Here is a 60,948-nt window from a genome sequence, read left to right as displayed (position 1 = left end):
CACTCTGGACTTTCATGGCTGTGGTAAAATGTTAACCAGGGACTTTGTGGCCCACAGCTCATTCTCTTAAGCAGTTCCAAATTACAATTACTTCCCCTTCTTCAAGCACTTATGAACCACTTAAACATTACCACTATGACCACTGCATCATCAAGGTCTCAGGTATCATCAGATCTGAGCGTCATCTAATTTTCACTAGTAAAGCAATTTGCTACCAGAAATGTGATTTAAGTTTCAGCTCCCCAAAGGCAGTACATTGCTATTACATCATCGTGGAAAGTGGAGATTGTCTAGGAACTGTTTCTGTGGGGGTAAATGTATGTGAACAGTAAAGGAACTGATAAGTAGTTGCTCATATAGAGAAAGAGGAGTCATTTTGTGAGCGTGACATAGATTATTATGCATAATTATTACATAATGTTCATCACAGGGTGCATACCTGGAGAGAAAGGGAAGTGTAGCCCCTGAGGGGGAAGATCATCTTTTTATGAGTCAGGGTTCACCTCAGAAACAGTCCCAGTGACATAAATAGTAAGATGATAATTTCAGGTGAAAGAGTCATTGAGATGGTCCTTCTGGCCAACGGAAGCATCTCTGGCTTGGTTCCAACTAGTTGGCTTCGCTTGCTTTGGGGCATAACCTCCTCTCATGTTACATAAAAAGCACATCCCAGAATCCGACTGATGCATCAGCCAGTTCCTCTGATGGATGCTGTGACCTTGGAAGTGAAGCATCAGTGGTGACTTAGAGACAACATGGCTTCCCAAGAAGACCGTCAAGGGAGGAGTATTGGGACAGTCATAAGTTTTGTAAAGCTGCCGGGCATTTGTGGGACCGAAGTAAACTCTTGCATGTTGCTTTTCAAGCAAGCAAGAGGCTTGTCATTTGGTCTCCCTGTCTCCAGCATCTGGCCCCATTGTACCCATTGTTCTGCGAGCTTCAAAAGCACAGTAATACTTGCAGTTTGCTTGTAAGAGAGTGCCTGAGAGCCACACGACCCACAGTGTGCCTTCAGTTTTCAAGGGTGTGTTTGATCTCTGTTTGTTCTAGTTCACACTAGACTTGAACATGTCCATTTTAAATTTATATCACTTTCTCCATCGTGAGGTGCCAGGGCTGCCCTATCTAAGCAGACTCCTGCCTTGTAGTTTCTGCTTGGCACTTTTCATAGAGATGGGTCGGACACATGGCAAGATGGATTAAATAGCCCTTCTCATTCCAGCTCTGTTATCAATGGAAGGTGGATAAAACCTCTGATATCTACCTAAAATTCACCAAGCAACATTTTAATTTGTTGCAGATTACCAGGGATTAAATGTCAATTATCCTTGACACAGCATGCTTTTGTGGGAACTGGAGCTGTGTAGTAGATGTGTTACTCATAACGCTTCTCGTGAGAATCATCAGAATACTTCCCACTTGATCATATTATCATAAGAACATAAGAATGGCCCTGAATGGGGTAACTGTGCCCCTGAAGGACCAGGTGTGCAGCCTGGGAGTCAATGGAGGCACAGGTGAATTCTGTGTCCAGGGCAGCTGTTTACCTGCTCCATCTGGTATGCAGGCTGAGACCCTACCTGCCCGCAGACTTTTCTCACCAGAGTGGTGCATGCTCTAGTTATCTCTCGCTTGGACTACTGCAATGCGCTCTATGTGGGGCTACCTTTGAAGGTGACTCGGAAACTACAACTAATCCAGAACGCGGCGGCTAGACTGGTGAGCTGGGGGGAGCCGCCAAGACCACATAACACTGGTCTTGAAATACCTACATTGGCTCCCAGTAGGTTTCTGAGAGCAATTCAAAGTGTTGGTGCTGACCTTTAAAGCCCTAAAAGGCCTCAGTCCAGTATACCTGAAAGAGCGTCTCCACCCCCATTGTTCTGCCCGGATGCTGAGGTCCAGCGCCAAGGGCCTTCTGGCGGTTCCCTCACTGCGAGAAGCCAAGTTACAGGGAACCAGGCAGAGGGCCTTCTCGGTGGTGGCACCCGCCCTGTGGAACACCCTCCCACCAGATGTGAAAGGAAAAAACCAACTACCAGACTTTTAGAAGATATCTGAAGGCAGCCCTGTTCAGGGAATCTTTTAATGTTTGATGCACTATTGTATTTTAATATTCCGTTGGAAGCCACCCAGAGTGGTTGGGGAAATTCTGTTCTCACAGTGGCCAACCAAATGCCTGTGGGAAACCCACAAGCAGGACCCAGGCAGGAAAGTACTCTCCCTTCCTGTGGTTTCTAGCAACTGGTATTTCTAGCAACTGATATTCCAGTTGTGGAGGCAGAGCATAGCCATCTAAGCTAGTAGCCATTGATAGCCTTGTCCTCCATGAATTTGTCTAATCCTCTTTTAAATCCATCCAAGTTGGCAGCCCTCACTTCCTCCTTTGGAAGCGAGTTCCATAGTTTAACTATGTACTGTGTGAGGAAGTGCTTTATTTTATCTGCCCTGAATCTTTCTGAATCACTCTGTAATTACAGCATTAGCCTCCATTTATTTTTATTTTTAATTTTTTTATCCTGCCCTTCCAAAGGAGCTCAGGGCAATGTACAGGCGTTCTCTCCTAATTCTGGCCTTGCAAGGTAGTTTAAGTTGACGGAAGATTATTATTATTATTATTATTATTATTATTATTATTATTATTATCAGTAGTAGTACCACCATCATTTATTTAGCTGAAATGTGTGTGTGTGTGTGTGTTTGTAGACACATTTGTGTCAGGGAGATCCCTTCCAACTCTACAATTCTATGGTTGTAAGTCTGGGCGTACACTGATATGGGGTGCTTAGTACTATCACAGAATACCGGAGAGATGGAAAGATTGGGCAATTGTTTCATAATTGGAACACTGAAGTCACAAATTGAGCATGTAATTGCCATACTATGTAATTATGCAAAGGTTAAGTTACTGGAATGTGCCAAGAAGGAAATGAAAGTACCCAAGTGGCACAGTGCTAGTAAGTCATAATGTATATTTTTAAAATGGCTGTAGTGACATGAGTGTTACCCTTATTTCACTGCAGAGACTTAGAAGGAATCCCCAAGTTCCATTGCTACTATCAGAGACTTGGATATAGTCATTTAATATAGCCCAGTCAGCTTTCTGCTTTACATTTCCCCTTGTTTCTTCTGATTTTTTTTTAATTCTGAAATTTAAAATTAAATTCTGATTTTTTATTTTTTTAAAAGCATGGGGGTGTTAAATATTTTCTGTCTAGGTGCCATCCTAAAAAAAAAAAGTTTAAAAGTCTGGGTGTTTTCTTTATGACCCATCCAGACCTGTGGCTTTACATTTGTAATTAGAGATTCTGTAGTAGAAGGAACAGCTGAAGTTGCAAAACCAGTCTCTTTGTGAAGTTAATGACCTTAGCCACAACTGCTAAGTATATTTTTACATGACTAAAGAGTTGGCCAAGTACAGGTGTGTGGCCATAGGAAGGACTGGCTAGTTCTGCTTCCAGAAGCAGGGAGCAAGCCATTCCCTCTCACCTAGCCAGAGGCCATGTCAAAGCAGGTGTAGGAGAAAAGCCTGCTATGCTCTCCTCTGGAGATGGGAAATGCAGAGGCTTGTCTTGTTCTCTGCTGAAACCACAGCCATGACCTTGTGAAGCCCCCTAGGAATCTCATAGGGGAGCAAAATCTGTTGGGTTGCTAATGCTGGGAACCCTTTCATCTTATGCTGTGCGTGTGGTAAATAAAACTATACATCACAAAGACACCACAGGCTCTGGTAACCTCCGTACCAAAGAAACCAAGTGCAAAGCAGCCCTTGAATTTCTCACTGCACTGAGAGTGGGGTGTGTTGTGCACAACAATATTAAGCATATTCAGTGGGGAGAGAAGCAGTACCATTCAGCTGGAAGCAAAGGCAACAGTGCTGATAAACGTCAGAGGATGTTGCCTTTGAGCAAGCTTGAGCAAGCCTATGGAATGCATCGCCACAGGATATTTCTGGGTGAAGTAGCTTAGCAGGATTAAATATGCATCTGAACAACTAGATCAAACCATTTCAAAGAATACTGACTGTCTTGCTTATGGGCATGCATCAATTTCCTGATAAATCATTTCCTTTCTTCAGTTTGTATTTCTGGATTCAGGCAGAAGATGCATTGTGACTGTTTTAGAATAAAGGGATCACTTTGTCTGCAGACAAGCACTTCTCTCTTCCAGCCTTGTTTTGTGTGTTTTGTGAGAGTCCCTCTCACAAGCACCTGTGCCCTTAATTATACACTTCTTTGCAATTATATGTTACTTCCAGTGAAAAAAGAGTTAATTATAATAACCCAGATAGTAATAACTTCCCATATTAAAGCAGTTATTAAATTACTTTGATGACAGTGTGCTGCTACCCAGTGAATTGGCACCATTACAACAATAAAGCTTTAAACCTTTCTTAAACAAAACCGAGTAAGAGATAACAACTGTAATGGTGATGCCCAGGGTTGCTTTCTTGCTCAGAGCTTCCTGCACAGCAGCTCCAGAACGAAACCTTCTGCACCAAACACTCCTGATCTCATATTCACAATAAGCCAAAACGGTTGAGCAGTTCAGGGGAGAAAAGCAGATCATCTCTAACTTCCATGGGGAGAGCCAGCCTTTCTCAACCTGGGGCCTTCCAAATCTTTTGAACTACAACTCCCATGATCCCTCATCATTAGCCATGCTGGCTGAGGCTGATGGGGACTTGTGGCCCCAAACATTCAGAGCACACCACGTTGGGAAGGCTTACAGAAGACACACAGGTGATGGCTGAGTCACAACTAACACATACAATAAAATGAAGAAGAAGAAGAGTTTTGATCTGATATCCCGCTTTATCACTACCCTAAGGAGTCTCAAAGTGGCTAACATTCTCCTTTCCCTTCCTCCCCCACAACAAACGCTCTGTGAGGTGAGTGGGGCTGAGAGACTTCAGAGAAGTGTGACTGGCCTAAGGTCACCCAGCAGCTGCATGTGGAGGAGCGGGGATGCGAACCCGGTTCACCAGATTACGAGTCTACCGCTCTTAACCAGTACACCACACTGGCTCTGTTGTCATTCACAATAGCCGTTGCCTCGTGTAACTTAAGGGGATCCAAGGGCGCATGGCTGTAGCATCCTCCTCATGCTGCCCTCCCCGAGCCAGCCCCGGTTTTCTGATTCACCCTATGGAAGCTAGAGATGATCTGTTTTTCTCCCCTGAACTGGTCCCAGTTCCCAGGATTCTTTACAGGAAGCTGTTTAAAGTGCTTTAAATAAATAGTTAGGAAGGGAGCACAATATCAGGCAGTTTTCTGTATAGTCTATGTGCGCCACAGCTCTGTCCTCTTAACACTTCCCCTCAGCTTCTGCTGCTGCCTTGGCCACTTCACTGTCGGGAGTTAGATCACCTCCCTCTCCTCCTGCACTTCCCAGAGAAGAGGGAGACAGTATAGATTTAGAACAGTGGTTTGCAGAAGGTTCAGAGGCTGCAAAGTGGAGAAGCTGGGAAATATTGGGAGAGGAGCAGGAAGAAGAAGAAGAAGAAGAAGAAGAAGAAGAAGAAGAAGAAGAAGACCACCACTGGGGAGAGACAGCTGACAGACTCAGTGTCTTTAGAAAGCTTTCCAGATCCCCCCTCTCCCAGGACCTGGCGGGCATGGAAAGTAGAACAGAAAGCTTAGAAGCAGAAAGCACAGATCAGCCAACGTAGAGATGACATATAATAGGAGAGACAGAGGGGGTGGGGCTTTACTTGGAGCAATGCCATTACTGCAAGAGAGGCACTTTTCAAAGCCTCTCTCTGCGAATATTGAATAAAAGACTTGGTAAGAACTCTTCTTGTTTATCAAATTCTTGACTGCGCACTGTGGGAGGGATGCTATTCCCTGAAGCCTGACATTCACCCTGTCTGATAACATTGCCAGCAATGCAGCCACATGGGGCTGTGGTGGGTGGACAATGCAGAGGTGAGTAGTGCCTGTTAGAAGATGCATGTGTTGAGCCTGAGCTAGGCAGGTTTTATGGCTCAGTGTGGGTTCATTGCACTTCTGGCTTCAAGCATGATGGTCTGCTTCTTCTGCTACTGTGCTCTTTTGTGTGTGTTATGGGTTCCTGAAGAAGATAGTAGTCTTAAAACACCTGTGAGTGTTGGTCACACTTGTACTGGTCACAGGCATGGCAAGCCATCTCCAACCCCTCTCCTGGCCTTGTTAGTTTGTACACTGAAATAGTGGCATTACTGCTCCCGCCGGCTCCAGCACACCCCCACCACTGGTGTCTGAAGCCGAGTACACATAACATTAGCCACCACCTGTAGGTATCTTGCAGTTCCTTGAGAAATATTGCTGTTTTCCTTCAAACCATTTCCCATCCTGTTTGAAAACATAAGCTGCCCTTAAGCTGGGGGGTAATCAGATAATTGTGTGTACGGCAGCATAAAATGTGACTTGAACCGCAGCAGAGGGAAATGACCTTGCTGCATTTTAGGCCACAAATCTGCACATGCCCTTTGTTTTTCTCCCATAACAACAGGTCTACAAATGCTGTGTTGTGTTCAAGGCGGCATTCTGCAATTCCACAGGTGTGCTTGGAGCGCCCTCTATTGGTTCCCGTTTGCAGAGTAAATTTATTTCATTGTGCACAGATTTTCCAGCTTCAAGTGCTGTTGTTGTCGTTGCTTGTTGTTCCTTGGCTTTGTGGCTCAGAATTCAAATCAACAGGAAGTTCATAACCAGCCTGCGTCTTTAGAGCACGACGTAACCTCCGCTCTCCTCTATGCTTATGCGGACTGGATTGGCACAAGCAGGTTTATTTGATAAATGAAGTACATAAATGCAGGAAGCCGGCAGTAGCCTTTGAAGTACTTTTCTAGGGCCAAGCTAGATTTGACGTGGGAGATCTACAATGTAGGATCTCCCACCGTTTTTTAAACAACTGGAAAGGTTGTCACATGGCATTTTGTAGTGGTAAGGTAAAGGTAAAGGGACCCCTGACCATTAGGTCCAGTCGTGACCGACTCTGGGGTTGCGGCACTCATCTCGCTTTATTGGCCGAGGGAGCCAGCGTACAGCTTCCGGGTCATGTGGCCAGCATGACTAAGCCGCTTCTGGCGAACCAGAGCAGCGCCCGGAAACGCCGTTTACCTTCCCGCCAGAGCGGTACCTATTTATCTACTTGCACTTTGACGTGCTTTCAAACTGCTAGGTTGGCAGGAGCAGAGACTGAACAACGGGAGCTCACCCCATTGCGGGGATTCGAACCGCCAACCTTCTGATCGGCAAGCCCTAGGCTCTGTGGTTTAACCCACAGCGCCACCCGCGTCCCCCTTTGTAGTGGTAGATATGGATAAAAGGGCAATCGTCGTGGGTGGGCTAGTTGTATTTCTCAAATTGCACAAGAGGATGTATGTTGCTGTAGTTATGTGCTGAACTTACAGTCAATAGGGAGACCTGGGTGCAAATTACTGCTTGGGCATGAAGTTCACTGGGTGACCCTGAGGCAGTCGCTGCCTCTCAGTCTGCTTGTTTCATAGAATTGTTATGAGGGAGGAAATGGAATAATCCAGTGAAGACAGGCTTGAGCTCCATGGAGAAAGGCTGGGGGAAGAAATGTCTGTGATGATTTTTAAAAACAGTTTGCTAAGTTGCCAATGAATTCTGCACTATGTAATGCACACAGGAAAAATAACAATACAAAAGCACTAATGAGATTGTTGTGCTTGGCTGGTGCAAGAAAGAAGCCGGGAGCTGATAAAATGTTATTTGATAAAATGATTATCAAGAATTGTGGATGCTACAGTATATATATTAAAATCTGATTTCCAGAAACTATTTTTAAAGGGTGTTACTTATGGCCCCAGCAACAAAGGTGTACAACGGCCTACTATGTTTCTCAAAGTTTAGCATGCCATCAGTCATAAATAAGAGTAAACAGTTTAACCCACTTTTGTTTATGATAGCCACACATTCTGGCAATGGAATGGTTAACTGAAGGAGCTGCACTCTCTTCTGTCGGGACCACCGGTTACAGAGATATTTATTATGGTATTTTTGTTTAACAAGAAAGGGGGTGGGAGAGTGGGAAGTTGGTTAATACTTGAGAAAAACAGTTGGCAAGGATATAATCAGGCAGGAAACAGGAAATGATGTCACTAGGTAACAAACAGGAAGCAATGATTATAATACAATGAGATCTCCTTGCTTTGGGTTGAAGCTTAAGGGGGGAGGGGAATTCCCTACCACCAAGAAGGTGCAGTTTTGGTTCCAACTATTTCAGCTTGAGTGTTTTATTTTCTGGGAAGAACATAGAAAAATGCTTACTTAGCATAATTTGTTAGAAATTAACCTATAAACCTAAAATATTAGATTTCCATACCAACATACTGCAAAATTCCATACTAAGTCCCTATTATGGATGGGGATATTAACTGAGAGGTTTTCTTTCCCCAAAAACCTTTTATTGATTATTTTTGTTACATACGAGGAGACACCAAAAAAAACAAAACAAAACGCAAAACAGGTAAGCAACAGGAGCAATACAGAGTTGCAGAATCAAAAAATAACAGCAAACTAGAGGTTTTCAAGAGCAAAGAATGTTGAACGCTTTTGCCATAATAAATGTTTTACGCTGTGATCCAATACCTATACATATCTAAGAGTAAATCCTTCAGACATCTATAGGATTGCACTGTTAGACTTTTGTTTGTTTTTGTTTCTGTTTGTACAGAAATTATGAATGGACACTTCTTGGAATGTGAATTCTAGTGGAAAGTGGAATGCTGCCTTTGTTAGCCTTATTTCGAAAATTATACTTAAAATAATAAGGATGCAAATGAATGGTAGTCTTGAGAAAATATCACAGATATGTGCTAAGATCTGTGAGGCAAATTTCTCCCAAGCTCCAAATACAGAGAGCTGGTGTTACTGATACACATCAGAAGTCATGTCTGGTAGAAGACTGATCCTTAAATTAAATTTGAAGCAAAATTTCTGCCCTAGCACAACAGGTCCTTTTAAAAAACAAACAAAAAACCCAGACATTATGTGATTTGAAAATGCATTGAAAAGTGTGGGATGAATGAATGAGTGATGGGAAGATGTGTAAATACCCTGCAAGCAAATCAGAATGAATGCAAGTTGAATGTTCATTGTCACATAACGCAGCTGCCTTCCCCCAACAAATCAGAACAAATGCTCAGTAAAGACCAGACATAGTCTAAGCTTTGTGAAAGAAACTTAGACTGAATGCTGAATAAACAGGTTGTCTGGAGAAGCCTATAGTTCCTTTCCTCTTTGGAGGAAATGTTTCCTCCTCTGTCTGGAGACTCGGTGGGTGTGCTGTGTAATCTGGGATCTTATACCCTCAGCAGGCCTATCTGACACTCAGCTCCCTGGGAGGTGGGGGGAAATGAGAGAGACAGATGCTTTTAGAGGCAAAATGTGGCTTTGTGATTCCTGACTGATCAAACCTCCAGGACAGGGCTTGCTAGTGTAACTTGATTTGGGCCTAGCATTTGGAGGTATTGGTTTTGAAAGCTGGCCCTTCTAAGTATTTTGCCAATTACCAATGACAAAAGGGGACAAGATAGGAATTTTCTGTTGGCGCTTGATCCTTAACAGTCACCACTTACCTAAACAAACACTTAATAGCAGCGTACACTTATCTGCACTCCTGGTATTGATGTGGACGTCAGTTGTGCTCGTTGTATTGATGTGGAAGTGCTGCCGTGCAAAAGGTGGGTGGGTGGACAACAAGACCCTCCTGGCCAGGGCTGCCTATCGATGGGGTAAAATGAGTAGTACTAACTTGAAGGGGCTGGTTTTATTGATCAGTTCAAAGGGATGTTTTGTGTGTGGTGTACACAATTGCCTTAGGCAGAAGCAGAAACAGACGGTTGTTTTAGGAAACAAACCCTGACCCACGCCCTGTGGCTTTTTCACTGTAAGAGCAAAGACCAAAACAAAAGACACCAGTGAAGTTGGGGAAGTGAGCAACATTGTTGGGAAGGTCGGGATGGAGTGATGAAGGCGTGAGTTCCTCTTGGAATGGACATGCAGAGCAACACATTTCCACACAGTAGAATCACAGAATTGTGGAGCTGGAAGGGGCCACGGGTGTCATCTAGTTCAGCCCCTTGTAATGCTGAAATGCCCAAGGTGGGGATCAAACCCACAACCCTCATGCCATACCGACTGAGCTATCCCATATGTCATCTGATGTAATCATGCTGGGGTTGACAGTTAGTTGGGTTGTCCTGCCCATCTGCCATCTTTGTCACCCTGCAGAGGTGGGGCCAAATAAGGATCTGGCCTGCAAAGCCAAAATGGTTCCTTACCTGTGGTCCAGAAGACCTGTTTATTGATCATTCATTTTTATTTGTTTGAGGAGAGGTTATATAATGCTGCATCAAACGCAAAGAAATCAATGGTCATAACTAACTTAAGAGTATAGATTTCGGTGGATCTGCTCTAGGTACAATTTGATCAAATACAACCATAATAAAATTAAGAGCTCTCAGGACAAATATATTTTATTTGCATCAGTGTTTTCCGCTCAGACTCTCTAGAAAGGCTGCATATGAAACAACAACCTGCAGTGATGAAAATAGAGTTTGGCAAAGAGCTATACACTTATTCAGAGCTAGGGTTTGGATTAGGAGCAGGTGAGTGATATATGGCCATTGTACAATGGCATTGTCTACTGCAGACATGGCCAAACTTGGCCCTTGAGCTGTTTTGGAATACAGCTTCCATCATCCCTAGCTAACAGGACCAGTGGTCAGGGATGATGGGAACTATAGTCCCCAAACAGCTGGAGGGCCAAGTTTGGCCATGTCTGCAGTAGACAGTGCCATTGTACAGTGCACACCATCCCACATCCTTTCACTTATGGCCATATATCACTCACCTGAACTTCAACTCATGACCAAATAATCCTGCTATTCAATTTCTGTGGATTACTTCAAAAGAAAGAAAGAAAGAAAGAAAGAAAGAAAGAAAGAAAGAAAGAAAGAAAGCCTTGAGCTGTCCCTTCAGTTTAGCTAACAATTATCCCATATGAAGGTTTTACTGTACAGTGGTACCTCGGGTTAAGAACTTAATTCGTTCTGGAGGTCCATTCTTAACCTGAAACTGTTCTTAACCTGAGGTACCACTTTAGCTAATGGGGCCTCCCACTGCCGCCACACAATTTCTGTACTCATCCTGAAGCAAAGTTCTTAACCCAAGGTACTATTTCTGGGTTAGCGGAGTCTGTAACCTGAAGTGTCTGTAACCTGAGGTACCACTGTACTAGCAACCTTTGGAGGTTTGGGAGAAAAGTCAGGGATGTCACATCCTGCAGTTGGATGTGTACAGGTTCTCTCATATGGTTCACTTTAAAGCAATAATACTTTACATTCTTTTTCTTTAATCTCCTTAGGAGTTCATGCTTAGTTGGTAGTGGTATATATAGTTTCTCTTAGAGCTCTTGTTTGTTTCGCAGAATACAGATTCACATATAAATCCTTTTTCGTCTGGGTTCAATGGACATAGTTCTCAGCCCTGTCCTTCCTTGATATGATTTTGTGCTTTGTCTTGAGACTCAGAAGCCAGATTTGGGTCTCCGTCCTGTTTGCTAAGCTGTGGAGAGAGCTCCCTGACTATTTTGTTGTTTAGCTGTTTTTTGTTTGAAGCTGGACTCTCTCTTTCTCTGTATGTAATCCGTGCGTTCAATTAAGAGAAGCATCTGTTGGGTTTATTTCACATTGCCAAGGAAGGGCTGCAAATCAGCAGCATCTGCTCTGCTTTTTGTCAATGGCTTGTTTTTCATAATTTGCTCTGCAGGGTGAGTGTTTGGGGATGGGAGGGATCTTTTCGCTTCTCCCATCTTTATTATTGTTTGCCTCAAATGGTAGTCAAGGAGACTGATTAGGATTTTCGGCTGATTTTACTAAGCAAAGAATAAAAGAGGCAAACGGAGTTTTTAAGAAGGTAAACAAAACTGTATCATTAAAAACAAGGGCAAAATAAGGACTGCTCATTAATAGTTGTTATGACTTGTTTAATGATGTGTTATGAATTATAGGCAGGATTCACCTAATGAACCCCATCGGAGGACAGCCCTAACCTTAATCCTGCCACCCTTGCCACCCCTTCTCTGGTGTGGGGGGGGGTCAGGAGAACCCCAGAGCAACACACAGGGGGAGGATCACTCCATTTCGCCAGCTGATATGCTTACACAGAGAGAATGTTTGTTAATAGTGTGACGTTGAACTCCACCCTCTGGGTTTGCAATTTCAAGTTGTTTTGAAGAAAGATTTTGTTTGAGAAGAGACAATGCACAGCAACCCACATAACAAAATACTTGGATTTAAACTCATTCCATTCCATTGGCTTCATGGGCTTCAATTCAAGTACCGCAGCATAACTGAGCTGCAGCTCAGGTAGATAATGCTTAACATTTGTCTTACTTTAAGGGCAGCAATAACTGTAGTAAACCTATCGCTAATTAGCCAACAACCTGAGATTTTTATGAGTAACAAGTTAGCAGTGCCTTTGCCACTCATGATCGGCGTGAAGACGATCGTGCTGTATTATTTACTACTACTGAGAAACATCCAGAAACGGGGAGCTAAAACCACCACCAGCAGCAGCAGCATTAAACCCCAGGGCACTTTCCCCTGCCATTTCTGCCAAGGCATGATTATCAAGTCCTATAAGCAGTAGAGGCAGCCCTGTAGTTAATAATAATAATAATAATAATAATAATAATAATAATGCCCCGCCCATCTGGCTGGGTTTCCCCAGCCACTCTGGGTGGCTTCCAACAAAGTACTAAAATACAGTAGTCTGTTAAACATTAAAAGTTTCCCTAAAGAGGGCTGCCTTCAGATGTCTTCTAAAAGTCTGATAGTTGTTCTTCTCTTTGACATCTGGAAGGAGGGTGTTCCACAGGGCGTGTACCACTACTGAGAAGGCCCTCTGCCTGGTTTCCTGTAACTTGGCTTCTCACAGTGAGCGAACCAGGCAGAAGGCCCTTGGTGCTGGACCTCAGTGTCCGGGCTGAATGATGGGGGTGGAGACGCTACTTCAGGTATACTGGACCGAAGCCGTTTATGTGCAGGGTGGAAGGTGCAGGGTGCTGCTTGGTTGACGCTGACCCATGATAGGGCCTTCTCATGGCAGTTCCCATTTGGGGAATGCCCTCTCTGCTGAGGTGCATCTATTTCAGAAGGAATTTTAAAACAATCCTGTTTAGCCAGGCACCTGATGGGTGAAGAACACTTTTCCTAGTAACCTTGACATTATTAGCTGTGGACGTACGGTATGTTATTGTTTTACAGGTTTTTAGATGTTTTGAAGATGTTTCCACTGTATTGTTTTATCACTGATGTTGCACTGTCCTGCGCTCTTTTGGGAGGAAATATACAAATTTAATAATTAAATACATTATTATTTGGGGAAGCAGAAATCTGGAAGCGTGCCTGGATCTGTAATAAACAATGCTGTGACCTAACACTGAAAATAATTCAATTAGTTATGCGTCTTATATGCAGTTTCTAATTTCTGTTCTCTCTCTCACACATTTTATCATATTTACTTTGCATCCTGTTTAAAGCATTTTGGAATAGACAGCTGCTCTGATACATCCTGAACTCTGTTAGAGAAAGGTAAGAAGCCAGCAAAGGAACTTTGTCGCTCGTTAATAGAATATAAAGTTGAAACGTGAGTTTATTTATTCCCGAATCCTTTTCCAGAATGAACAACAGATGTAATTTCTATTGTTGTGTAAGAACTAATATAGGCCAGGGTTTTGTCCTTATTCTAAGGACTATGTGAAAAGCTTGGCTTTATTACACTTCTAGATTAAAAATGTAATAATTCTTACATCAAAGCAGCTTATCAACTAAAAAAATAAATAAACTTTGCACATGTTATGTAATGCCAAGCAACAAATTTATATTACTACAGGACCTGTTAGAACTCAGCCTCTATTGACAAAGAGATTTCCTGTAAACATTGGAAGATCATGAAACTCAAGTCATAAAATGAGAAACCACACCAAACTTTGCAGTAGCAGGAAAGTATTTTCATTATTTGAAAATAAAAAATAAAATTCAAACTTTGTCATCACATAAAAACATAACATGATAAGTAATAAACATATTTACACTTCTGTTTTTGATTATAAATATACATTATATACAAAATAATGTTACAAAATGTAGAAAGTTCAGTGCTTCTGATTTTCTTTTTAAATTATTGAAATACTATGTTTTAAAATAACTACAAACAGACACTAGTATAAACCATATTATTGATTTCTGAAGGTCATTTTCATAACGGTCTTGAATGGTCAGACCAAAAGGTCAGTAGTGAACATTCTGAGCAAAATCTTGCTTGCACAATTCAAGGCTGGAGGTGAACAAAACTGATGCTGGGATTTACAAGGTCAGGAACATTGCTCTTCCACCACAGAAAGCACAATCCCAACTTCCTTGAATGAAAATTTGCTTCCTCTCTCTGCTTCCGCCATATTCCCTTTCCCACAGTACATGTTTATCACTACAAACATCACAGCACTTCCTATCTGAAATGTCTATTATTATTGCTGTAAATGTATGAGAGTCTGTGTGCACTGAGTTTTCCAGTTCAGAACTGCTCCTTTGGACTAAAAAACGTAAGGTTACTCCTTTCCTTGTAGCAGTGTGAAGGAATGAAGAAGCAGGACAAACCAAGAAGTTTATGATTTCACCTACAGATATTCCTCCATAAGTCCCCCTTGTAGCTTAGTTTTTCTTAGTCCAGCAGAGCTGTAGATAGTGGTGGTTGTTCTGCAGCAAGGAATAAAACTTCAGGGCTCATAAACACTTCCCTGGCTGTAAAAGACCCACAAGTTTAGACTTGGAGGTTATTTGCAATTGAGGTGGTGGCACCAGATTCAGATATCCAACACAAAATTCCAAATCCTACCTAATGCATATGAAGAAGAAACACACTTCTATTCATGGTGACTAGTAGTGCAAAGGGCATGAAAACAGCTGATTGATTTTAAACGCACTTGTAAGGCTTTCAGCGAGCACTGGGATTAAGTTTCCTCATACTGAGGAGGCAGCAGCGGCAGGATTCTCCTCTGCTGTTTAAGTCCATGGATGTTTCTGTCATTCAGAAATAGGAGCAAATCCCAATTCACTGCTCAGTTCACCAAAGCATCATCCTAGGAGATGAAATGCCAGCTCATTATCCATCTCCCCTTACATTGCTTGGAACACATGGAAGGGGGAAAGGGATGTAAAATAGAGAAGCAACAGGAGGTACTGGTAGTAAGTAACTCCTTGCCAATACTGTTTGGGTACTGCAGGGGGAAAAGGCAGTTATGTCTTGATTTGGGCTCTCTAGATTCTTAAACACGCTTCAGGCACTTTCAAATGCAGAAAAAAATGGTGAGCTCATTTATTCTGTATCCATTATATGCATAGAAAAACATGTTTCTTCATTCATTCTTCTCACAGTATTGCTGGTTTATTCTGTGATGGCAGAGTGCCTTTTGCACCAACGGGCACCTTCCAAGATTGAAGTTTTGGAAAGTCACACAACTGTCCACGAGCAACTGGCAGCAAAGTAATTTCAAAGGCTAGTAAAAGACACCATCACTGCCTCTCCCCTCCCTGTAGTCAATTATATTCCTCCTATCAGACTTCAAAATAAGGGAACAAGGGGGGCAAAAGGTCTATTGCATCTTTAAATTCACAGTCTGTCCAGTTCACCCACTTCCATCCTCTCCTCCTCCTGAGAGCAGCAAATTGCATATAATTAAAAAAAATCCAAGTCCAATCCAATTGTGAATTGTAAACAATTAGCAGGAATGTCCACCTTGTGGCATCTCCAACACTGAGGTGCAAACAGAGCGACCTTCATTCTTATACCTGTTTATAAACAAATGGGAGGGGGAGAAATTAGAAACAGGCAGTGCTATTCAAAATACAGATTAAAGTTGCAATCCAAATTCCCCAGCAGTAGCAGCAGAGCTTTGTGGAGCAATGGGGCCACCAGATGGGAGCAGGATAATTGGCCTGATGCTGTCAAGTGAGGGCAAGGGGACTGGCATGAATTTTATCAATATCCCCTTTCTGTTGTAGCCCTTTGCTCCACATTCCATGCCTTTTTGAAACAGGTTTTCAGGAGGTGTGGGGTGCTAGAGAATGCAGAATTCTGGTTTCAGAAGTAAGAGCTTAAGCCAATGTCTTTACTCTGGGATTCAGACCTTAAAAACAAAACAAAAAAAAACCTGAAGAAACTAACCCATTCATTTCTCTATTTTCTTAAGTATTGTTTGCAGGAATGATCTGGAGCAACACTAGAAATAGGGTAGTTCCATTACTACCCACTACTTGCCAGATGTATGCAAATGATGCCTGAAAGTCTTAAACTACATTGCTATCTTTTCAGATTTTTATTACAAAAAAATGAGACCTTCGCTCTATAAATTAATGACTATTGGTGACAAATATAGCTTGGGAGCAGGATAGCTGAAGGATCATCCCTCTCTGCATAAACCTGCTCTCAGTTGTGGCCATCTTCCAGGGCTTTGCTCTATGTTCTGCAGCCAAGGCAGGGCCTTTTCGGTGATGGCACTCCGACTGTGGAACTGCCACCCAAGGAAGAATACACTGGCCCCTTCTTTATTGTCTTTATTTTTCCTCTTTTAATATATGTTGTTATCTCCGTTTAATTTTTGTTTTGAATGTCATTTTTGTTTGTATTGATATTTATTGCTATAAACTGCTTTCAGAGCTCTTTTTGGAGCTAAAGGCAATATAGAAATGTGTAAGTAATTAAAACAGTGGACGCTGTAACACTCCAATAGTTTGACTTTAGCCCCAATGGCGCACTCTTCCGCTGTCTCTTGAGACAAGCGGATGGCAACAAAAATTAAAATCTATGTAGGCAACATACATACCTCTGTGGCTATAACACACTCATTTCGCTCCTCTGCTATCACAAAGACAGACTGGTACATGGAATCCCTTGGAGAGCATATAGCTGATATTCTACATTCTGGCTTTTCACTGTTGAAAACAAAAAACCATGATAAAATTTCTAAGCAAAATGTTCTCGTTTCATGTGTTAAAACTGAAAAAAGGATCTTTTACAGTAACTTAGGCCATGAATGACAGCAAATATTGAAAAATTCAGTTTCCAACCAATGACAACCTCAGTCTTCTATGACCAAATAACTATGACCAGGCTGAAACTTGCATATGGGGAGTAGCCTGGTTTCAAGTAGCATTCAATGTGTTTTATTGAAGCAAGTAAATCAGCTTGACTTACTAGGTGCAGTAGATGCACAAAATTTTAAATATTTTATGTAAAGGCTGTAAGTCTGCATTAAAAGATAGAATTTGGAACTACTTGGCTGCACTTTCTTTTTGGCTCTCTGCATTTCCTCACATTCACAAGACCAATTAAATTAGGTGAGCAGTTCAAAAGGGATCTGGGTAGAGGTGTTTTTGTGAAGTAAACAACTTTGAGAAGAACAAACGCATGCAGCCCTGCCTCACATGTCATGATAAGACACAGTTTGTCTTAAACCATGGTTGAATTGTGAGTGTGCCTCTGCTGCGTAGACCCCTTGTATGGCTTCTCCCTACTTGCCCCATGTAGCTCAAACAAGCCATAGTATGACTTATCACATCATTCAATCCCAGACCATGAATTGTTTGCTTTAAACTGACGATGAGCAATAAGCCAAAAATAAACTTAAGAACAAACATTAGTTGCTTTCGAGCCCTCAGATAATGATTTCTTGGAATCTGTTACAACATAGTCCTAGTCCTAACCACCTATCTAGCTACAGGATTGGCCTTGAATCAGTGGACTGCAACCTGGCCATAAGATGGGTCATGCCAAGGCATTTACCATAATGTTACCGGTATTTCATTTAAGTTTTAAGGAAGGTAAACTACTTCCAAAACTTGATAGACTGTCAACACTCCTCTATTGCTGTGAGCGAAGTGTACTTTGCATGAGATTTAAAATGTCAGAGCTATCCACTTTCCATGCTTTTCAGAATCTAACACATTTATGAGTTGTGCCCTACTCCTGTTCTTTGCACTACATAGGCTTCCTTGTTCACAAATGCAGAGAAATTAGATCTTTAGAAGGTGTTCATACCTGCGTAACCAGAAGGGTGATTTCTCTCCTATACATTTTTCACTTTTATGATATTTGTCTTCCTGAGCCCCTCTACTCGTCAGTTCCTTCATCAGGTTATAATCCAATGTGTGATTCTTAAGTTTGTAGTTTGATTTCTCCAGCACGCAGTCTACTTCAAGGTCTTTGTTTTTATTGGTGTTTTTAAGTTGAGAGGCTGGGATGAGATTTTCCTTCTGGAAGTCAGACAGGTTGTTCATGGCTTCTGAATTCTGTTCTGGCTGTCTCTGCATCTGCCGGATAACTATAGCTATCATGCAGCACAAAATGAGAAGAGCCACTAGCCCGACTCCCATGGATATGGCCACCCAAGGAACCTGTTTAGGAGGCTCTGAAACTGAACGCACTGGAAATTCACAATGGCTGCCCATGAAACCAGAAGGGCAGTGACAAGCAAAAGTAGTAGGATAAAGCCCAACATAGCATGTTCCCCCATTCTGGCAGGGCTCAGAGGCACACTCATCTCTAGTTCTGGTTTCACAGTTTTTGCCAGCGTAGCCTGGCAAGCAAGTACATGTATAATCATGTGTAGTCACAAGGTCATGACAAGATCCTCCATTGGCGCATGGATTTCTGGAACACTTGCTGATGTTTATCTCACATTTCTGACCGGAGAAACCAGGGCGACAGCGACACACGTGTTGCTGGCCCAAAACAAAGCATTGCCCACCTGTAGAGAAGAGCGCAGTAAAAAAAAAAAAAAGGTTGATTAGGAATGTATTTTTTATTATTATTTAACGAGTGCTGTGTGTTGCACTGAGCACAGAAGCAAAGACCAAGACTACCCCAGGCACTAGAATATACAGGGTGAGTCCTTTAAAAGAGGCCCTGTGGATACAGAGTACACATGTTCCATGGGGCCTCTTTTAAAAGACTCACCCTGTAGTAGTACAGACAACAGGGCAAAGCTGAGGAGAAGACATAACCTGATACAGAATCATCAAGAATGAAGTAGGAGGACATAAGCAAGTAGCAGGCATCACAGAATGTGTGTGGGAAATGTTGTGGGAAAAGATATCAATTGGGAAATATTGACATGATGCACAAGGAGACTTTTCTAGACACAGAAGGTGCAGAAATGAGGGAATGTAGATGACAAGAAGGTCCAATGACAGCTAAGATTGCAGAAAAGCAAGAAGAAAAGATACAGTACAGAACTAAGATTTAGAAAACCAAAAATAGGTGTCAGATGGTCCATCAGTCGCTTCCAAAATCCACCGATGAACCTCATGAAAATTGCAGAGGGTCTTGGAGGCACTTATGGATTTTTCTGTCAGTTGTAGCAATTAGAATGCACTAAGCTAGATGCTGTATTATTTTGAATTCTATTTTTACAGACACACTGTTCCACCTGAATAACATTTGTGGACCACTAGTGGTCTACAGACCTATTTGGGAACCCCTATACTATAGTCTTACAAAGTGGTCATGTATATAAATAAACAACATTGCAAGCTACTCCTCCACCCTGTGAGTTAAAGAGCAACTTGGGAAGAGTTATTTTGAGCTGGGGGGAAAGAATTACTGGAGGGAAAGGGTTAAGGAGACTCTTTCCCCCTCCACTCGGCCCAAGCTGATCCTTTTTTTAAAAATGTGGAGAGAGAAAAATATGCAACTCCACGTAACATGCAATATAAACCTCACAAGTAGGTAGAAAATATACCGTACAAAGTATACCTTATAATAGGAAAAGAAAACTGACAGATCAAGGGAGGAACACAGAATCAGATTAAAGTTTCATTATTGTCTGTCCCCAAAGATGAAACTCCTCTGGTGAAAGGACTTACCATTAGAACAGGGGTTGTTGGTACACCTGTCTTCTTTCTTTTCGCAGTTGGATCCTGTAAAGCCCATAGGACAAATACAAGCATAGCTGGTTCCTCCTTCTCTTTCGAGGCATGTGCCACCATTAAAACATGGAGAATCAACACAAGTCAAGGCACTGTGCTCACAATTAACACCATCGTATCCTGGGGGACATGTGCATTTGTAGTATTTCCCTAAATCCTGGGGGGGGGGGGGAGAGAAATAAGGAATATATAAAATTTAGCTCCTTCAAACTAGTTGCTTTCAGTTACATTTCCTGTCCATATTTCAAAGGGACATAAACTTTCAGAGATGTGAAAGCAGATGCACCCAAAACAAATTAAATTAAAATGGAATCAGATTGGGTCTCCAGGTAAGTAGTAACTTGGGGACCAAGCAGGGCTAAAACACAACTAAAGGGTCTTGCAGATGAAAAAGTAAATGCACACTATAAATTAAGTGATACTACTACAACGAGACAAGTTCATACCAACAATGTACTTCTCAACTATTGATGGTTACTAAAAAGAGCACTGAGGGAATAAGACTTATTAACCTGCTGTGGACTGTACATACTCAGACACTACCAAAGTGAAGTAAGACAGACTGAAAATACTACTTGCAGTATAACTGTGTAGCTAAAAGAAGGTACGTGAAACAGATAGATGTGTTTTATATAGTACTGAAGGCCAGGACTATGCAGGGGGATCAATAATATTTTTGCTTTTGTATGTGTGCAAGCCCTATGTGAGCTTCAGGGCCCCTCTGTGCCATAGCTGGGGGTACCACCATGTCTGCACCAGTGCTACCCCCACCCTTTTTTTGCTGATGCCGCAGTGCCTGCTAACTTATCCTTCCCCAGTGGCCAGGAAGAGTCTCCAAGATGGTATCCACCAACTATCTACCTTGAAATCATCATCAGAGGCCCTCAAAATAGCAAGAGGCTGCTAGGAGGAAGGGCCTTCACAGGAACAGCATCCTGGTTCTGGAATGTTCTCCCTAGGGAGGCTCACTTGGAGCATATTCTGTATTCCCTTCAGTGTCAGGCAAAGGCTATTTTAAAATTCTCCCAGGCTTTTTAGGGACTTTTAATAGTTTTGATATGTTTGATTTAAATTTTAAAGATCTGCCTGTGGTTGGTTTTCTTGTTTTATTTCTGCTGTAATGTGTTGCTTTTATTGTTTGTACTGTATTTTAACAATGTACACCCTCCTTCCCCAGACCTGTAACCAGTCAATCAGTCCCTCCTCTTTACTGGTCAAACAGGGGTATTGTGAACATTCATGCATACTACCCCAAAGTCATCAGTGGAAGGACAAGATATAAATATGGAAAGCTGCTTTTTCTCTTTTCACAAATAAATTCCCAACATATAATTAGTTCTTACTGTGCAACTGCCTCCATTCTTGCAGGGGTTACTGTCACATTCGCTGATATTCCGTTCACAGTCAACACCAGTAAAACCCTCTTTGCAGGAACATGTATAACTTCCCTGGCCAGTGTTCATGCAGGTTGCCCCATTCTTGCAGGGTCTATGATGGGTGCAGTAGTTCAGATCTGCAAGGACAGAAACATGACAATGAGATAGTTACGTTTTAACAAAGAACAAAAAAGATGAGGCACTAGAAGTAGCAGAACAGAGACATTCACCAAAACACCTTCAATTTATTGTTCAATAGAATCAATGGAAATTTGTGTCCCCAGCCAGGAGGACTTTTAGGAATGCCTAAAATAAACTTATCCTGGGGGTGCATAAGCTCAGTACTTTCCCCACAATGTAGTTCTCATTGCCACAATGAATAATGTTTAAAACCTTTCCATATGCAATAAGACAAAAAACAAAGTGGTGGCCCTCACTTTTGTTCATAACCTGGTATATCAAAACAACATGGAAGGAAATGGACTTAGGAGCTTACTATGTTCTGCCCGGACACTGAGGTCCAGCTCTGAGGGCCTTCTGGCGGTTCCCTCACTGTGAGAGGCCAAGTTACAGGGAACCAGGCAGAGGGCCTTCTCGGTAGTGGCGCCCGCCCTGTGGAACACCCTCCCATCAGATGTCAAAGCGATAAACAACTACCTGACATTCAGACGACATCTGAAGGTAGCCCTGTTCAGGGAAGTTTTTAATATGTGACATTTTAGTGTATTTTTCATCTTTGTTGGAAGCCGCCCAGAGTGGCTGGGGAAACCCAGCCAGATGGGCGGGGTACAAATAATAATAAAAAATAATAATAATAATAATAATAATAATAATAATAATAATAAGCTTTTAGTATCATGAATATAACCAAGATAAGATGGCATACTTTACTTAATGATAGATGATCAATCAGCATTTCACCTGCTAGGCCAATTAAAATACCCTTAAACAGATAGGCCATATCCTGCAATAACTACTGTATATATGCATCCTTAGGGCTATAAGAATGATTTTGCTTTGAATCTGGGTGGGCTGATAAGTGTACTGCGTTTGGAGCCAATACTTGTCTTTGTAGGTGCCTAAAGCTATTAGCAATAAAGGGATTTAAATGTGCATTTATCAAGTTGAAAAAGATCCTGGTTAAGTTTATACACTTCCAACATTCTCATTAGGTAGGCTTTCTCTAGACAAAGTTTCTTCTACAAGGTTCAGAAATGTTTCCTAGGATGTTCAATCATACATAGGTGGTATAACTACCTTGAAATATATTGACCATCTATGTGGTTAATAAATTTAATAATTGCATGTCTGCATATTCCCTATTCGGGATGCGGGTGGTGCTGTGGGTAAAACCTCAGCGCCTAGGACTTGCCGATCGCATGGTCGGCGGTTCGAATCCCCGCGGTGGGGTACGCTCCCGTCGTTCGGTCCCAGTGCCTGCCAACCTAGCAGTTCGAAAGCACCTCCTGGTGCAAGTAGATAAATAGGGACCGCTGACCAGCGGGAAGGTAAACGGCGTTCTGTGTGCTGCGCTGGCTCGCCAGATGCAGCTTGTCACGCTGGCCACGTGACCCGGAAGTGTCTGCGGACAGCGCTGGCTCCTGGCCTCTAGAGTGAGATGAGCGCACAACCCTAGAGTCTGTCAAGACTGGGCCGTACGGGCAGGGGTACCTTTACCTTTACCTTTATATTCCTTATAAGGATTCCATTGTAGCAAAAGAACTTGTAACCCCAGTTTAAAGTGCAGATATGACTTTGGAGAACCATAGTTATTCAACTGAGATTACATCAGAGATCATGCAAACATGTCAGATGCATGGTCAAGCCTGTCCCTTGAAACAGAATCTGGAGATTTCCCCCAATTTCCATTTATTTTAAATTCTGCATTTGTCATATAAGAATATTCCCATGAGTAAAAATAAGGAAGAGCCAGATTCTGTTTGCTTGTGATACCATATGTTTAGAAAACTGCCTCAGTTAAGTACTGTATATGATAGATCACTAAATATACAGTTTTTATAAGGGACAAGAGGCAAGACTAAATGTGCAGTATATATACTTAAAAGAAAAATATGTGCGAATACTTTTGAATGTTCCTGTAAACATATACCACTTTTACAGAAAGAGAAGAATTTAAGAGAAATGTTGACATTTGGCCACAATCATTCAAGACTATCAGATTCAAAGTCTATTAGTTAGACTTCTTGCAGCAACCTAAAATGTTAAATTTCTCCATAAGAAATTTATCAGCAAGAAAAAACCACTCACATTTAAATTAATGCATTTTTGTTATAACTACATCAACTAACCTTGATCACAAAAAAGGCCTCCCCAGCCTTCATCGCATATGCACTTTCCTGGTTTTGTACAGGTCCCATGGCGACAACCCACATGAGGGATACATTCATTACAGTAACGGCCTTTCCAACCACTACGACAGCTGAAAAGAAACAATTGAAATGTCTGAATTAACTGTTACAATACTTTGAGCTTACTTGAAGTCAAAGGGGATTTTATCAGTGATGACCACTGAAATGAGTAAAGGGAGAAGGGAGAGAAGTGGGACTCATACTGTTAATCACATTGAGATCTAATCCAGCAACTACTTACATGCACTCTCTTGGCTTTCTGCAAAATCCATTTTTCTCTGAACACCCTTCTAGACAGATAGCTGTTTCATTGGGGGGGAAAAAGTTTGAGTTAATACTTTCAAAAATGCATTTCAAAGTATTTATTATTGTATCTGTATCCAACAAGCTCAAGACAGCAGCCTAGTTTGCACATCACAGTAAATATTAGTTAACTGTTTACTGTAAACACTGATCTGGGCTGCTGATCTGGCAACAAGCCACGATCCCTGGCTTAGCATTATGCTTGAATCAGGGATTGTGGCTTATTTCATGCCCCCAAACTAATGACCATGGTTTCAGCAAAACAAATCCTGATCCCTGGTTGGGTATAATGCTAAGCTAGGGTAATATTTTGTTTCCTCTTGCACGCTGGCAGGGAGCACCAAAAGAGTCCAGTAAACCATTAACTCTGGTTTATTATGATGTGCAAACATGGTCAACATGTTTTCTCATTGACAATCCTGAGAAGCAGTGACTGTCCCAGAGGCAGGGAGTGAATGGCCCACAATTGCTTACAGTTGTATTTTGCACTAAACAAAAATTCAAATTCTGTTCCAAAGATTCTATGCCATGCTCAAAATTATGTAAATCAATGTGAAGTGGAAACATGCACAATTTTATGTATAAAACAAGTGTAATTTACATGCATTATTTTGAATTAAACATTTGATTTGCTTTTTAAAGGCAGAGAACTAGAAGAAACCTGTAGCACCAGCACCGTTCTTAAAGAAATTTCCTTTAGGCCAGGAGTTTTTTTTGTTTTGTTTTGTCAACAAATATTGACTTGGTTCCATAAGACCAATGAAAACAAGAAGTGGCTGGATTTTTAGAATTCCTACAGCTGCACTGCCATCAGTTTTGATGATAGCTGTGAGATATACACACAACTTTAGCAATAAAAAAAACTCTAAACTTCTTAGATGTACCTGAACCCATAGTTAAAATGCCAGTATGAAATTCACTAAGAAGCTGCTCTGGCAACTGGAAGTGTTTTGAAATGTAAAATTAGACTTGAGAATACCTTTTACAATTCTTGTTATCTAGAACATTAAGCTAAGATACTGGGGACATTTGATGCAGTCACCATCTAAAGCTGGCTGACTGAAAGTAGTTGCAAAGCGGGGAGTGGAAATGATGTGAAGCACAGATGCAGAAAATGGTGTGGTGGCCCCAGGAGCAGGTGCAATAAGAAAAGGAACCATTTATGAGGGAGCTACATTCCCCCGATTCTTTAATACCAAGGGAATGGGGGTGGAGACAACTGTGGTTCCCATTCATTTCCATTATTGCACATACACTACCTCACCCAGACAAATGAATGGAGTGGCATTTTTGCTCTACTGACTTGCTTAGAGTTGGAGGTCTGTAATCAAAATGGGCACACCTGCAGCCACCATAAATGGTAGCTATATGGAGCCTAGGAAATTGCCAAAGGCCTTCTAAATGTAAGAAATGGTCCCAGAGAGTAAGTAATGCGAATCTGTAAAACCAGTGGCTGGCTGCAGCCTTATAGAAACTTTCAAATCACATTTGTGTGTATTAATTAGAATTAATTAATTAATTAATTCCAAAGACAATTGCATCCAAGAACTGATCTCCAGTAGTGCAGCTCGGTCATTTGAAGACTGAATTTAGGAGAACCATTTGTAAACTCTGTGCATACACTTCGAGGGATGGAGAGAAGAAACTGGTCTCGGATATATGGCAGTGGGTGTTTTTTGTAAAAAAAAATAATAATAATACTATTTTCATGCTTTAAGAAGGAACTTATTCGACCCGTTCCAGATAAGCCTTTTCGCTGGCGCCCGTTTCCTCATATTATAACTGTCCATGCTATAACTATGAAGCGCTCATAATGGGGTTAGGAGGCCAGTGATACTTATAGGGACATTTCTGGGTCTCAGCTGGAACTGGAAGGACACAGCAACGCATCCGCATTCCGTCCTGCCTATGAGTTTAAACAAAACCCCGTCTCCATCCCTCTCTCTGCCTCGACTCTCGCAGGTTCCTTTTCCGAATCCCCTCAGCCCTCTCGCCCGACCCTTTCAACCCCTCCGCCGACCTCTAAGGGCTCGCGCACGCGCAGTGTCCCCCTAGGGCGGGAATCGGAGTTGCTTTGCTTTCTTTGCCTCCCCTCCGCCAGCTGTTGGCGCCCGCGACCGGCAGGGGGAGCTGTCGCGCCTATCCCTGCCCTCGAGGCGCAGTTTGCGCGCCCGCCCGCGCGTTTTCCGCGCCAACTGGGGGGCGGGAGGTCTAGGGCGGGAAGGGCGACCTCGCTCACCGTCGGTGCAGTAGTCCCCCGTCCAGTCGGGCAGGCAGGCCATGGTGCCGTCGGCTTTGCAGACGTAGTGGCCGAAGAGGTCGTCGCGGTCCTTGCAGAGGCGGGAGCAGTTGTCGCCGTAGTAGTGCTCGTTGCACACCACGCGGTAGGAGAAGTTCAGGCGGGCCCACTCGTGACTCTGCTGGTCCGGCAGCCACGCCTCGCCCACGGCCAGCGAGCGCCGGATCGCCATCTGGCTGATGAGCCACTTCCGGGCAGGGGGCTTGGATCCTGCTGCGGCGGGAAGGACACAAGCTAGGTTAGGGCTTGAGGGAGAAACAGGATACTTTCTCCCTTTCTAGCCACATCCAAGGCCCCTGTGCCAACAAGGTCTTTGGTTTGCGCCAGACTCAACTGCGGAATCTGTAATGCGTGAAGAAATGCCCCTGGGCACGTGCAGAGTGCCACTCACTCACCACTTAAAGGGGGAATAAACAGCATAGAGGCAGGTGATAAGGTTTTGGATTGCATGCAGAAGCACATCTCTTTAAAATATAATAAAAAGCTTTGCACTGACAGTCACCACCCTATCTCACACCGTCCTCTAGCTCGAGTCCATCTGTTGTACTTTAACCTTTGCATGCCACCTCTGCATCCTCTCTCACATCCCAAAGGACTATTTGCACTCTTGTTTTACAGAACCCATCCCATAGTGTGGTACTGCATCCTCACAGGTTAGTTGCCACTTTCCCCCAGCGGGTGGGGTGGCAGCGCATCCGTTTAATGGCTGTATAATAAGCAGAAATCCAACATGTAAAATATTTTCCATCCTGGCATTCTCCCTGTGGAGACATGCTACACCTGCTGAAGTTCTGCCTTGCAATACAGTTGTTTCAGGCACAGAGGCTCTGCTGGATACAGGTGGTAACTCTGCTCACAGTTCATCCCTTATGATAAAGCACACTGGGCACTTAACTGCTCCTCTCGTCTGATGTGCCTTGGCTGTTCACAACAAGGAAGAATTCCCACACAGCGTCCTTCTGGCCCATGCTAACATGCACAGTGCTACCACACACTATGCCCTTATTAAAACATTCTCACATTACACGCCAGCTTGTGCTTCCTCTCCAGTGTCACCGTAATTAGCGATGGCGTCTAGCATCAATCTTCTAGCCCCAACATACAAGCCCAGACTCTGTGCAATAGATTTCATCAGCTGGTGCCCTCATATTTTTTTAAGTAGCAATGCTCATTGCAACATGCTCAATATAATTAAAAACAGTGAAGGATTTTGTTTTAGGGGCGGGATTAAAGGTAAGAAATCCTAATAATGCCAAATAAAGAGAATCAACCTGGCCCTCAAAAGGCATTTGTGACAACATGTTACCACTGAAATTTAACCGAGGAAGAAAATTGCATTATTCAGCCCAAGTAGTGTGCCAAATAATGTTGATTAAAATATTAATAAGCCAGGAGTATATAGAGACACTTGGGGCTCAACCACTGGGCTGCAGTAATTAGGGGGTCAGGGGTCACAATACCAGTGTAAAAGCACTGTTCTCTTTTGCCTTTAGTATCCTTTATTGTTAGCTGTGGTCCTGAGAAGCTTTACAGAAAGCCTTTCAAAGTAAGAGCTCTTGTGCTGTTGAAATATCCTTTTCCTCTATGTCAGAAAAACATCCCAAAGCCATTATTCCTTTTCCAAAGGGCGGAATTTGAAAAAGGTGTAAAATACAGGAAAAGGCAGTCAGGACTTTTTGGCAGCCTTGCCGTTTTCTCACCAAAGAGCTCCTTTCTTTCCCACGCCAAAAATAAACGGGAGGAAACGCAATTGTGTGGAGATTAAGTAGGGGGACAAAATCAAAGCAAAACCCATCAAGATGTTGGGAACAGCTCTGCCTTGCAAATTAAAGCAAGCATCGAAAATATATTCTGAACTTACATGCAATAAGTAAAAACAATATTTATTTATGTAGCTTAGGTGGAAGCTATTTAATAACTGTGCTGGCAGACTTAGCTATTTTGTGTTGGTTTTTTTTTAAGTTAGCTTCTGCATAAAGCTGCAAGTTTTGAAAAGCTGTCGCCCCCTAGTGAGTAGGAAAGGAACGGCCATATTCACCTGCAGGATTGTAACCTTCGGGAGCGTGCCAGGCTTCAATGATCAATGAGAAAGTTCCCTGTGAATGGAAAGGAGGAGTGAGAGGAAGGCACAGAACCTAAGACAAGCGGGGAGTTCTAGTGATAAGTGATCGGAAAGGGACTGTCGGCCTCAGAGATTTAAAACAATCGGGTGAAACCAGAAAACCTCTACCTGGCGGTAGATATACATTTCAATTAATCTAATTGCAGATAGCATTACTTTGTCTGAGTCGATGAAATGGAGCTTCCTCCGGAGGACTGCTTTCATCTCCTGGGAAAAGGCGTCTCTCGCCTCTGACCAGGGTGCAGGAGGAAGAAATGTCCTCTCCCTGCCTCCCCAAGGCGACCTTTCCCACCCCAGCTTCGTGGAAAGCAACTTTCCCCCAGCTTCAAAACGTGCACATTTCACTCGCCTTGAGCAACTCGCCGTTCTATTCCGACATGCATGTGCAACGCCCGCAATTAGAGCGCAGCTTTCTACATGGCACCAAGTTATGGAAACAAAACGTCGAGCGCAGGGTTTGTTTATATAGCCTGCAGCTGAACCACGGCGGCCTCTGCTTTTTTATTGTTATTATTTCGACTTCCTCGCTCAACCCCCGCCCCGCTTTTCCAAGGCTGTTGAAGGTGAGCTCTCACCGGCCACGTGAAGTTGAAAGGCAACTTGATGGGGCTGCCGAAGCCCTCGGTCTCCCGGATGGCGAAGGAGTTGATCCCCAGCACCGGGGTCACGATGCTGCCGAAGGTGCAGTCGCCCGGCGAGATCACCGCCTGGTAGTGCATCAGGCACACGCGGAAGAAGGTCCTGCAGCCGGACCCGCACGACTCTCCGCTCGCCAGGGCGCCTTGGCCGTTGGCAAAGTGCCGCAGCTCCAGCTGGAAGACGCCCGAGCCGGAGACCTTCTGCGCAAAGGGGAGACACACACAACAGCAGAGCTTACACCCGAGCTTGTTCCCTTTGGGGCCAACACTTTCCAGAAAGAAAATGAAAAACTCCCCATGCACACATATATAAATGTATATATATATATTCCCCCGACGGCTGTGCCAACATCATTACCTGCAGCGTCACCGCGACAGCCAATGTCAAGCCCACGAGGCGCAAGGCTGCCATCCTCCCACTACGATGTGCTTAATTCCTCCCGGGCTGAGCTTTCAAGGCTCGCTCGTATTCCTCAGGTGGTCCAAAGATGCGCTGCTGCTGCTGCTGCTGCCTGGCTCTCCCAAGTCGTGGCATGCAGGTCAGAGGCTTCCCTTCCAAGTACTCCCCAAGACGAAGAGGAAGGTATAATCCAGTGGGGCTGCTTTTTAAAGCATCGGCGTGGTCGGAGGGTTAAATCCCGTCGTTTATAAAACTCCCAAGCCCGGAGGAGAGAGGCGGAGGGGCGTGTGAGCGTGGCGCGGCAGCAGCTCGTTCCTTTCCCCGACCTCAGTTGCTGCTCCTGCGCTCGCTCCGTGAGTGGAAAGCTGGCTTCCCTTCGCGCTGTTTATATAGTTGCCTCCTGGCCTCGCAAGCTCATTATGTAAACTGTCCGTCAGGCTCGGGAGATCCCTCCCCCTTATCTTTCTGGAAGAAGGAACCCAATGTGGTGGAGAGCCCGCAGATCCAGAATTAATACCCTGCTGCTGCTGCTGCTGCTGCTCCACACTGACCACCAAGGAGCCGAGCTGATTATGAAGATGCCCCAGCATCTGTTGAGAGATTTAGTGCGCTCGCCACGGAGACGGAGCCCTCGCAAAGGGGAAGGAGGAGGCAGGCAACGGGGAAAGATTTTGCCTCGTGAAGAGAGTACCCTTCTCATTCCGGCTCGAAAAGACGAGGCACTGCATGCTTCCTAAAGGAAGGCGAATGGAGTCCAAAGCGCTAGGGGACTTGTGGCTTTCCAGATGTTTTCCAACACCTACCAGCCCCAGCCAGCATGGCCAATGGTTATAGGTGAGGGGAGATGGGGTCCAACAACTTCGGGGCGCACAGATACCCCATCCTACGCACTCTTGCTTGCCCATATAGTGTTACCTGCCCAGGTGAGAGCAGGTAAGAAACCAGAACTGACGCCAGTTCTTGAGAAATCGAAAGGCCAACCTTGCTGCGGATTTCCACACCCCTCCAAACATCTTCCCCCGGGCTGTTTGGCAAATCACTTCGATTCACAGGGCTCTGAGGCCGGCGTACCTGTGTGCCCTAACCCTGTGCCTATTTCTATCTGCAGCCCCGACGCGTAAGAGGGGAGAGGGGGCAGGACGACGTATTAACCCTTGCGCTGCCTCCGGACAGAGTTAGGCGAATTAAAGTGGCTTTGCTCTAAAGTTGGTATATTCTTCCATGCTTCTGCGGCTCCCAAAGCCCTACCATTTGCGCCCCCAAACCCCACCAGCTGTCTCCTTGGACCGAGGGAAGCTGCTCTCACCTCTCAGGTGAGGACCGGTGGAGGCAGTCATTTTCATCAACAGGAGAATCGTAACTGTATAGAGTTCAGTTTCCGTGACATCGAGGAACACGCATTGGGTACCAACCCTGTCCCAAGGGCAACATCCCCCGTGGTGTGAATGGAGAGCATTGCAGCCTGCCAGCCTGCCTGCTTGCCCGCCTTCCTCCCTCTTCGGAGCGGTGCGCCGGCTCAGATTGTATCCTGGCTGCAGGCTGGTGTGTGCCAATAAACCCCTTGGCCTGATTGCAATGTGTGCTTATTGTTGGGTCGCGTGTCCCTCATTAAAGCCAAGCACAGAGAAGGCCTTTCATGTGGCTTTTATTTCAGCTTGTTAAAAAGGGAGGGGAAGGGGGGGGAGAAGATAAACCTTCAGCTGTATGATAATGAGGTCTTGCCACCTTTATGCCAGCCCCTGTCCGCGCTTCTCTTCACCTGTAAAAAAAATAAATAAAAAATAAGTGAAATAACCGGTTGGTGCGTTGTTTTGGGAAGCAGTGGGTGTCTCCCAGGCAGCCCTTGGGGAATACTCTTGTTTTATTTTGAGGCGAGAAAGCATCAACATAGGTGTGGGTTTCTGCCTGAACCAGACAGGATCGCCCCATGCACTTGCTTTCAAAAGAGCAACTTTTGTGTGTTTGTGTGCGGCATGAGAAACGCCTGCCTTACAAAGCCGAGGAGGACCCAAAGCAAAATGTTGATTTAGGATATGATGTACTAACAGGGATGGGTGGTTTTTTGTTTTGTTTTTTTGTTTTTAAAGTGTGCCTGCCAGATGGCTCCTGGGGGAAGGGGAGGGGGAATCACTTGTTTCGAAATGGATGTAAACTTCTGCTGATCTTGCTTGACTCTAGAAAGTTTCTTCCCCCCCCTTTTTTTTATAAAGCCCTGCCCATGAACTGCTGAGCGTCTGTCGATTTAATATGAAAACCCAACGCTGCCGCGAGAAAAAACCACGATTCCCTGTACGAGTGTGGCTTCTCTCGGGATCTTGAAGTGTTTGGCTCGAGGATTTCGGGGTCCCTTGCACGGATCCATCCACGCACGCACAGTGTCCCCTTTCTCTTTTAATCCTTCGTCGAGAAGACACCTTGAGAGGGTTTCCTTGGAAAAACTCACCTGGGTCCTTTCCACTTACCGTCTCCCTCTCGCGCTCTTTCCAACGGAGTGTAACCTACAGGCGGATCATGCTTTGATGCAGCAGAGCAAAGTTTTTCCGGAGAAGACCCCACGCCCAGAGCCTTTTCCTTTCCTACTAGTTTGAAAAAGCGCCCCATGCCTGTGCCAGGGAACAGGTGCCCAAGACACCATCCCCTTCGATGCCCACCAGCTGGTCTCGGGGATGGGGGTATCGCTCCCAAGTCAGGATCACAGGGCGATGGGTGCTCTTTCCTAGTCCGCAAGGTAGAGCAGGAGGTCCCTACTTCTCCCCTGAGCAGCCAGGGTCCCCTCCTCACCCGCGAGCTCGTCAACTGTCAACCCACCAAATCTGCTCGGGCGCTAAATAAAAACACGGGGCCAGATAACATCAGTGCTTGGTAAATGGTAATGAGCGCCTAACCCCGGGGGAACAGAAGGGCGGTGGGGCTCTTTAATGCGCGACTGAAAGGCTAACTGGGTACTGCGGGCCCGAGCAGATGTTCGTATGTGTGTGTTTTGATTTGGGGACTTGTGCTGGAGGTTTATGAGGCTAACCAGAGCCACCCCACGCCTGGCCACTTGGCCCAGGCGCCATCTGGCACAAGCGCGCACGAGCCGGGCACCGCATTGGGGCTGCAGATCCACAGGCAGCATCTACCATATGGACGCGCTCTATTCTTCTCCTCCTCCTTCCCCAGCCAATGTAGGTTAAAGCCAGAACAAGCGGGTCTCTCTCTCTCTCCTCCTCCTCTTTCACAGCTCTGCCAAACCTCAGGGCAATCCTCTCTCTCTCTCTCTGGGCGAGCACCTTCGCAGATAGAGTTTCACGTCGAGTCGGCGCGCTCTGGGCATCAGCTTCCCTCCGCGATCAAAATATTATGATGTGGGCGGCCAAGGGTCCAGCCCCTGTGAAACCGAGCCTCTTTCTTCTTCTCAGCCCGGAGTTGGCCTCTCTCCTCCTTCGCTGCTTTCCTTCTTCCCTTGACCACAGAATGACTCCTGACCTGGCACACGTTGCCCAACAGCATCTCTCCGCTTTCGGATGGTGCACAAAACAGATGTGAAATCTTCTCGAAAGTCAAGGGCGTTACTGTGCCGTTGTGATTGTAGCTATTAAAGAGGCGGTGGTAAAATAATAAATGCGAAAGGGGCCATCTGCTTTGTGTTGACCAAAAATTTAGATAAAAAAAGTTGCAATGAGGAGCAGAAGGGCAGCTGGATCGAAAAGTTTGCAGAGGGCAGGTTCGAACGACCGTCGTTTAAAATTATTGGTATACTTCACTTTCTTATTATCCGCCATATGGGAGCCCACAAGATAGCACCTGTATGGGGCCTCCCTTCTTTGTTTGTTTCGCTGCCATAATCCAAGACCAAACTCTTGTTCTCCACATCAAATCATCCAGGATAGTCGTATATATCTTCCTGATTCTGCAATCACAATCAGTAAAGGAGTCGAGAGCTACGATGGCCACCCAGTTAAATGTATCTCAATAGACTGATCATATGACTTTTAATCACTTGATTAGTCAATTAAATATGCATACATTTGCATGCCAATAAAATAATGGTTTTGAAGGGGGGAAAGCATTATTTTGAATTATGCATATGGTTGAGTCACAGCAAGCGCTACCTTAGAAGAGGCATGTGCCTGTAGTTTTTGCCAGTACAAAAAAATCTTTTAAATACATAAGTAATCGTTTAAGTCCCTTATATACATTTTTTTTAAAAAATTGTGAAGTCTCTTGGTTTTTAGTATTGTCAGTGAAATCTATTTAAAGGTAAGTTTTCATTGTTGAAGCCAGCCATTATGGAGCAGACACAAGATAAATATGTGAAGTGTTTCACGTTTCTCTCTTCCAATTTCATGCCTTGAATTCTTGCCACAACATTCATATAACCTGAAGGGAATTGTTTGCAAACTATTAGTGACCAATGTAATTGGCTTCAGTGAGCATCTCCTGTAATTGTTGGCAATTCCAGCATTAAATACTGGGAGCATTCCAATTAGTTAGTTATATCCTGATCCCTAAATGTAATTACACAGAAGACAAGTCCTATTAAAAGAAGGAGGACTTATCTGCAAATCAATGGGCTGCTAGTTTTTTATTTTATTCACACAACAGCCTCCAGCATCTCCCTTAAGGGCCTTTGGCTCACTTGAATACCAGTGACACAAGTCCTGAGCCACTCTTATGAGTTAAGTCACTCTTATGTTCCATTAAAATCAACGGGATTTCAGTTACTCATGATTATAGACTTCTTCTGGGCTAGGGCCCTTAGCTTCAATTGGATTTAATTCACCCAGATGTGCAGGATTGCAGCCCAAGAGGTTCAAAGCTATGTAAATCTCAGAAGCTGCCTTATACTGAGACTATTGATCAGAAGGCCAGACTCTTGACTAGCCGCAGACCTCCAAGCCCTCCTGCTAAGGTTCCTTCATGATGTGAAGGGAGGAAATGGCCATCAAAATCTGCCATTGAGCCAACATAGCACACTCTGATCCTATCTGTACTTTCTCAGGAGTCCCACTGAGATTTGCTTCTGGGGAGGTATGTATAGGACTGCAGCTGCAGATGTGACCCTCCAGATTTTGTGGGATGCAGAGAGACGTACCTAGGGCCCCTTGCATCCTTGGAAAGGAGCTGAATTGGTTTCCCCCACCGCCTCCAAAAACAACACTTACTACACATCTTTGTGCCATGGTGCAAGAATGGGACACCTGCAATAGTGGTGGGGTGTCTCGCCTCTGGTTGGAGGACAACTCCCATCCTCCCTGACAATTGGCCATGCTGGCTGGGGCTGGTGGGAGTTGAAGTCCAACAACACCTGGAGAGCCAAGGGCTCTCCATCCCCTTGTGCAGTGCAACCCTTAAGAAAGTTGACTAATAAGCAAATCCCAATTAGTTAAAGGAGACTAAGGCTATGTAGAATCATAGAATCATAGAGTTGGAAGAGACCACAAGGGCCATCGAGTCCAACCCCCTGCCAAGCAGGAAACACCATCAGAGCACTCCTGACATATGGTTGTCAAGCCTCTGCTTAAAGACCTCCAAAGAAGGAGACTCTACCTCCATGTACATCTTAGCAGCTTGAAATGCAGCAGTTATTTTCTCCCACTGTGTTTTAAGTACCTTTTAATGTTAGTGAATGTGGATTTATGCACACAGAGAAAAAGGACAAGAAATGGTTAATTTAGGTGTGCTTGCAATACACCTGAAGCTGCACCTTTTGAGAGTATACTCTTGCATTTATAGCCGTGGGTAGAACCTAATCTGTGTTGGAACGCTGCAAGGAGCATATGTTGCAGGAAAGACCTTTTATTACTTTTGCTGTAAGCTGTTGGGACAGACTTTGTGCTACAACTACTGTATATGTAACTGCTGAGGAACTGCATTATCCTTTGGATTACCTGTCAGTAAAGGAACTGGTAAAGGAACACCAAACTGGTGTTTTTCTTTAACAACCCCATTCTAGGTTTTTCCATTTGAACAATCCGTTGGCACGATCCGTGTTGGATGGGCTCTCTGCACATGCGTGTTGATGTTCACAGCAGAGTGGAGCCAGAGATGTCTTTACCCAATGCTCATTACCTGATTTGTTTCCTTATGTTGAGCTCCATCTGCAGATGTGCAAAGGCTGCCTGAAATGTACATGCCCCAACATAACCAGGGTCTTGCTTTTCTAATTGGATAGATGGCTGGTTTGATGGAAAGCCCACCAGACAGTAAGATTTCTCAAGAAGCTGCAGGATAGCTATGGATTGTGGCTAATATCACACAGACTTGGTTTCAAACACCAGCAGTGGGAGTGCACTGGAACCACAGCAAATGGCAACATCTACACAGCCAGTTAAACTTGTTTGAGACTGTAGTCTTAGGGCTCATCCACACTTCCCTTTTGTCCTGCTGCTTTCCCCCACAGAAAACTGCTCTTTAGCGCTCCACTGGAGCAAACAGCCTTTTGAGTTTTCTCTGGATTGGAATTTTCTCTGATTTAGTGCTAAATAACATGTTTTCCCTGGGAAAGGAGCAGGGCAGGGGAGTGGAAACTGCTTGGATCTGTGCTTTCTAGGCACAGGACAATGTAGATGAGCCCAATGGAGCAGTTTGTACTATGGAAAAGTTGAAATTAGCTTAACCTCACACGTTGGATTTCAACCTGTGCTTACGTAGCACACATATAAAATATCTATTGTTGTACGGGCCCCAGAGCAGTTGTTGCAAATTTTACTGGGTGGATTTCCTGTGCTCCCACTGCACTTTGTGGTGAAGAAGGTGGTTGTCAAAATCTACACAATTTAGTGTTTTACTTTGAATCATCATCATCAATTATTTATACCCCACCCATCTGGGTGGGCTTCTCCAGCCACTCTGGGCGGCTTCCAACAAAATATTAAAATACAGTAGTGCATCATACATTAAAAGCTTCCCTAAACAGGGCTGCCTTCATATGATGAAGATGAAATGGAGACTGATGCTACGCTGGTGCTGGGTTACATTAATCAAAAAGGTTCAGCCACAGTCCAGACTCCAGAAAGCTTGGACTCACTTCCTTGTGAGAACTGGATGCTGGACTAGATGGGTCTTTAGCCTGACACAGCAGAGCTCTTCTTACATTTGGGCACGATCCGCCTCCAAGAACAGACTACCAGGCCATGTCACTAACAACTTTTGAAATACTTCAGAGTTGTCCCATGGCAAGGGAAGGACCTAGAAACACAAGTTGTGCTATCTTCTATGGTTTGGGGTTATAGAAAGAAGTTGTAGCTAAATCATATCAAGTGTTAACCTAACAACTGATCGTAAAACACTCTTCCGGGGGAACCCCATCAAGAACGGATGACGGAAGAATGAGGCTCAGGAGTTTCAGTCTGTAACAAGATGATAAATCAGGCCACAAAAGGAGGCAATTCTAGGCATATCCTATTGGCATTTGGAGTTAAAATGCCGGTAGAAGCGGAACTGAATACTGAATCCCAGCAGGAGGAGCACACTTTACCCTGGACGTAATCACACTGAGGCTCTGGGTTTTGAAAAATAAGAAATGTTTATTGCAGGAAATACATACTTGATAGGAAGGATCTTAGTTCTATCTAGAGGAAGATACAACAAACTATGCTTGTTCTTGGATGGAGTGAGATCCAAAATAGTCATCTCCTTTTATGAGGGGAGCATGGAAAAGGGAGGAAAGAAGGTAAAAAAAAAAAAAGGTAAAGGACTCCTGGACAGTTATGTCCAGTCAAATGTGACTATGGGTACAACATTCATCTCACTTAAGGCTGAGGCAGCTTTCCAGGTCATGTGACCAGCATGACTAAACCACTTCTGGCACATGTGATGAGTGCTAGAGTGCACGGAAACACCATTTACCTTCCCGCCGAAGCGGAATCTATTTATCTACTTGTACTGGTGTGCTTTTGAACTGCTAGGTAGGCAAGAGATGGGACAGAGCAACGGGAGTTCACCCCTTTGCATGGATTCGAACCGCCAACCTTTTCATTGGCAAGCCCAAGAGGCTCAGTGGTTTAGACCACAGCGCCACCTGCTACTCTATGTGGAGGAAAGAAGACAACCCTAAGAGTGTAGGTCTAACCTGAAGGAAGTTCGGCACAGGTTAAATGTGTAGGAATACGACAAAAGGACAGTCTAGGAAGCTTGGAGGTTCCTCTACTCTTTTCCACGCAGACACATCAGCTTTAGTGCCGGCTGAGTTGCATCCCAGCATTTCTACCTTATCCTTTTATAGTGGGGCAGGAAAATAGTAACAGTCAATAGATCCCACCTAAGAAAAATAGCCTGCTTCTATAAAGTGGTGGTGGTGGGGTTTGGACACCTGGAAATGCCAATCTGTGGCAGGCAGGCAGAATCAGGGGGCCTGTTAGTCTCTGTGCTGATCATAGCTAGTCCAAGCCAATTACTTGGATCAGTGCAGAAGCATAAAAATAGTGTCTGCAGCACTAGCTTTACCACATCTTTAGTTGAGATACTTTCTGATCTACATTCTCTTTTGCTGCCATTATTGGTTGGGGAAGCAGCCACCTGAACTTTGCTGTTGTGTATCCTTTGCTGTTGTGTACTGATAAGGTAAAGGTAAAGGTACCCCTGCCCATACGGGCCAGTTGTGTCCGACTCCAGGGTTGTGCGCTCATCTCACTTAAGAGGCCGGGGGCCAGCGTTGTCCACAGACACTTCCGGGTCACGTGGCCAGCGTGACGAAGCTGCTCTGGCGAGCCAGCACCAGCGCAGCACACGGAAACGCCATTTACCTTCCTGCTATAAAGCGGTACAGTGGTGCCTCGCAAGACGAAAAGAAACCGTTCCGCGATTCTCTTCGTCTAGCGGTTTTTTCGTCTTGCGAAGCAACCCTATTAGCGGCTTAGCGGCTAAGAAAAAGGGAGAAAAAAGTGGAAAAAAATCGCAAGACTCGCAAGACGTTTTCGTCTTGCAAAGCAAGCCCATAGGGAAATTCGTCTTGCGAAGCGCCTCGAAAAACGGAAAACCCTTTCGTCTAGCGGGTTTTTCGTCTTGCGAGGCATTCGTCTTGCAGGGCACCACTGTACCTATTTATCTACTTGCACTTAGGGGTGCTTTCAAACTGCTAGGTGGGCAGGAGCTGGGACTGAAAGACGGGAGCTCACATCGCCGCGGGGATTCGAACCGCCGACCATATGATCGGCAAGTCCTAGGCACTGAGGTTTTACCCACAGTGCCACCCATGTCTGTGTACTGATAGGTTGGGGCTAATCCATTATGGGCTTTTTGTTCAGAGGGGACTTTCATTTAACTTTCATTTCTGCAGCACACAAGCTATGCATACAGAAGACAACTAGTTCAATCGTCTCCATTTATTGGAGGCGGGCTGAAAATGATGCCAGTCTGAGAGCTGGGGGAGCAACTGCCAACCGGGGTAGAAACTACCTAAGTTGTGGACTGCCTGCAACTATTTTTGCTGCTCTTTTGAAGAGAGATTTCCCAAACACAGCCCTGTTAAATCAAAATGATGTGGCTTACAGATTTACATGCAGTGGCGTAGCGTGGGGGGGTGCAGGGGGGGCCGGCCGCACCGGGCGCAACATCTGGGGGTTAGGGTTAGGGGGCGCAAATCCACGGGTTAGGGGGCGCAAATTACTTGCCTTGCCCCGGGTGCTGACAACCCACGCTACGCCAGTGTTTACATGCATGTGCCATAATCAGCACTACCATTTGAGACACATTTATTAAATGGGCACTAATGTGAGGGCGGTCATTTCCTCTAAATTTTAGATCACCCAATGAGAACAAAAGTTTCTCAAAGCATAACCTTATCCTGACAACAGAGTGTGAACAGGTCTTCTTTCTTTCTTTCCTTCTCATTTTCTTTTGGAGGGCGGCAGCCAATGCTGTGTTTTCCAAATGATTTGGACCACTCTGCCCATCAGTTGCAGCCACCATTGCCAATAGTTGGGGACGATGGGAGTTGTAGTCCTCAGCGTCTGGAGGGCACTACGCTGCCTACCCCTGCTTTAACAAAGGCTTCCTAACAGTGAAAGCGGGTTTGCCAGGGGAACAGACTGCCTCAGGTTATGGCATGCTCTCCTTTGCTGGAGATATTTAAGCAGAGACCAGATTGCCATCTGCCACAGGTGCTGGTTTCATCATGCATCAAAGATCCTACACTGAGCAAGGGGCTAGACTACATGCCCTCCAGAGACCCTCCCAACTTGGTAATTCTATTATTCTAAGCATACAGCACATGACAGCCTGGTGGAGGAGTTGCAATCAAAAACAAGGCTTCTTCTTGTAAGTTACATCTGCTGCCTCCACCTGCTCTGGCTTACTTTCTCAGCACCCATTTTCTGCAGTTCTTCAGTGGAGAGCTGCAGTAAGCTGAATGACAGAAAACTGTGTGTGCAGGTAGTTGAGATATCTGGATACAGAAAATGGCTCTCTGGTATTAAGAAATTCTCCTAGTGCAGCCTTCCCCCAACCTGGTGCCTTGCAGATGTTTTCAACAACAAATCTCATCAGGCCCTGCCAGCACATGTATTGTAGTCAAAAATATCTGCTGGGCACCAGGTTGGGAAAGTCTGCACTAGTGAGTTAGTTAAGTGTATTCAGCTCAGGACAAAAATGAATTCAAGCTGGGATGAGGGGGCGTTTACAACCAGAGCGCTGCTCTCATGAATGGAGATCTCCCATGAATGGGAAAGCTGGACTAAAGGCTAGTCTCTGCCAATGACTCACTGGGTGGCCTTGGGCAAATCACTTTTTCAGTCATTCGCCCGTCATAGAGGGATAATGGAAATCATGGGTGGGTGGGTGCAACAGACACACCTGTAAATCAATCTCCATCAACGGGGTACTCTCCAGATGTTTTGGGCAACAACCCCAAATATCCCTGATCATTTGTCAAGCAGGCTAGGGCTACTGGGAGTTGCAAGTCCAAAACATTCGGAGGGCAGCTTGAGTTAGGCTGCTGTAAAGCAATTCTTGAGCTCCATGGAGGAAAGGAGGGATAAATGATATAACTGTAATTAATTAAATTTGGATACAGCACCGAAGACCCCATTAAACAAAGAAGACTTGAACCACATTATTAACACACACTCTCTCCACCCATCCTTTCTCACTCTCTGACACATTTATTCCACTTATATCCCACCTTCTTCTCCAAGGAGCTCAAGGTGCCATGCATGGGTCTCCTCCTCCACAACAACCCTGTGAGGGAGGTTAGGCTGAGAGACAGTGACTGGCCCAAGATACCTAGTGAGCTTCACAGTGGAGCAGGAATTTGTACCCTGGTCACCCAGGTACTAGACTGACACTCTCACCCCTGCACCACACAGGTAGTCAACCTTGTTTCTTGGGCGCCTTTCCCTGTCAAAGCATTGCATCTCCCCTGCAAGTCTTCAGTCTCCTTTTGCGATCAGGTTTCGCCTTTCCGATGAAAAGAACTGCGCCTTTAATTCCGCAATGTTAAGTCATAAAGGACCCGAAGAAAAACACACACTCACGCCTGCTGGTTTTGTTTTCTGCAGCCTCAAAACTGCCCCCCGCTCAGGAGCCTTGCCCACCCCGCTCTCCCGCCCCCTTCTCTCTGGAGAGAGGAGCGCCGAGGGGTGTTAATGTGGTCGATTGGGGAGACAAGCGTTTGGAAATGTTTCCTGCTTCGCACAGAAGGAGGGGAGATTTGCAAACTGTTGCTGCCACATGGCTCCATTCTCATTGTAATGAGGCCGGCGCGTGCCTCATCTGCTCCAGGGGAGCTGCCACGAGCCAGCCAAGCACGCCACGTGCCAACTGGGACAACGAGGCCCGCGCCAGCTCAGCCCGGCAGCCTCCAGACACCCGGAGCAGCAGCAGCAGCAAAGGCCCGGCAGGAGCGCACAAAGGACACCTGCTGCAGCCCCGGCCGGCAGCTGCAAGCGGGCCCGGCAGGCGCGCTCTCTCTCACACCCACCCACCCGCACGGCACAGGCCTGCCTTGGAACTCGGGAGAGGAGCCCGCTCGCCTGCAGGCAGCAAGGGCCGCGCCGCCGAGCCCGGACTGGCGCGCCTGGAGGGTCGCCTCGGCCGCTGCTTCGCGCGCTGGAGCCCGGGCGGAGATCGGGATCGGGCAGCGCGGGACGCCAGGGCGAAGGAGGGGCTGGAGGTGGGCGCAGGCGCAGCCCCCTAAGAAGAGGGCGCAGCCCCAGACCTCGCCTTTCCTCGCGGCTCTTGTGGTCTGGGTTGTCCTACTTGGGCACGCACGCGCGGCCGTTGTAGAAGGACACGGGTTGGGTTGTCCATGTGATAAGACAGGCATACAGGGCAGGGTGCCCACTTGAATAATATATTTGGGGGGGGGGAGGGCTAGTAAGCCCCGCCCCTCATAATCGATCACATGACATGGCGCACTATTTGAATGGCAATGCCCATCAACTTTGGGGGGCGGAGAGGCTATCAAATGTTTTACTGGGGGTATGAATATATATATAATAGCAATCTTGCTGCCGGATCGAGCCGCATTTGATTTCTGGGATTTCCACATGTCAATATAATATTAGAAGCTGCTTTTGTTCCTTTTTAAAAAGCGGCTGCACTACAACACGCTGGGCGTTTCGCAGACTTCGTTTGTGGTTTGGCTGGTAAGTCGCTCCAAAGGGGTTGGACGAGTTTTTTGCCCAGAGCACATGAATCCCTGGTTTGGCGGGCAGTTGTGCAATTCTGTGTAGGATCTATAAAGCGAATGCCCGTTCTTTCCAGGGGTTCTCTTAAAAATAAACCTGCCAGCAGCGTGTGTGTGTGTGTGTGCGCGCTGGAAACCGTTTCCAGCCAATCGCATATAATTTTCACTAGTCCGCATGGAATTAACCCCGCCACATGGAGAGCAGAGGTGGTGAAACTTGAACTCGCTGCATCCCAAGCTTCAAATCAACTCTTTATAGGGCAGACCTCAATCCCCAACGAATTTCCTACCAGGTAAATCTTATTGGCCTCAAGGAAACTTTGAAACCACATGTTTAGCAAGTGGAGCTCTTGTACTCGTTGCACGTTGCGTCTCCGTGTGCTAGGCGCTGCACACACAAAAAATGGAAATGGCACAGCGCATGCCCAAAGAATTTGCTACCTACGCGGCACTGCCATTAACGCCCCCCCCCCAACAGAATTCAGAGCGGCAAATGGCAATAAGTGAACCAGCTAGCGATGTTTTGCTGGTGGGGGCGAGTGCTTGGGCCGGGCTCAATTACAACCTGGGTACGTCCATCTCCTTTTGTTATTCAGAGTCTAACTCATAAAACGGGGCCTTTTGGAAATGGTATAACGATTACGATTGACTCCTGGGTTCCAAATCGATATCTTCTTTTCCATACAAATGCATGTTTGTTTCTTGAAGTTCTCCATCTGTTTGGTAGCGAACACCTGCCATTCAGTAAATCGATTTTCCAATTTAATGTAACAGCTTCGCAGGACATCACCCCCCCTTTCTTTCCTTCCTTCGGGGCCAGATGCCACAGCAGCGCCAGCTCTTCTCCTCTCCAAGCTAGCTCGGGGCCCACCTACCAGTCGCCTCCCCACAAGCAGAACCAGGAGACGCTGCAATCTGCCCGTTTGCACCCAGCAGAGCACGGAGAGAAAAATGGTTACCCACAGACGTAGCTGACCTCGCCTCCTTTCTTTCTAGATTCTGACGGCTGCTCTTTTTCTGAGCATTTCCCAGGGTTCTTTAGATCCCGACCCAATTTTTGGGTAAAATTATTCCTCAAGTGTATTTTAATTAATAAACTAATCACTTTATTTTTTAAGAGAGATGCCAGGATGCATCACAGGGAAGGAAAATGACCTTGTGCATGCACAAAAATTACTTTTGTAAAAAAACAAAACAAAAAGAGGGGGGGGGGACACTTGGTATTTTTCAGGAAAATAAAAAATATTCCAGGGCTGAATATTTAATATCTAAAAGCCTCATCTGCATTTAAAGCTTAACAAACTACAGTTCCCAGAATTCTTGGGGGAGCCATGACAGTTTAAAGTGGTATGATACTGTTTTAAATGTATAGTGCAGATGAGGCCCTAACTCGAACCTGAATTACCTTCCCTTTGGTGAGCTAAAAAAAAGGGGGGGTCACGGTGCATGGGGAACATTATCCCTTTGCAGAGCAATGTGTGCATTCACGAGAGCGACTTTCCTGGAACTTGTTTTTAAGCGCTGAGAAACAGGACCATTACTTGCGAAGGAGATCAGGGCAACAACATTCTGATATATGGGATGCTCACAGGCAACTGAGGTGAGGCATGAAAGACTAAGGGTAATGGGGTGGCCGGGGAGGAAAACCAACAGCTACTAGAGAGCAGTTTACTGGGCGTGCAGGCCCAGGGACGACGTCGTCTGGATATTCCCGTTGGATTCCCACCTGCAAAATGAGTAGCAAACCACCTCTTCTTTATTACTGCACAGGGTTGTTGTAAGGGCAAACGCATTCAAGATAGTAAAAACTATTTCATAGGAACGGTAAATGAACAAGCTGCAGCAAAATGTAAATCAATTAGAGTCCCCCTTTTATAATCTCAGCATTACTAATACCCCTAAAACCTGAAGACTGGAAGTTCCGTGGTACAGAGAGACTTGCAGATCGATCCTCCCCATTGAGTTCCAAGTTTCTTTCTAAGCGTGCACAGGATTGTAGCCTAGTTTTGGGCTTATCTGACCGAGAAGGATTTTCGAAGGCGAATGCCTACCTAACTGCTGCATACACCGTTTCTGAAGTCTAATGGTTGTTAGCACTACCCTAATCATTTCCATTTTACACATGGGGGAAAGTGAGACGGAGAGAGCAGCTTGACTAAGACTCCCCCAGTAGAGATACGAATTATATCGCAGATCGAAATCCAGTCCTCTCTGCACTGGAGAGTCCACTGCAGTCCGAAGCATGTTGACTTGGAGGCAAATCCTACTGAAATCAATGAGACTCCCTTTCTGCTGAACAACGCCGAGAACCGAGCTGAAAATCCCACGGATGTCAAAGGGATTTCGTCGGGTATGTTTGGAATCGCAGCCCTCGAGACAAGGAGGCAATGGAGACTGCTGTGGGTCAGTGGTTTGTCCTTTGAAAGTTGCTTGAAAGTTCTGATCTGGATCGGGGTGAAAAGATGCGCAGGGGACGCTTGTTGGTGCACAGGGAAAGTAATGGAGAACTGAGTGCTTGAAACTGACGGGCAGCCCTATGGAGATGCGGGACCGGGAACCAGCAGCCATCCCTGTGTTGATGGACTCCAACTCCCGTCAGCCCCAGCTGGCATGGCCAAGAGCCAGGGATGATGGGAGTTGTAGTCAAACAACATCTCCGGATTGCACCAACCCTGTAAGGCTGGATTCTGACCTCATCCCGCGCGAAATGCATACTTGTTGACTTATTCCTTATTGAATTTATATCCCGCTCTTCCTCCCCAAGGAGCCTAACCATTCGCCATCCGGAAGGAAACTGCTTGGGGACCAGCACTCCTTGTTCTTTTTGCACCTCTGTACCAGATCAAAGGATTGTGGTACAGGCCTGGCCCTCGCTTTCTCCCGGATGTGGTGCAGCCTCCTCCAGACCTGACCTATCTTCCGAAGGGGCTCCTGCTAGACGCAGGCAGGGCCTTGTGCGCGTGACGTTCCCCGCTGCAGAGAAGCAACCCGGCCACCTTTCTTGGCGTCGGGTTATCTCTCCGCCAAGCCCTCCCGGTTATCTGCTATCATCCCTCGTGAAACCTGCCGCTCTTGCTCCTGCCTCTCTCCCAAGAGCGCAGCGTTTTATCTGACAGTTAGCAAAAGAGGAGGCGAGGCGTTGGAAGATCACCGGGAAAGGAGAGGCTGCTGCTGGGTCTCGCCTAACGCAGCCCTGCCCCCAGCGCCGGTTCCTGCTCCCGCAGCACCGGGAGTCGAGCCAGGCGACCAGATGACCCCCTCCGACGGCTCCTGGCTGGTCCTGTCAAGAACGAACCCCGAGCCAAAACGCCCGTGGATGGGCCGACTTTGTTTTCTCGACCCTTTCGGATTCTTGGGGCTGATTGGCTGCAGGACTTTAAAAAATAAATAAAAGCCCTTCGGTCATTCTGATTGGCTTTCTCATTGTCCGCGCGGGACCTGTGTCCCCGGGTCAATCACGGAATCAATGAATTGTAGAGTGGGAAGGGACCACCAGGGTCATATAGTCCAACCCCCTGCAATGGTGGAATCTTTTGCCCAATGTGGGGCTCGAACCCATGACTCTTTAGGTTAAGCCTTAAATGGTCTTGGCCCTGTATACCTGAAGGAGCATCTCCACCCTCATCATTAAGCTGGGACACTGAGGTCCAGTACCGAGGGTCTTCTGGTGGTTCCCTTACTGCGAAGTTGCAGGGAACCAGGCAGAGGGCCTTCTTGGTTGTGGCGCTTGCCCTGTGGAATGCCCTCCCATCAGATGTCAAGGAAATAAAGAACTACCTGACTTTTAGAAGACATCTGAAGGCAGCCCTGTTGAGGGAAGTTTTTAATGACTCATATTTTGTTGGAAGCTGCCTAGAGTGACTGGGGAAACCCAGCCAGATGGGCTGGGTATAAATAATAAATTATTATTATTATTATTATTAATAATAATAATAATAATTCTCATGGTGTACTGCCTGAGTCTGCCAGCTTTCTGTGGCCACTGCGCCTGAATGTTCTGGCTAGGGCTGACAGGAGTAGTAGTCCAAAACATATGGAGGGCACTAGGCTTGATGGCTTCTGCACTGTTTGCCTGCAACATCTGGTAACCAGAGAGGTACGTAGCCTCTGAACATGAACATTTCATTTCTAGCTATTTATTGTGTGAAGAGGTAGCTCCTACTGTTCGTCTGGGAACCTGCTGCCTTTTGATGACTGACTAATATTTCTTGACAGCACCGCCACATTGCTGGGTGTGGCAATGCATACTTTTTATTGCACCCCATTTTATGGCTAGTCATCACCACCCACGGCAATCACAGTGGCAGCAGCTTCAGGGCCACCAATACTTATTTAATGTTGAAATTTAGAGGGCAGATTTATGGTTGACACAAGCAGGTGCCGCTGTGCCAAAGTCAATGAAGTAACTTTTGCTGATGCAGTTAGGATCTCAGGTGGGTCTTGTATTTGCCTGTGCAGTTGCTTCCAATGATCTTTGTGTATCACTTTGTGGCTGTGCTGGTTGAAACCCTTGGAAATACTGCTAGATAGAACCTTGGCCTGGAGAAAAACTGGCTTGGCCTTCTGGCCTGGTCATTGTCACCAGCTCTGCTCCTGGATCTGATGTGGGGGGCGAGGTGAAAGGTGCTTCTGCGAAAAACTGTTCATTTTCAAGGGCAAGACAGCCAGAACCTAAATAAATGTGTTATAAGAGCTGTAACTTGAAGTGCTTAGACTTGAGCTTGCTTTTCCCTCCTCACTTCCATTCCTTTCCCCTCACACGGCATGTCTTTTTAGATTGTGAGCCTGCAGACATGGATCACGCCAGTACCATGGCTTGTAAGCCCTTTTGGCGAGATAAATGCCATAAATGCACCAATAATATACATATACATAAAAAGAAGGGCGAGAGAAAGAGAGAGGGGGAATTATTATTGTTCCATACATTTATATAGCATTGACTCTACACAGTTGTAGAACGCTCTCCCCAGGACGGTCCGACTGACGCCTTCATTATACAGCTTTAGGTGCCAGGCAAAAACGTTCCTTTCAGGGTGCCAACTTGAATTCAAGGGGCCCAGGTAAGCCTCACATTGCATAATCGGTCACAAATATTTGGGGAGGACCGATGGGACCTTGGTCCCTAGGAGTTGGCTCCTATGGTTCCTCTTCAACCAGGCCTTTGATTGACACCCGATACCCTTTTAAATGTGTTGTGGCAGGGGAGATTTTTGGTTTGTTTCTGTTCTTATTTTTGTGATGTATTTTGTGTTTTTTATGTTGTAATTTTATGTTGTGAACCGCCGTGAGCTCTGTGGATGAAGGGCAACAATACTACTACTACTACTAGTAGTAGTAGTTGATGGGATGGTTTATTTATTTATAAACAATGGCCTGTTCTATTTTACGGATAGAATATTATTACTTTAGTTGTCATTGCTATTGTGATCATTCATGCAGTTCATCCCATACCAGGGGATTTGTATGTACACCCATACATCCATGCCATCAATGCAGGAGGACTGCATTCAGTTGGGAGAGAGCAGGAAAATCTTTGTATGAAAAGCTTCCCTTGTGGAGCAGCCTCCATTTGATTGTATATAAGTAACCCCCCAGGCTGTTGTGTTGGTGGGTGTATTACGATGTAATTGTTCACATTACTGGGCATAACACAGGTTTGATGTAAGCCATAGTCACCTGAGCACAAGTCACTGGAACATGTAAAGTATTAAGAAAGAAATGTCTCTTTCAGTATGCACACACTGCTATTCTCTCCGTTGCTTCCAGACATTTTTCTTTTCCAGAAATCAGCTGCTGGACAAAACCCAGGCACTAGCATGGTCAAATTTTACACTTGTAGTACTTCCTGGTTTAGATGAACCAATGGGGCAGTAGTGGAAACACACTCAATGGTACTTTTTATTTTTTTAAGGACAAAGTCACTTGGAAGTAGCACAAACAATTGAAATGTCACTCAGCATTGGAGGAGGCCATTGCTTTGCTATTGTCTGTTAATCTTGAGTGTGGAGAAGAATGGTGAGGTCTGCTCCATTCCAGTTTACTGGAGTTTTCCTGGTTTGAGAGTTTTTATTATAGAATTGGGAAGCCTGAGAGGATAGCTCAAGGACTGGCAAAAAGTGAATAGCAATTTATTAGATACCGCAAACTCCAATGGTTAGCTTGCCATCTGTCTGCAATGCCTGACACTGGATTACTATTTATTATTCATCCTCAATCATTAATTATAAATCATGGAGCCTATATGCCACTCTATACATTCACATTTGCTATGCATTCACAAACACATTATGTAATGTTTTAAAAGCATGGATTTTCCTAGTATCTCAAGGATAGGTGCGTTGGACCCCTCTAATGTCACAAAGGTGTAAATTAGGTTTGTCCAGTCTGCTAAGATAACTGGAGAGTGAAGAGCTGGAATAGAAAACACTGCAATTGGGAGCCACCTTAAGCCAACAGTTTCCCTCCAGTGTAGCACCCTGGTACCAGCTGCTGATTTTACTTACCTATTGCCATGAGCTTACTGCCTGATTTTGGAAAAGGAATTGTTCTTATAAGTTTGTTTGTTTAAGGTAATGTGCTTGATATCCTGCTAAACAATAAAACCTAGTAAGAAAATAACAAAACAGCAGAATGGGTTGTGTTTCAGTGTTAAAACAGCATCAAAACCAACTTTGCTGCACAAATGAAAAAAAAAAAGCATTTATCTGAAGCTGAAGAGAAAACTTTGTAGCAAGGGAGAGAGCTACAGACATGGGCTGCCACAATTGAATTATGGGCTAATATACATTAGGGGCGGGCAGATCAGGATATACTAATATATATCTAAGTGATTTGCAGTAGATCAACAATGTTTTTTGTCTACCAAATGTTTTAAAGTAGTGATAATCCCCCCCCCAAAAATTAGGCTGCTGAAACCAAGAAATCTGGGATGATGGGACAACTAGAAATGGATTGTTTTGCATGGAAGGACTGTGAGGTGTCGTGAGATGCACTCAGAACCATCCTGTTCCTTAACTAGAAGTGCAAGTCTGCACCTCTTTCCAAAGCACCATTTTGCAGTTGGTTTCTGTTGGTGGACCTGGGGAGGGAGGGAGGCGACAAAGATGATTCTGCAGTATTGAAGTCTCCCTGATCTAACAGATTTGAAACCAATGGAAATATCATAGCTTCCTCCAAAGAATTATAGCTATGTGAGGGTGATCAGGCGTCATTTCATTTTGGTCATATAGGAATTGTATTTCTATCCTGCTATTCCTCCAAGGAGCTCAGAACACCTTCCTACCACCCTGGTTCCCAGACTTCCTTGTCTAGGAGCCATGGCAGACATGCAGTTGTGAACCAGGATTAAATGCATAGCTCTGGATTGCTCCCATATTGGCACTTGACATGGTGATATCAATATATCCTCTTATTTGTGGAATGAATTATCACACCTATCCATTGCAACATTAATTATCTTTAAACACATGACCTGGAGTTCTTAAGGCTGCATCTCTCTGCTGCCTCTGGGCCATTTTTCATACCACCCAATTGCAAGCCTTTGTGTAAGTAAACAAGGATCTGGTTTCCTCCCGGTAGTTCTAGAGCTAAATATTGCCTCTGCTCTGCAGGAAGAAGATGGTCAGTTGTGGGTGCTTTGCTCTAGCATGGTGCAGGGAGTGTAAATATAGCTGCATCTTCCCGACACTGGGTGACAGGAAGATGCAGAGATATTTAAAAATACCTGCTTTGACACTAGCCTAGTTTTGTGCTCAGCGAGAAGCAGAAAGTTGGCCTACATCCCGTTTGCAATCACATTCTGCCATCACCTCCCTCTCCCTTCCCCCAAATTAACAAATTTTAGGACATTTTCCAGAGTCAAAGGCAGGAAGTGAAGTGTATAAATAAAATAAAGTCACTAACCGAAAGGTGCTACCGTAGCTCCCATCTTATTCTGCTTTTGCCTTTATTTACTTTTTGCTCAGATGTTTTCTCAACTCTTGTTTTTCCCTATTACTTTCCTGGATCTTACCCAGTGGCCGCTGTTATCTTCCCACCTTCTCTTCTATGTTTTACTAACCTCTTTCAAATGTTACTTTCACCTTCTTTTCCTGAATTGCTGCTTCCTTCCGATGCTTCTCTTTTCCCTTCTGCTCATCTTTGTGATCCGTTCCCCCTCTTGTGCAGTCTGTTTCCATTGAATGGGATTCTGTTATGGCAGAGCTTGCACAAGTATAAGAAAAAGATGCACATCTTGGTTTTTTCTCACCCCCCCCCTAATAAGAATTTCTTGTGGCTGTGAAAAGGGAGATTATGGTACTTTCTCCTAGGCCTTTATTTAATAATAATAAATAAGGGGGGGGGGAATTATACCCCACCCTTCCTGATTCAGAAAACCGGGCTCAGGGTGGCTAACAGCAAATTTAAAACACCTAATTGTGATACAACAAAAAACAGCATAAAATATAGTATAAAAACATGAATAACAATAAATTCAAAGTTCAAAAATCAATTTGGGGGAAAATCCACCCAATAAACATTAGATGGTCACCAGGGCTAGCTAGCTAAATTAGTCCTATTTTGGGCCAGCGAGGAGGCCAGGGGAGAATTAGCTGTGGGGTCCCAGAGCGGGTAATCTTCATAAAAAGGGGAGGGGGAGGGAAGAGAGGGGAATAAAAGATCAGGCTAAATTCAAATTGAAACCCAGGTGGAATAGCTCTGTCTTACAGGCCCTGCAGAAGGAGGTTAAATCCTGCAGGGCCCTAGTCTCATGGGACAGAGCATTCCACCAGGTCGGAGCCATGACTGAAAAGGCCTTGGCCCTGGTGGAGGATTGACTTCCTTAGGGCCCGGGACCTCTAAACTATGGTTATTCATGGACCTTAAGGTCCTCTGCAGGGCATACCAGGAGAGGCGGTCCCATAAATGTGAGGGCCTTAAGCCACAAAGGGCTTTAAAGGTCCTTTGAAGCTTAACACCTTAGCTTAACACCTAAGGGTGGTTCCTTAAAGGATATTGATGGTTAGAATATGTTTGCTTAAATGACCACCAATAGCTTTCGATGGCTGGTGGATGCTAGCTATTAGTCACACTCCACCAGCTTGAAGCTCACTGGGCGACCTGAGGCTAATCACTCTCTCTCTCTCTCTCTCTCTCTCTCTCTCTCTCAGCCTGACCTACCTCATAGGGTTGTCATGGGATTAAATGAGAAGAAGAACTGTGTACACCGTCTTGAACATTTTGGAGAAAAAAGTGGGGTATAAATGCAATAAATAAATAAATAAATAAATAAATAAATATGTATTTTTTAAAAATTCTGTGGTGCATGCTCTTAAATGCCATATAAAAATGTGTGATATGTGTATTTTGTGTTACGTGTTTTTGCAATGTAGTGTTGTCATCAGTAATAAAGAAGAGTAGTATTTTCCTGCTGGAAAAGCATGGACACACACACGCCTGTTTTGTTGCTTATACCAGTGATGGGAAACTGTGACTGGCTACAGGTTCCTACTACTTCTACTTGCCAAAAAACGACAGGTGCGGTATTGTCAAGTGTGAAGGTATACGCATTGTGCACATAGTTCTTTCCTCCATGGAGTTGACATCCAAGTTGGAAAACCATCAGTTGTTGAGGCTCTGGCTATTCAGAAAGATTACTCACAAGCAGTGCATTTTTTCTAGAAAAAGAGGTGCTGGAACTCCCACGTGCTGCCCCACAGCCTCCAACAAAAAGCCATGAGCAGCATGCAGCCCAAAGTCTCCAACACGCAGCTCTGGGCGCCGTGCCAGTATACTGCACAGCTGCCGGTATGCTAAAAAGAGGTGCTGGAACTCACCAAAGAGGGGGCGGAACTCAGTTCCGGTGCGTTCCGGCTGAAAAAAAGCCCAGCTTGCAAAATAAAGCTCTGCACATACTTAAGAATGGCAAAACGGAGAGCTCTTAAGAATGCAACTGTGTCATTTCAAGGTTACTCGTTAAATAGACTTCCTCTTTAGCTGCTTTACAGATGTGGGAAGTGCTGGAATTTTAGTCTACGTGAAATATGGGATATTTGGCAGCAATAAAGGTCTCTCTTTTTGCACGACAAATAACAAGTAAGGGAAAACAAGGGGTGTGAATTCGATGGTGCTCAGTCTCTTTCCCCTTTGAGCTAAAGGAAAGTGTAAGGGTATTTCCTGAGAAGGAAGAATACCGTGCTTAAAAATGTCCTTCCTTAAAAGAAAAAAAATAGTAGATTCAAAACTCCCTAAAAGTTGCAGATTTCCAGCTTTGAAAAGGTTTGTTACTGGCAAAAGGGACATGCAGATTACAGGCTTTGGAGCATGTATGTTGGTTGACACAGGAATGCAGTGGGCATATTTGCACAGTGCAAACTTCGAATGGAACTGCATGCTTTCCCAATAAACATGTGCTACCACTGTGTGCTTGCTGAATAAGGTGGAGGAGCATTTGCAAGGGAGAATCGTCTTTTTCCCCTGGGTGACTTCTGAGATCAGAAATGAGCCCAGCTGGGATAAAAATGGTCTGGCGAGGTCAGTAGGGGAAAGCATTGGATGAGGGTTCAAATCACTGTTTCTCCCATGCAAATGTTCCTGGGTCTCCATATTCATGATATTTGGCAAACAAAGGGTTGGGAGCTTGTGGAATGAGTTCTGCCCAATCTAATGGTCATGGTGAATTTACAGGCGTGGAGTTATTTTCGAGATATGCAACTTCAGCAATGTGATTTTCCGAAATATATAATAAAACATTAGAATTCTCAGTTAAAAAAACAGGAACAAATATTGAAAAACATTATTAAAATCAGTGGTGGCTAAAAAGAGAGAAAACACATGCAATTTTTTCATGTTTGACTAGGCTTGCCAAAACGATATTTTAAGCAGGTGTGGAGGGTTCTAGGTCACTGAACCTGTGGTAAAGGTTGTGAACGCCTCTAGAGGACCTGTTTATTTTTAAAAAGGTTTTTTATTGAAGATTTTCTGATTTGTTAGCATTCCTTCTGATCTGTTGATGGGGTAGTTATATGACAATGAACATACATCCTGCATTCATCCTGATTTATTTGTTTTCAGTTCGTTCCCCTGTCATTTTCCAACCGGTAAATGTCCGATTCTTTTTTTAAAGGGAATTTGTTGTGTGAGGGCCACAGGCCCTTTAATCCACTTTAGCAGCACGGACGTAACATTTCAGTATGCTCTCGAATCCCTCCTGCAAAATAGTGACAGTCTGGAGGCGTCCTGTGACACAAACCTTCGTGACATCCAGGGACACATGCCTCACCTTTTTACAGGTTTTGGTAGCCTCCATATTCTTATGGATGTGGCACAAGAACAAACGGTGCCTCGTGAAAAGCAGCACTCCTATAAACTGCTCGAAAACACAGTGGGCATAACCCAGCGGCAGGAAATTCCCATAATTAGAGGAGCTGCTGATCTCACTTTCTGTGGAAAGGGGCAACTCAGTGACCAATTGCATCATGTCAATGTATACGTTGCCCAAACCAAACATGGTATAAATTAGTCGGCGCTCATTTGTTTCATGAAGAGCATTGTTCCTCTTTTATTCAATGACCTTTTTGTTCTTTTACATCCTGGACCAATCAAATGTCATGGTTGTAGCTGAGCCCTGACTGCAGACAATAGCTTATTCCGTCTATTCTGTTTGAGGGGCTGCAGGAATGGCCGGCCACTTTGTCATGTGGTGACTGGAGGCTGTTTAAAGCAGCTTTTCCCACCATTTAGAAAGTAGCCGAATCCTGAGAGGAAAACCCTGTCATAATAATAATCTAGATCCCATTGAAGTTTTTTTCAGCTTTATGATTTGGGTGGGGTTGGAATGCAGAGCACTCGCTGGCTTTTTCGCTGCTGAAGCGGAGAACTAGAGAGTCAGTTCTGGGGCCTTCCTTTGCAGACTGTGAAAAACCTAAGTGCATCTTTTTTGTAAGGTTTGTAGAACTAGGAGCTTTGCTGTGTTTGCTGTATGTCAGTAAAACCTCCCTGATTATGATATAGGAGTTGCAGGGAGCCAGAATGGATTATAGAAGAGAGATGTGTGGCTGGGTTTGTGAGGCGTAGCAACGAAATTGGTTGCTTTGGGTATAATTGTAATTCTTCTGTTTGCAATAATACGAACTGTGCAATATACCTGGACTGGAAAGTTTGGTTGTTGATTAAACTGTCTCTTGTCCTAGGATGTCGGGGTGGGCATGGGGAAAGAAAGCTTACGGTGGAATGGGGACATTGGTACCAGCCTTCAGACAATTACGTTTCTTTACTTTGTTAAAGAACAGAGACGTAGCCAGAAGCTGGTTATTGAAATGTGTTTGTTTATTGTGATGCACAACTATTAAGTAGTCACACACACATAGGACCTGCAACAAAATGTTGCAACAGGGACTTCTGGGCATTTCTCCTGAGTTTCCATTCCCCTTTCCCCCCTTTAAATGGCCATAAATGGTTTCCTCTCCCCCCCCCATATCAAAACTCACATTTCGGAATCTATTTCTGCACTGATGCCTGACTCCCACACTAGTCTCAAACCACCCATAGTGCTTGTGGATGCCTCAGCCAGGATTTTGCATATGTCAGAAAATTCATCCTTTATATTTGGGGCCAGACTGCAGAACCAAATTTTAGAACCACGTCCGGGGCCTTGTCACAAATATATAGACACCCACACAAAAAATATAGGCATAATTTCACATATACATGCGCATGGAAATACAATATCGTATGCTTGGTGTTTAGCTGCTATGGAGAGATGGATAAATACATAAACAAGAGATTTTCAGACATAGAATCATAAAACTGTAGAGTTGGAAGCAGTGGCGTAGTGTGGGTTGTCAGCACCTGGGGCAAGGCAAGTAATTTGCACCCCCTAACCCATGGATTTGCACCCCCTAACCCTAACCCCCAGATGTTGCGCCCGGTGCGGCCGGCCCCCCCTGCACCCCCCACGCTACGCCACTAGTTGGAAGGGACCCTGAGGATCATCTTGTTCAACCTCCTGCAATTCAGGAATATGCAGCTGTCCTATATGGGGATCAAACCTGCAACCTTGGCTTTATCAGCACCACGCTCTAGCCAGTTGAGCTAATTGGTAAACATGCTGTGCATTTTTTTTTTTTTAAAAAAAACAAGGCTTAAATATGGTTCTTATTCTTGCACAAGCTGGGTCTTTGGAAGCTGGCCGGCACCATTCACAACACGGGTTTTTATCTGACATCTTGTAGGACGGATGTCAGACTGTTTCCCTCCTTCTTGGCACTCCATCTTTTTCTCAGAGCCCAATCCCTTGTGTGACATCATCCGCTTTTCCTCCTCGGCCTTAGGCACAGTGTTTCTGGAGCTCGTTGCTTCCTGAACCAGAATTCCTAACTCTGGATAGCAATGTTGGGGAGGAGGAGGCGGTGACGGAGGGAGAAACACATAGTTTTGTTTCGCGCGGAAACGTTAAATGAGAAAGGCAGCCGTGGAAAGTCCTTGCATAGCAACCAGCAGCACCAAGGTTATGGTAATTAATTTCAAATCTGTTGAGAAAAGGTCCCTTTCATGTTGGCCTGATGCTTTAAGTGGCTCAAGAAGTATGGAAAAACAGGAAACCAAGCAGCCTCATTAGGAATTGACTCTGCTCAGTAATTAGGAAAACAAGGAAAAGCAGGTGGTGAGGGAACTGAAGTCGACCACAGAGCTTGGGATGGAAATTCTTGTTAGGGGAGGAGGGGCAAAAACAGAAAGATCGCAAGACCCAGGACTGGGTGGTGGACTCATTACATGCTTAGCAATCAAATAGCTGCCTTTGGAGACTGATAGATGTTGCCAGTGTGGGATTTATTTAATAACAAGGCCGTCTTTCAAAAGGCATCTTTGTTCTGCAGAGTCCAGGTTCCCCTTAGTCCAAATCACGTTAAAATAAATTAGCGAGCAATGGTGGGTTTCGCCAGGACGTCCAGAAGAGAGGACACCAGTCATTGATATCCATTACGTTGAATTAGCCGAAAACTGAATTGGGTTGCTAATGGGAGGCTGGGTTATATACCAGGGTGACATGAGGCGAAGGAAAGGATGAAAAGGCAGTCGTTGGGTAGAAGAGGGAATCTTGACAGGGGCAGTTCGCCAAGCAAGAGAAAAGCTGCGTTTGTTGAAGCCTTCACTCCCAGACAGCTATATGAAAAGGACAAGATCTTCTGTACACCTTTAAAGCTCATCTTGTAATAATCCGTATTCAGAGGAGGTATTTAAAAAGGACTCCAGTTGGCATTTGTGTGGCTGTCAGAAATGTTTTTGCTTGTATTTTGTGAAATATGCATGGTTGCAGCTGCACCTTCTGGAGTTGACGTCTCCATGTGAATTTTCAGCTGAGCCTAGCCAGTTAAGGCAGAATGCTTGGATCTAAGCCTCTTTAATCTCTCACTAATGAATGCCACACTGGTCAAAACATAAAAGCTGGTCCAAATTCAGGTGGTGCCCAAGGTCTGACATTTGGTTGTGCAAGGATTGCCAATGTTTCAGCCGGCCTCTGTAACTGTGCCTTTAACATGATCTGCAGCAACGAGCAGCAATCCTGCTCATCGCCATGTTGGGAATTGCTTTCATGTTAAGTTGTAGTTCAAAGCACAGCTACAGAGGTCAGTCGAATCGCTGGCAACCTTAGGCCTTGCATCTGTGAGGGATTTTGAAACTGGGACACTGCCTTCCTGACATGCTGCTACTGTTCCTACCAATTGGCAGGAAGTTTCACCCAACACATTCCTGTGTGTCAGGGTGCTCAAAGGGCCATGATAGACCAATAAGCCAAAGCAAATGATGTACTGACCTAAATAAACTATTGACCTGATATAATAATAATAACAACAACAATAATAATAATAATAATAATTCACATACCATTTTACAAAATAAACAAATCACAGCATATAAATCATACTCAAATCATCAAATGCCTTCTCAGTAAAAGGGAAAAACAACAACAGCAACCCTTTAATGAGAAAAGTTATCTGTTCACGGATATCCCCTGGGTAGATAAATAGACGAAAACGGTTGTATATTTTTTTGCTGGGAATTCTTTTGCGCATCACCAGCAATAACAAATAACATCTGATCATAAAGCGTGACAATTTACATGCTGTGTATTGTCACGTATCCTCTCAGGATACAGTGGCTTTCAGTCAACAAATTTTGACTCATTGTGCCAGGGTAGGATGGCGAACATGCAGGACATGAAAGTATAATTTGGGATATTTCACAGACTGCTTTAGGTTGCAATAAACAGCTTCCCATTTGTAACAATTTCACCTGATGATGTCGGTGGGATTACGCTTGAGTGCATTGCAACCTTCATTCCTTGTGTTTATTTCAGGACCGGCTCCAGATTTTAGGCGGCCCTTGACAAAGTGGTGGGCTCCCTCCTACAGTGGTGGGTGTAGTGGTTAAGAGCGCTAGACTCGTAATCTGGTGAACTGGGTTTGCGTCCCTGCTCTTCCACATGCTGGGTGACCTTGGGCTAGTCACACTTCTTTGAAGTCTCTCAGCCTCACTCACCTCACAGAGTGTTTGTTGTGGGGGAGGAAGGGAAAGGAGATTGTTAGCCACTTTGAGACTCCTTAGAGTAGTGATAAAGCTGGATATCAAATCCAAACTACTACTACTACTACTCCTCCTACTCTTCTTCTTCTTCTTCTTCTTCTTCTTCTTCTTCTTCTTCTTCTTCTTCTTCTTCTTCTTTCTGGTGGGGTGACCTGGCAGTGGCAGCAGACAAAAACAGCACTCTGAGGAATGCCATGCAGCCCCCTATGAGCTATAGCCAAGAACAAACTGGAATGCAAAGAGCATTGCATGAAGGTTTTGACGGTGGTTAGCTGAGAAATGTCTGCTGTGCAATTCCTTACATTGAGGGATAGGGACCCTCCAGATCTCCAGAGGTTGTTGGGCCTCTCACCAGCTCCATCTGGCATGGCTAATGGCCACATCCCCCAGTCTTCTTGTGCCAGGCCTCCTCTTTGACATTGTGAAATCTCTCAGAGGGCCTTCCCCATAGGCTGGAATTCAGCTTTTCCCAAAGCTCTGACTGGATACTGCTGGTTATGCAGTTGCCCCTCCTGACGTTACTGATGGCGTAATGGGGTCCTCTTGAAACACAAAAAGTCTGGGAAAAGAGATCTGTAAAACACGTCGAAGTTACATGCAAAACACCCCGCCTCCCCTGTTTCCAAGCCCAGCCGCTTTGAAGCTTGTATATTTCTTCATGTTCCTGAAACTAGAAGCGACCTGGAAAAAACTGAAAGGATCCTTCTGTTGTGTTGTGCTGTGTATGCCCCCCACATTTTAAAAAGTAAATCTACTACATGAAATATTGTTGGCCTCGCTCTCCCCCCCTTTCTTCTTTCAATTTCAGGAAGTTCCATAATGCCCTCTGCTTGATTTTGTTTTCCTTGTTATCGGGACAACTAATATTTTTTCCTGTTAGGGGAGAAAAAGATTTTCCCAAGCAGATTAAAGATTCCTGCCCCCCCCCCCAAGTGTATGAATGGTGACATGGTTCACTTTTATTGCTCTGTTTATTTTTAAGAATCGAGAAGGGGAGGGGGGAAATCCACCTTGATTTATCGTAACAAGATGTCCATCCCGGTGCGAGACGTGAGCTGAATTGAATGTTCTCTGCTTGTTTTTGACTCAGTTGCGCTTCTTATCTGGTAGAATTCTATGGGTGAGTGGGGAGAAGGAGGCAGAGCAAGTGATAAATTTTTGCCACAGCATGTATTGATGGCTTCAGGGGGTAAAATGGGAACAATGCAGGTTGTGATGTGAAAATCTCCCTGTTAAGTTGTGATAATCAGACAATGGTCTCCTTGGAATAAAAGCTGAACTAAACGGTTACTCAAGGGCATAATGCATCTGAGTCTCAAATGTCTCTGTACTAGTGTCCTGGTTATACACATAATCAATTATAAATGAAAATAATTATGATCTTGTAGATTCAACAAAATGAATTGGAATCAGGCCACTCAAGTCTTACCATGAAAAAAAGAAACGTTGACTAGCATAGTAATAAAACCTAATAATAATAATAATAATAATAATAATAATAATAATAATAATAGTATACCACCCTATACCCACAGGTCTTAGGGCGATTACAACATAAAATCACAATATAAAAACACAAAATCATAATAAAACAAAAACAACCCAATTAACCTACCCGTCCCTAACACATTTTGAAAGGACATTGAGTGTTATCTAGTCCAACCTCCTAATACACGTCCAGAGTACCTGTCTTGTATCTGGGAGTATTTTTAAAAAACTGAACTTTGATGGGATATTATTGAGAATCAGAGTGATGTACTTTAGTGTGTTGGACTAGGGCTGGGTGGGTGGTGAATCTAGAGATCAAGTTCTTACTTTTCGTTGTAAGCCACCCAGGAAATGTTTATTGATGGGCAAGAAGAGTCACAGCCCACTCCACCAGTGAATCGTTCACCCTAAACTGGAGGTCAATCTTCTCTGTTCTCTCTGCTGCTGCGGCCTTTCCCAGTCAAACACTTACCACTCTGTTTTATGCCTTTGAGGGAAACTCCACGTGGGCAAGTCCTCCTAAGAGCCCTGTCCGCATTTAGTTCTCCCTATTGTGTGTAAAGAAAAGTACCTGAGATGCAGGATCTTCCTTTCCCCCACTTCCTTCTAATTCTACACATTTGCACAATAGTCAACGTTTCCTTTTGCTACCTTGTTGCGTTCTAAGGATCCCAGAGAAAACGCCAGAGAGAAAGAAAAACACTGAAGCTACTTTATCTCAGATGCTCACTCCAAACTGAAAACAAAACTCAATCACTTCAGCCTCGCCATCCACTTCCTCCACCCCCAGCTCCTTTTTGTGCCTTTAATTACAACCCCCAATATGCAGCTCACCTACTCTGACGCCACACACCTTTTAATCTGTGGATAAGGAAGGTGTTTTGTTTATTTTATCCAGAGGGCCGCATTCCCTACTGGGCAACCTTCCAGGGGCCACATACAAGTGGTGGGGGGGGGGCAGGGGCAAAAGTGGGTGGAGCAACAAAGTAAATAGTAGGCTAGTTTTCTGCATACACTCACACTCCTCTCTGTCTCCCCTCCAGGCAAGCAAGAAGCATGATCAATGTTCAAGGACACTTTCAGCCAATCAAAAGGACTCATGAAGGATGTGAAACAGAGTCAGTGAGGAGAAGTGCCAAGACTCTGATGGCTGCATTCAGCCCCTGGGGTTCCCAATCTTGCTTTAACTTTGTTCCCAGTATGAAATTAATGAACTAAGCCAGTGGTTCCCAATGGGTGGTCTGCAGGCCCCAGGGGTAACGAAATTACCATAGAGTGATCGATTTTTTCAAAAGTTGTGGGTCCATGGCTTGTCTTTTGAAAAGCAGGGGCTCCATCATACTTAACTAATTGGGAAGCACTGAGTTAAGCAATAAAATGGCAGAAACAGTTTTTTTTGCTTAAGATTCCAGAAGCATAAGGGTCAGTTTGGACAAACCATTAATAATTTCATGATTATTAATGACTGAGGTCCAACTATTTTGAGGTTTAAAAAGCTTCGTCATAAGCAAGAGCGTAGAAGCAAAGTACACTCAGTCCATAGACAGAACCCAAGCATGGGAACACAATTTGCTGGGGCCTGGAGCTAAAGTCCATTGCTATGAGGAAAAATAGTGAGCTTGTGCTTGAGCATGTTTCTTATTTTCCTGTATCTAAGTATTTATATGGAGGATCTAGATCTTGTACAGTTTTCTGGAGCCACTTAAAAGGACTGTAGAAGCAACTTCCCGAATAATCGGCTGCTGGTTGAAACCTCATCTGAGGGTGCAAGAGAAAG

The 60,948-nt window shown here is 44.7% G+C and overlaps 1 protein-coding gene across 2 annotated transcripts; it reads right to left on the bottom strand.

The window, feature by feature from the left end:
* Positions 1 to 14,013: 14,013 nt before the first annotated feature.
* DLL4 (delta like canonical Notch ligand 4) lies at positions 14,014 to 31,043 on the bottom strand. 2 transcript variants are annotated; one of them, XM_081838850.1, is made up of 11 exons: positions 29,468 to 31,043; positions 29,047 to 29,310; positions 28,388 to 28,445; positions 26,290 to 26,562; positions 23,989 to 24,049; positions 23,688 to 23,818; positions 21,346 to 21,515; positions 19,940 to 20,159; positions 18,114 to 18,822; positions 16,900 to 17,008; positions 14,014 to 15,865 (listed from the first exon to the last, which is right to left on the bottom strand). In XM_081838850.1, exons 1-11 carry the CDS (start codon positions 29,519 to 29,521, stop codon positions 15,860 to 15,862), a joined length of 2,055 nt encoding a protein of 684 aa, XP_081694976.1. In that variant the 5' UTR covers positions 29,522 to 31,043; the 3' UTR covers positions 14,014 to 15,859. The 2 variants fall into 2 exon arrangements, with proteins under 2 accessions (XP_081694976.1, XP_081694977.1); XM_081838851.1 differs by having other exon boundaries at positions 26,290 to 26,559; positions 29,468 to 31,042.
* Between the last annotated feature and the right edge of the window lie 29,905 nt (positions 31,044 to 60,948).

Source organism: Podarcis erhardii (genome assembly GCF_964252035.2).
Source record: "Podarcis erhardii genome assembly, chromosome: 1".
Classification (NCBI taxonomy): Eukaryota; Metazoa; Chordata; class Lepidosauria; order Squamata; family Lacertidae; genus Podarcis; species Podarcis erhardii.
Note: the sequence above shows the minus strand (reverse complement) of the source record. Positions and strands in the feature narration are given on the sequence as shown.

Bases quoted from the DNA above. Each gene is read 5' to 3' on its own strand.
- DLL4 (XM_081838850.1), bottom strand. From the start codon at position 29,521: ATGGCAGCCTTGCGCCTCGTGGGCTTGACATTGGCTGTCGCGGTGACG. The intron at 26,563-28,387 runs GTGAATATGGCC...TTCCCGCCGCAG, and splicing joins CGAAGGTTACAATCCTGCAG to CAGGATCCAAGCCCCCTGCC. The intron at 24,050-26,289 runs GTGAGCGAGGTC...CCAATGAAACAG, and splicing joins GGGGGACTACTGCACCGACG to CTATCTGTCTAGAAGGGTGT.